Raw genomic sequence first — 72,089 nt, forward strand, 5'->3', positions numbered from 1 at the left:
TTATGTTGTATCTTATCTATACTTTGTGTAAATTGTAAAGTGTGTGGAAGAAGAAGAAGAAACCAGCAAGAAAATGTTTTGGCCTCCATCTCTCTTCTTGTCTCTTGAGTGAGCTTCTTCTTGTGCATTCTGTGTGTGTTCGGCGTAGCAACTTGAGCAAGTCCCCCCACCACGCGATTCTTGACAGTATTTCTGGAAATGACAAGAGGGGTATGTGACCTCTCTTTGAGGAGGGGAGAAGAAGCTTCCAGAAGCTTCTCTCTCTTCTCTCTCTCTCTCTCTCTCTCTCTCTCTTCTTCTTCTTCTTCTTCTTCTTCTTCTTCTTCTTCTTCTTCTCTCCCTCTTCCTCTCCTTCTCTTCTTCTCCTTCTCTCTCTCCCTCTTCTTCTTCTTCTTCTTCTTCTTCTCTTCTTCTCCTCTCTCTCTCTCCCCCTCTTCTTCTTCTTCTTCTTCTCCTTCTTCTCCTCTCTCTCTCACCCTCTTCTTCTTCTTCTTCTTCTTGTCTTCTTCTCCTCTCTCTCTCTCCCTCTTCTTCTTCTTCTCTTCTTCTCCTTCTCTCTCTCTCTCCTCTTCTTCTTCTTTTTTCCCTTTTTCTTCTCTCTTCTCCTCTCTCTCTCTCCCTCTTCTTCTTCTTCTTCTTCTTCTTCTTCTTTTCTCTCCCTCTTCTTCTTCTTCTCTTCTTCTCCTTCTTACTCTCTCTTCTCTTCTTCTTCTTCTTCTTCTTCTTCTTCTTCTTCTTCTTCTTCTTCTTCTTCTTCTTCTTCTTCTTCTTCTTCTTCTTCTTCTTCTTCTTCTTCTTCTTCTTCTTCTTCTTCTTCTTCTTCTTCTTCTTCTTCTTCTTCTTCTTCTCCTTCTCTCTCTATCCTCTTCTTCTTCTTCGTCTCCTTTTTCTTCTCTCTTCTTCTTCTTCTTCTCTTCTTCTCCTTCTCTCACTCTCTTTTCTCTCTGTCCTCTCTCTCTCTCTCTCTCTCTCTCTCTCTCTTTCTCTCTTTCTTTGTGTCATGGCCAGGGGGCGTGCCTGCTAGAGACCATAGGGGGGGTTTCTGACGAGCAGGAGGGGGGGTTTGCCTGTTCGCAACAGAGGGGGGGCTACTGCCTGCTGTTAACCCTCAAACAAACGAAGGTGGAAAATCTGAAAAAGCTAAAGTAGAAGACAAAGGCCAAAGCAAAGTGAGACGAAAGACAAAGACGTACAAGGAGAAAAGTCCTAAATAAGGGAGAAAGGCGCACAAGGAAAAGCGCGAGTCAATACTTTTGTAAAAGAGCGCAAGAGCATCATGGTTTAATTCAAGGAGCATCGGGCTCTCACCTGTGCAATTTGTAAATGTAGACAGGCGGTGGAAAGGTGTCAAGAATCGTGTGGTGGGGGGACTTGCTCAAGATGTTGCACCGAACACACACAGAATGCACAAGGAGAAGCTCACTCAAGAGACAAGAAGAGAGATGGAGGCCAAAAAGTTTTCTTGCTGGTTTCTTCTTCTTCTTTCACACTCTTTACAATGTACACAAAGTATAGATAAGACACAACATAAAGGAAAGTGGCCTACTAAGTCAAACAATGCATAACCGACTACACTAGTCAACTAGCGCTATAACTATGCCAGCTATAAATAGGTATAACAAACTGAATATAATAAGTAATGAGTCAGTGGCCATGTGAGAGTCATAATGACTACTAACGTGCTAAGTGTAGACGTGTGGACCCATCTAACCAGGCGGTCCATCATCAATGTCTGCATGTGTTGAGCTTGTCATCTCAACACTCCCCCTCAAGCTCAACTGCATCTCTGCAACTCCAAGTAAGCTTCGAAACTTTTGAGCTTCTTTTTACCCAATGCCTTTGTGAAGATGTCAGCTATTTGATCCTGTGTGCTGACATACACCAAGTCAATCTGACCTGCTAGTACCTTCTCTCTCACAAAGTGGTAGTGTACCTCAATATGTTTTGTCTTGGCATGGAACACAGGGTTCCTAGACAACTGTATACTGCTCATGTTGTCACAATAAATGACAACTAGACCTTCCACCTGCACATCTAAATCATCCATTAACTTTTGCAGCCATACTACCTCACATGCTGCAACAGCAGCACCTCTATACTCAGCCTCTGTACTCGACAAAGCAATTGTAGATTACTTTTTTGCTGCTCCAAGTAACTGTTGCACTACCAAGAGAGAACATGTATCCGCTGGTAGATCTTCTATCAGACATACTACCAGCCCAATCTGCATCTATGTATCCAAACACTTGTACATCTATACCTACCTCATAGAAAACTTCATAATGTAATGTGGACTTCACATATCTCAATATGCGTCTGACTGCATCCAAATGTGGCTTTCTAGGTACTTGCATAAACTGACTCACAAGACCAACAGCGTAGCTCAAGTCTGGCCTTGTAATGGTCATGTAGATCAAACTCCCCACTATCCTCCTAAACATAATAGGGTCTTCTATCTCATCCCCAACATCACCACTCAACTTTACATTCTACTCAAATGGGACTGAAAGTTGTTTGCATGCTGTCATACCATACTTGGACAACATATCCAAGCCATACTATCTTTGGGACAGCCATATACCATCATCACATCTCATCACCTCAATGCCAAGGAAGTACCTTAGCTCACCTAAATCCTTCATCTCAAACTTCTTCTTCAAAAAAGTCCTTGACTTTAACAATCCCACTATCACTATCACTTGTAATAATCAAGTCATCCACATAGATGACTATGATGAACAAACTTGCATCTCCCTTTCTCACATAAAGTGAGTGATCAACATCAGAAACATAGAAGCCAATATTGACAAGATACTCTCTGATCTTGTCAGACCATGCTCTAGGTGCTTGCTTGAGCCCATAGAGCGCCTTCTTCAACTTGCACACATATGTGGGATGCTCTAAATCTTCATAACCTGCTGGCTAATCCATATACACTTCTTCCTGCAAATCACCATGCAAGAAGGCATTCTTCATATCCATTTGCTGCAACCTCCAATCTTTGGCTGCTAACCAAAGCAATCACACATTTGACAGTTGCCATCCTAGCAATTGGACTGAAGGTTTCATCATAATCTATACCATATGTCTGGGCATAGCCTTTTGTAACTAGCCTAGATTTGTACCTACTAATAGAACCATCTGCATTGTGCTTAATCTTATAAACCCACTTACATCCAATAACTTTCTTGCCCTTTGGCAATGATACTAGATCCCAAGTCCTATTGGCCTCTAATGCAGCCACCTCCTCATCCATTACTGCATCCCAATGAGTATGACCAATAGCATCCTCAAAACAAGTGGGCTCAGCATCCTCAACTAGTTTCACCATATAAGTATAATGGTGAGCTGCATAACCTTCAAAACCAAATCTCTTAACAGGGTATCTGACCTTGCTAGATCTGCGTACCACCGGATCACTCAATGGAGCCTTTACATTATTATGAGCTCTCTGTACACCTGGTGTCCTCACTGAAGGAATGCCAAGCTCATCATCCAAGCTCTCTGAGCCACTGGAGTCTCCATCAAGAACTGCATCAATGCCTTCTAACACTTTACTCTTTCCTTTGTCTTTACCTGTAGTGCTACTAGATGCACCTGAAGATGTAGAGCTACTCCTTAGTCTCCCAGACCATGGACTACCAGATGATGTCTCTGGTCCACTAAGAGTCTGTGATTCTTGCTTTTTAGCCTACACATGAGTGTCATGATCATCATCATCATCTAATGCATCACCACTAGATGCATACCAACTGCTCATTTCATCAAAGATGACATCTCTGCTCACTCTGAACTTACATGTGATAGGGTTATAACAACGATACCCTTTCTGCTCTAAATAGTATCCAATAAAGATACATTTTTCTGCCTTTGGATCAAGCTTCTTCCGTAGCTCATCTGGCACATGAACGTATGCAACATAGCCAAATACCTTCAAGTGCGATACATCGAGCTTCTTGCCAGTAAAGTATTCTTCAGGAGTCATCCCATGAACTGCAGCTATGGGAGTTCTGTTCATAATATAAACAACAGTATGAACATCCTCAGACAAAAAATGCTTAGGCATATTCTTTTCAGCGTCAAGGCGTGTGCAACTTCTGCAATATGCCTGTTTTTCCTTTCTGCAACACCATTTTGCTGTGGGGTATACCTGTATGTGAATTGTCTCTTTATCCCATGAGACCTCAGAAAATCACCGAACTCATTCGAGAGGTACTCTCCCCCTCCATCTAACCTCAAGCACTTTACTTTCAAGCATGTTTCTCTTTCAACTGCAGCCTTGAAAGTTCTAAAGTGCTCAAACGCTTCACTCTTTTCCTTCATAAAATATACCCACAGCTTTCTAGAACAATCATCAATGAATGTGACAAAGTATGAACTGCCTCCAAGAGATACATTTTGTGTATGATGGACCTAAAAACGGGCCGGCACTGGCTCATGCACTAGCCGGGCCTCGTCACTATGCACAAGACAACCCCTCCGCCTCGCGGCCAAGAGCGTCTATCAAAATCTCTGCCTTCCTAAACATTGCGTTTGTATACGTTGTAGTCCAACTAATCCTAACCCAATATTACCCCTCAGAGGGAGTCCCTTTCACATAGCCAAAAGGCTCAAATCACATACACATGGGGTTCCTCCTACGGCTGAATGCCGTCAACCCTCTGCAACTCTCCTACACCTTGGGGATTGGCCCCTCAGTGCGTCGCTCAACAAATAGACACATCGCACAAAAGTCGCTCAAGGTACCAAATAAGCGTGTCCAGGAATGTACCATTGTCCTTACTTGATTTCTCCTTTGGGACCCATGTCTACCTACAGCATGGGTACCTTACTGCCTCTCATCGTAGGTCATGTTCTAATAAATCAATTGCAATGCATGTCCAAGAGCTGATCACTGATACTTTTAAATTCTTTTTCATGCTCCATGCATTTGGTGGATGCCTAGTGCTCAAACATTTAGCAAAACAGTATCGTGCACAAGTGCGAAAACATTCTTTTAATGGTTTCCAACTACCGTTCGTGCTTCCTTGCATGGGCCTAGCACCGAGGTGATCCTCGTGCTACTACTAAGCTCTTAATTTTAATTATTATCCATCCTAAATGCCATGCATAGAAATCAGCCACTTTCCCATCATTTCACATGGCATTTAGACATATTTCAACTCCTCTACCCTTCCCCGTTTAAATATTACATCGTTGGATAGATTTATAGGGTATTTTACCATCATTTTATGTGGAAAAAACGGAAAAAGACACACTAGAACAAGAAGGTGGGGTTGAACTGAGGCAAATCCTCATGCTTCAGTCCCCACAAACATTCACAACCATTGTTCTTATTTATCCTTATTTTTCGAAACCCAAAATGTATTTTCCCCTATTTTTTAGGGTTTTTCCCCCCTTTTCTTGTATTTTCCCTTATTTTCCTGCATTATTTAATTACTGAAAATTAAGAACAGGTTATGGGCTGTGGCCCTTAGTTCCTTCTTGCAGAAAAATGAAAGTTTAGTTGATGTTCCTATTTACTTCCCCATTTTTATGCCAAAAAACCATCATTTTCCCTTGATTTTTCATGTTTTCATGTTTTAATGTATTATTATGAACCACAAGATGCATATTTTTCTAATTTTCTGATTATGACCAGCAAGAACTCATGGAAAACAGCAACATGAGCAATTTTTAGCCCACATGAACAACGTTTCATCAATCAAAAGCTATAGAATCTCAAATTTCCTTTGAAAATTTTAAATTACTGCTTATTTGCATGTTTCGGGTTTCATGTCCATGGCTGCAAATTTGGAAATCAGCAGCACTTCATGTCCAGCACAATCACCAACCACCATTTCCAGGCCGTGGAGCAATCCGATCCATGTCGGACAAGCCTCCATCATTCTTTCTTCTTCCTTCTTCTTCCCACATGAACTTGCCTTTAGAAGAGAGGGAGGGAGGAGAGAGAAAGACTGAAATCAGAGATCTTCAAAGAGGGCATCATTGCGCGATCGAAGGGCGGCGATAGAGTCAGGGTTCAGAGGGGAATCAATGCCCAATGTCGATTGGGGGGGTTGCTCACAGGAAGGAGATGGCTCCTCCATGATTGAAGCGCATTTTTCGGCGCCATCCTGCGTGCTCTCTCTCCACGATTTGGCATCTCTCATTTCCATCTTCCTTTCATGTGACATTTAAAATTGGGCTCCCAAAGGTCATGCCCACTTTGGCCAAACACCCCTTCGTATCTTGACCGGTCTCTTGGCCATTCCCCCGTGCAGACTCGGAATCGAGCTCTGAAAAATCCTGGGCGTCCGGCTTAGCATCCCGCATTGGCCAGTAGCTCGTGTCAACCCGCACGATTGTCTGAAAAATTATGAAAAATCAACAAGTGTCGCTCGGGCGCCTTTAAAGCACTTTGGCGCTTAAAATCGTCCTAGATCGAGCCGCCGCCTTTGACATTGAATATTTTTCCCTTGATATTCATAATTTTTAGCTATTTTTAAGCACTTCCTGTCACCTAAATTCCGTTCTCATTGGCGACCACGGGATAGGGCGACTCAGCCCGTCGAATCCACGAATCATATCTGCACATAAACAACCAAAGAAGCATCAAACTGATACAAAACAAATATATAATAAAACTCAGCACAATGCTCCCCCTACCCCTGGACAGAACCAAGGCATGACATCCACAAGGAGTAGGCCTAGCATCATCTAATAGAATATCCGAAGTGAGTCACTAACCAGCTGCTCCAACACATCCAAACTAAAAAAACCTATCAAAGAGGTTGCCCTAAGTGGTAGTCTGCGCTACTTACCAACTAAAAACAACACCACTAGGAGCTCCTGCAAGGCGAGGACTCCTATAGCCTGATCAAAGAGTATTTTCTTTCAGTACATTTCTTCTTTTAGGGTTTTTATTTTATTAACATACTTGGGCATGTAAAAAAGAGGGAGCTGAGCGTAGTGACCCAAGGAGAACAGGGCATCGGCCTCAGGACCTATCTCGGCACCCAAGAACCTACCAAGCCCTCGCAAGGCGACACTTAATCCTTTTCTAACGCTCACTTTTATTTTCGCTCCAACCTTCCTTGTTTTGTCATCATTTTTTTTTTGTCCCAGCAAGAAGCCACCCCTAGGAAGACAAGGTATCGGCCCCAGGTCTGACTCGTCCCCAGGAACCTACCAGGCCCTCGCAAGGCAATGAGCAACTGCTTATATATTTTCATTTCATTTCTTTTCTTTGATAGGGGTTAGAACCCCTTTTTACACACCTTCGTATTTATATTCATCTTTTAGGATGTACAAAGTTTCTAGGCATCATCTTTATTATCTTCTAGCAAGCTTCTCTAACTGCCTCACTACTAACAAGAACTCCTAGAACGGCTGCCTAGCAGGCTAGCAGGACAGGGCCACTAGGACTTCCTTCTAAAACAGGTCTTTCGATGCCTGACAATGTTTTTACAGGAGGCGATGACTACTCCGACCTCCCTCAAACATACTCAACCTAAACCTGGGACTTCATGCCTTGGTTGTCGGTCCCCAACAAAAATGTATCCCCTCGACAAGTACAAATACACATATAACAGGAAAGAAAGGTACTCGTAAAGGAGAGGTATCACCTGGATTGGCCACAAGAAGCTTCCATCGCAGCAAAGGCTCCTCCAGGCTCCACCAAAGTCCACTAACCACGAAATCTGTCCAGCACAACACTTAAAACAAAACCCCGATTAAACGCACCCGTGCTAGGCAGGGAAATGGCCCTCTTGGCCTAATGAAATGAAACACTTCACTACAAAACTGAATCGGCCCTCTTGGCCTAATGAAATCCAACAATACTATGCATAACATCCTCCTGGAAACAACCATGATAGACATCAAAGCATACCATTCCCAGGGGAACAGGGCTTGTAACCCTATACTAAGTGCATTAAATTATGACCTATCCCTCCTGCATATATCGCAAGAGGTGTTCGCATCACATGTCGTCGAATCAGTCTATGCGTCCAAGATAATAAAGGCAGATGAGTCTCGCTTACCCTCTGCATCACCCAGATCAACCATCGTCTGCCAAAGAGGGCATGTTTAGAAAGCATACCCCACAAACGACCGGGTCCTGTCTCACCATCAATAGATATATCGGGACACGGGCCACAATTAAAGAAGAGGTCTTCTTCATACGCAAAATTAGCCAAAGAATCGGCAAACTGATTCCAATTCCGTGGAATCAGCTGAAAAGACACTCTATCGAATTCGTCTAGCAGGGCTATGGCAGTATGATGGTACATACAAAGGATGGGGTTTCGTACCATGTACGTCCCATTGAGTTGATTTAAAACCAACTGAGAGTCCCCTTTCACCAACAACTGGCGGATACCACCCTTCTTCGCAATATTCAAACCCATAATCAGGGCTTTGTATTCTGCCATATTATTGGTAAAATTCACCCCGAGATAAGCAGCTAACTTCATGACAATGCGTCGTCGGGGGTCTCGGATGACAACTCCTACACTTCATTTTTTGCATGCACCCCTGGACGCCCCATCAAAGTACAAGGTGTACATCCATAAAGGGTTTACATATCCCGCCATCCTGGACTCTACTCGTAATTATGGTAATCGAAATTCAGCATATTCAACGGGTGGATTGTAGGCTCCATCCCTCCATCATCATTGAATTCAACAGGGATGCTCGTCAAAATTTGTAGGCAGTGATGGCAGAAGACCTTGATCTCCCAAATAAATGTCACGCCTTCTTGCTCAATCACCTTGTATCCTTTGCTCCACCAAATGAGCTTTCCCTGATGATACCTCTGTTCTAAATATGGGTGTTCTAAATAAGGGATCAGACGACCCATCAACCTCTATCACAATTCCCTTGCACATGTGTGATCGATCTCGCCTAGACCTGCAAGGCAGTCATAGCATTAGTGCAATCAGAAGTAATAAGGTTTAATCTTATTAAGATTAACCTTATTTTTAAATTCTATCCCCTCAAGGTCAGCTAACAAGACTGTGGATTTATTCTTTCCTATTCTAACGATCCTATAGGGCCCATCCCATTTGGGTTCTAGCTTGCCTAGGAATAATTCACGTCGTGCATCATAATACAGAACAAGCTGTCCTTTCTTGAAGGTGTATTTCTTGGCTTTGATGTCGTGTAGCTGCTTCATTCGGCGCTTCGCCACTTCTTGGTGCAATAAGCTCTACAACTTAAGCTCATCTAAATGTGCCAGTGTCGTCAAGCGCTCAAAAAGTGCGTCTTCATCGCTCAAAGAATGATTGATGGCAAACCGAATAGTCGGCAGCTCAATCTCTAAAGGCAAGACACACTCCTCCCCATATACTAACTTGAACGAGGTATGGCCAGTGGCTCGTTTGAAAGTCGTATTATAAGCCCACACTGCCACGTATAACTTTTTATCCCAATCCCGTTTCTTTTCCGACACAATTTTGGACAGGATGCCCACAAGCTGCTTGTTGGTACTTTCAACTTGCCCACTAGCTTGCGGATTATATGGGGTTGTCTTGTTATGCTTGATTTGCCACAGCTCTGTCAAACCTTTAATCACGTTATTCAGGAAATGAGTTCCGCGGTCCGACACTAATTCTTTCGGCGGACCAAACCAGCATATTATCTGCTCTAAAAGGAAACTAGCAGTTTCTTTAGCATCATCCTTCCTTGTTGCACGTGCTTCTGACCACTTCGTGAAGTAGTCGGTTGCTACAATGATGTACCTCTTTTGTGTAGTCCACGACGGAGTAATAGGACCCACAAAGTCTATTCCCCACTTCTCAAATGGAAGTATCACCATAATAGGGGTGAGTGGTCATTTCCTATTCTCTCGACTATCATGTCGTTGGCAAATATCGCATCTCTTAACATACGCAAATGCATCCTGGAAGATGGCGGGCCACCAATAACCTGCTCTTAAAGCCTTTTGTGCTGTGAGCCATCCAGCAAAATGGCCACCGCAAGCAGAATCATGGCACTCTTCCAAAATGAATGGCACCTCATCAGGCATCACACATCGGCGATAGATGTCATCAACCCCTTGCCGATATAATGTATCTGCGATCAAAGCAAACTTTAGCGCTTGCTGCTTAATTTTCCTTCTCTCAGCTTTAGTTAATTCGGATCCCACCTCTTCTGTTAATAAATGATGCGTTATTGCAGCATACCAGGAGGGAATAGATGCCGCGTCTATCTTAAGTAACAACTCCATGTCACTACCTTTAGCCACAGATTCTTTCAGCTCCCCAAAGTCCATAAGGCATTCCACGATGCCTTGCAACCTTGGTGGCTTACTCCTGATTTCATAATCAAATTCCTGCAAAGTGATTAACCACTTTGCTAGACGATCAGGCGGTTGTAACTTATTCATCAATAGTCAAAGTCCCTCCGCCTTCGTATAAAGCACGACTTTCTCATAGAGAATATAATGCCTGAATTTCTTGGTCCCAAAGACCATTGCTAGACACAATTTCTCCATGTAAGTATAATTGATTTCGGATACTCCTAACTTCCGACTAGCAAAAGCAATCGGGTGGTACCACTTCTCTTCCCAAATTTGGGCTAAACAGCAGATGGTGGTTGCTGAGAATATATAGAACACCTCACCTCTTTTAGGTGCTTTTAAAACGGGCGCTCTTGCTAGCTCTTATTTCACATCCTCGAATGCTACCTTACAAGGGTCACCCCATACAAACGAACAGCTAAAGGACAATAAATTTGTAAGCGGTAACGTTCTTTCTGCTAAGGCGTTGATGAATCTACGGTAGTAACCAACCGAAGACAGAAAGCTATGAACTTCCTTCGGAGTGCGTGGTGGACCCATGGCAACTATAACTTTGACCTTCTCGGGGTCTGTCGCAATTCCCACCGAACTGACTACATGACCCAGCAACTGCCCATAAGGTACTCCAAAAACACACTTCCCTGGGTTTAGGGCGATGCAAAATTGTCTACAGTGCTCAAAGCATTTTCTTAGAATGATCAACTGCCTTCCTCTCACGGTGGCAGCCCCTAAGTCATCAATAAACACCTTTAACTCTTTAGGGGATATGTCACCGAATGTCTTATCTGCTGTTCGTTGCCACGAACCAGGCGGATTGCATAAACCAAAGGCCATCACATGGTATGCAAAAGTACCAAATACAGTGATGAAAGTTGTTTTCAACTTGTCCTCTTCTGCAATTGCCATTTGGTTGTATCCTGCAAAGCAATCCATAAACGAATATATCTCCCTACCTGCTAATTGATCCAAGATCTGGTCAATAAATGGCAACGGGTAGTAGTCCTTAATTGTCTGCTTATTCAGCTCCCTAAAGTCTACACATAAACGGATTTGATTATTCTTCTTCTTTCTAATCACAACTGGCGAACACCATTCCGTGTGTTGCACACGAAAAATCAAACCCGCTTTTCGAAGCTTCTGTAACTCTTCAAACAGCCCGTCCCTCAGTTCAAAAGGCATACGCCTTACTTTCTGCCTTACAGGACGACTGCCCTCTTTCAACGGAATTGTATGAATAGCAAGACTAGGAGGAATGCCTCTCAACTCATCATAACTCCAGGCAAAGATATCACGGAATTCCTGGATCAAGGCCACATAGTCCTCCCTTTCTGCTGAGCTGAGCATAGAACCTAATTTGATTGGCCACGAATCATCAGGCATACCAAGGTCTAGCTCGATAACATCTGCATCTCTTATACGATCTTGGCCCTCTATCGGCTCATTCAAAGTGATCCGATAGATGTCCTCCGTGGTGGATCCCTCTTTGGACTCATCACTCGATGATGTCTCACTGACAGATAAATCTTCTAATGTCTCCAATTCTGTAGAAGATAGAGGAGCTCTCTCACTCTGCGGGGACTCAGGATAAGCATCAACCACCACATGCTGGGCACCTCTGCCGAATATTAGTCGACCGGCAGGTATATCTACTTGGCAATCCGCTTGCAAGATCCAAGGTCGTCCGAGTAATACTTGGTAACTTGGACGGCCTGCAAAACGAATCACTCTAAAGTCCAACAGGCATTCTACATTTGCAATAGTGATATGGACCTTAGTAATGCAGCCTTTCGGCTGTCTCAAACTATCATCTGCCATTCTGAGAATTGTGGAGGTATCTTTCTGGATCGCAAGACCCAACCTCTCCATCAGTTCAGAACTCATAATGTTAACAGATGATCCCGTGTCGAAAATGGCATAATCTACTAATATCCCATCGACATAGGCTGCAACCCTTGGGCAATGCTTCTCAGCATGCTCGAACCAGTCATCACCAACTCGCGCAATACCCAAAGGTTCTACGATATACCCGGTACATAGGATCTTTCTAAATTCCTTGAGTACTCCTAGGGAAAGCTTAATAAGCTGCAAGAGATTCACATCTGGCTTGACTTCACAAAGAGAGCTCGCCAAATCGAATTCATGATAGTTCGATAGAGCTCGCTTTTCACGCCAAACCATCCGCTCTTTAGGTCGCTGAACCGGCTTTATCGCCTCTTTCTTAACTTTCACCTTCTTCTTTGGTGGTTCCTTATTAGCTTTACTCTCTACGGGCTTCAAAGGTCCCCCTTCCATGGAAGGATCCAAAACTTGCGTTCCTTTGTCGCCTTGTTTAGGGTTTCCGTCGACAGGCTTATCCTTGTCGGCTCCTCTACCCTTTTGACCTCTTGTAAGGACAGCTCGTAGATTAGAGGTTTCAGCATCGTTAACGCGTACAGCCTCAATCAAACTAACCCCACTACCACTTGGTAGCTCCTCCACTGTAGTCTTTGGTCATTGAAGTATTTGTTTAGGCCCGTCCTCTCGCTGGGAATCATTTCCTTGGGCACGATGATTAACAGGCCCTGGTTGCCAACTTCCTCGCTGGAGGGAACTGATCTTACTCCATCAAGTAGCTACTAAATGGCCGGATTTTCCACAAATGTTGCACTTAACATTCGGGCAATTCCTTGGATAGTGCTGCCCACCACACCATTTGCAACTAAACCTCGACGGTGCACCCTCCTCTGGGTATCTACTTCCTATCAAAATTTATTGTTTTTTAAGGAAGTTGACATCAATGGCTATTTGTCGATACTGCTCCGTAATCATGTCAGTATAATGCTTCATCATGTCCTTAACCTCGCCAAGAACATTGGAAGAACTCGACTCATAGACTTGGTCATTACCCTGTCGTTCCATCGGCCTAACAATTCGATTAGGCACTGGTTGTTGGGCCACAGGCATGGTGTTAGAATTGACCACCTGGCCTCCACTACTTGGAGCCATTTGAGTGCCCGTAGGCATCGACATGCTAGGGGGAGCTGGTAATAAAGGGACATTCTACATCATGTTCCCTCTCCCATTAGGATTAGCCATCGCTATCCCTTGGCCACTACTGCCATTGGCTATTGCCATATTGTTTCCCAATACTAAACCCATATTCGAATTGCCTCGAGAAGCATAGGCTGCTTGTAGTCGGGATTCCACCTCTTGTGCTCGTGTAATGGCAGTATCTATATCCCCCAAGGGGACACTACTCAACTACAATTGGATATTAAAGTCCAAACCATGAAGGAAATATTGCAATTGGGCAGCTGCGGGGATAGGAATAGAGGTGTCCAACTTACGGAAAACCTCTTTTATCTCCTTCGCATAAGCACGAATATCCTCATGTGGTTCTTGGCGAGTCACGTTGAGTACACGCAACCAATATTGCCCACCCCTTTCAGGGGCAAACTCCCTTCGAAAAGCTCCATAAAATGCATCAATGTTCAATATGGTTCCAGCTTCTAAACCATGATACCATATAGCGGCTCTTCCTTTGAGAGTCATATTGAAGAACATCATTAAATGTCCTTCTTCTTGGATACGACAATTAAACATTAGCTTTTGAAACTCCCTAATGTGGAGTTCTGCATCTTCCTCAACTAGCCCATTAAAAATGGGTAGCGGGTAACCTAGAGCCGGCAAATCCGTCGTTCCTGCTGGAATTGCAATAGGTTGCGCCATGACAAGGATTGGACTTGCACTAGGAATAGGGGATGGTGGGGTTACACTTCCCGTACTTGACGTGGACTGGCTTATAGAAGGAAGGGGAGCACTAGAGCTTCCACCTTCTCCTAACTTACTGCTTGTGGCCCCAAGACCACTAGATCCACTCCCTCGTAAGGGTTCAGCGCCGCTACGCTTAGGAGAGTATCTCCTAAAAATTTCAGCACGTCGCCTAGCTCTTTCATCTCTTTCTTGCTTTTGGATTTCTGCTAGACGATGCTTATCAATAAATAACGGATCAATCTCAGTATCCTTTGGCATAAACTGCTAGTTGGTCCCTAAACAACCAGGATTCGAGAACCGCCACTTTTAAGCGGCTCCCGGCAGACGCACCACTGATGGACCTAAAAACGGGCCGGCACTGGCTCATGCACTAGCCAGGCCTCGTCACTACACACAAGACAACCCCTCGGCCTCGCGGCCAGGAGCGTCTATCAAAATCTCTGCCTTCCTAAACATTGTGTTTGTATACGTTGTAGTCCAACTGATCCTAACCCAATATTACCCCTCAGAGGGAGTCCCTTTCACATAGCCAAAAGGCTCGAATCACATACACATGGGGTTCCTCCTACGGCTGAATGCCGTCAACCCTCTGCAACTCTCCTACACCTTGGGGATTGGCCCCTCAGTGCGTCGCTCAACAAATAGACACATCGCACAAAAGTCGCTCAAGGTACCAAATAAGCGTGTCCAGGAATGTACCATTGTCCTTACTTGATTTCTCCTTTGGGACCCGCGTCTACCTACAGCATGGGTACCTCACTGCCTCTCATCATAGGTCATGTTCTAATAAATCAATTGCAATGCATGTCCAGGAGCTGATCACTGATACTTTTAAATTCTTTTTCATGCTCCATGCATTTGGTGGATGCCTAGTGCTCAAACATTTAGCAAAACAGTATCGTGCACAAGTGCGAAAACATTCTTTTAATGGTTTCCAACTACCGTTCGTGCTTCCTTGCATGGGCCTAGCACCGAGGTGATCCTCGTGCTACTAAGCTCTTAATTTTAATTATTATCCGTCCTAAATGCTATGCATAGAAATCAGCCACTTTCCCATCATTTCACACGGCATTTAGACATATTTCAACTCCTCTACCCTTCCCCGTTTAAATATTACATCGTTGGATAGATTTATAGGGTATTTTACCATCATTTTATGTGGAAAAAACGGAAAAAGACATACTAGAACAAGAAGGTGGGGTTGAACTGAGGCAAATCCTCATGCTTCAGTCCCCACAAACATTCACAACCATTGTTCTTATTTATCCTTATTTTTCGAAACCCAAAATGTATTTTCCCCTATTTTTTAGGGTTTTTCCCCCCTTTTCTTGTATTTTCCCTTATTTTCCTGCATTATTTAATTACTGAAAATTAAGAACAGGTTATGGGCTGTGGCCCTTAGTTCCTTCTTGCAGAAAAATGAAAGTTTAGTTGATGTTCCTATTTACTTCCCCATTTTTATGCCAAAAAACCATCATTTTCCCTTGATTTTTCATGTTTTCATGTTTTAATGTATTATTATGAACCACAAGATGCATATTTTTCTGATTTTCTGATTATGACCAGCAAGAACTCATGGAAAACAGCAACATGAGCAATTTTTAGCCCACATGAACAACGTTTCATCAATCAAAAGCTATAGAATCTCAAATTTCCTTTGAAAATTTTAAATTACCGCTTATTTGCGTGTTTCGGGTTTCATGTCCATGGCTGCAAATTTGGAAATCAGCAGCACTTCATGTCCAGCACAATCACCAACCACCATTTCTAGCCCGTGGAGCAATCTGATCCATGCCGGACAAGCCTCCATCATTCTTTCTTCTTCCTTCTTCTTCCCACATGAACTTGTCTTTAGAACAGAGAGAGGGAGGAGAGAGAAAGACTGAAATCAGAGATCTTCAAAGAGGGCATCATTGCGCGATCGAAGGGTGGCGATAGAGTCAGGGTTCAGAGGGGAATCAATGCCCAATGTCGATTGGGGGGGTTGCTCACAGGCAGGAGATGGCTCCTCCATGATTGAAGCACATTTTTCGGCGCCATCCTGCGTGCTCTCTCTCCACGATTTGGTATCTCTCATTTCCATCTTCCTTTCATGTGACATTTAAAATTGGGCTCCCAAAGGTCATGCCCACTTTGGCCAAACTTTGGTCCACCCCTTCGTATCTTGACCGGTCTCTTGGCCATTCCCCCGTCCGGACTCGGAATCGAGCTCTGAAAAATCCTGGGCATCCGGCTTAGCATCCCGCATTGGCCAGTAGCTCGTGTCAACCCGCACGACTATCTGAAAATTTATGAAAAATCAACAAGTGTCTCTCGGGCGCCTTTAAAGCACTTTGGCGCTTAAAATCGTCCTAGGTCGAGCCGCCGCCTTTGACATTGAATATTTTTCCCTTGATATTCATAATTTTTAGCTATTTTTAAGCACTTCCTGTCACCTAAATCCCGGTCTCAGTGTAGGCCCCCAAATGTCAGTATGCACAACATCAAGGATATTTCTGCTTACATCTCTATCATGTGAAAAGGGTTGTCTTGCCTGCTTACCAAACTGACATGCTTCGCATACCTTATGAAATTCTCCAACTCTAAATGTAGGCAAACCTGTAACCAACCCTTTGGACTGCATTAATTTCAGCCTTTGTGCATTTGCATGTCCAATGCGTTTGTGCTGAATTTCAATATCTGCAACAACACCTTTTTCTTTAGCATACATAGCAGCATTCATAGTAGAAATTCCAGAATCCAAAGTAAACATACGTCCAACTCTACTTCCCTTTGCTACCAACCTGTAATTGTCATTGAAGTCTTCTACAAAGCAGCCCTTTACATTAAATTTGACTTGTAGCCCTTGCTCTACCATTTGACCGACTGACACCAAGTTCTTTGTAATAGATGGCACATGTAGTACATCTAAAAGACTCTTTGTCTTACCATCATGCAAGGACAATGGAACTTTTCCAATGTGTGAAATTGGGTGGCATGAATCATCACCCATCTACACATAACCTGCATTTTACAAATCCTGCATCTCTCCAAATTCAGCATATACTGCATAACAAACAGATGTTCATTTTTGTCTTCATTCTGTCGTGAAGATGATGCATAGTTTCCTTGTTGCAATTTACCACTACGAATATCATCTTTCTTAGCATAACATTGGGCTACAATATGACCTGTTTTGCCACAGTAGTGACACACAATACCAGAGTTGTTAGAACCTTTGTTTTGCCATCCACCTCTTCCTCTAAAGCTCCCCTGCCTCTAAAGTTACCAGACCTCCTAAAACCTGCATATCACCAAATTGCTGATTCAATCTGTTTTGCTGATTGTCACTACCACATCCTTTACCACGACCTCTTGAAGAGAACCTGCCACGTCCCCTTCCTGAACTGGAGTAGAAAGCTTGGACCTGTTCACCACTTCTTTCAGATGTCTCACTCTGCATGTTGATCCCTTTAGTGATCATAAGGAAGACCAACTCATCGAAATCTGGTAATGGCTTTCTAACATATACGGAAGTTACAAAAGACTTCCAAGCCTTTTCATTGTTAAGTCCACCCAAGGTAGACGACACCAAATCATCATCATCGGGCATTGCATCAATCACTGCCAAGGCATCTGCAATGCTCCTTACCTTCAGTGCATACTCATTGATAGACATCTTCCCTTTCTTCAATGTATTCAACTCTTGCTTGAGTTGAATCTTTCGTGCCTTTGTATATGAATTCTCTGCATTTCTAATATGTCCCAATATGAATTCTCTGCATTTCTAATATGTCCCAATATATTATTCTCAATTACTGTAGACAGCCAATACATGACCTTCTTGTCTTTTGCATTCCATTCCTTCCGTGCCTTTGTCTCTTCTACAGTTGGAGGATCACTCACCTCCGGCTCCTTTTCTTCACTTGAAACAAACTCGTAGAGGCCTTTTCCAATAAGGAAGTTCGTGACACGGAACTTCCATGAAGGGTAGTTGTTCTTGTCGAGCTTCTCAATGATGGGGCTTCCACTATTCTTTGCCATTATCACAAAACTAATACCAAACAGCAAGCAAATCTTCTACAACCCTCGACTTGTAGTGCACAGGAATACACCAGGTAGCCTTTTTCATTGTCTGCTCAACAATACATGCAATCTGTAATCTCTTTGCAGATCAACCTTATGCTTGCTTCCTGCAAACACCTCAAGAATTACAGATTCACAATCTGTAACATGCGCACCCACTTTCGGTCAAAACAACCCAAATCACAGTGTACCCTGAAACTGTTGTCCACAACCTTGCGGCTCTTTGCGCACACCAAATCTCAGTACAATCTGAGATTTTTGCTCTGCCCTGCTTCCGGTGCCTCCACAGGCACTATCTAAGAGAAAGAGAAGAAGGATGGGAGAGCTTCTTACCCATGGCTTGCTTGCTCGAACCTTGCTTCTTCTCCTTCACTTCAGCCTTCGAAATTAGCCTCTCTCAGTGGCACGGCTCTGATACCATGTCAAGAATCACGTGGTGGGGGGACTTGCTCAAGATGCTGCACCAAACACACACAGAATGCACAAGGAGAAGCTCACTCAAGAGACAAGAAGAGAGATGGAGGCCAAATCGTTTTCTTGCTGGTTTCTTCTTCTTCTTTCACACTCTTTACAATGTACATAAAGTATAGATAAGATACAACATAAAGGAAAGTGGCCTACTAAGTCAAACAATGCATAACTGACTACACTAGTTGATTGGCGCTATAACTATGCCAACTGTAAATAGGTGTAACAACTTGAATATAATAAGTAATGAGTCAGTGGCCATGTGAGAGTCATAATGACCACTAACGTGCTAAGTGTAGATGTGTGGACCCATCTAACCAGGCGGTCCATTATCAATGTCCGCATGTGTTGAGCTTGTCATCTCAACAAAAGGAAGCTAGGAAGATAGAAGGACAATAGGAAAAAGGGCCTAGGCCACGGCCGGCCATGTAAAAAAGGGGATAAGGGGATAACCGCCCAAATGGGATTTAGGGTTTTGTATATAAAGTTGAAAAGTGAATGAGAAGCTCATTCTTGTGTGTGGCCAAAAGTGACTCTCCTCTTCTTCTTATTGTTCTTGTTCTTGCTTGCTTGAGCCTGTGATTGAGAGAGAAAGTGTGAGAGTGTGAGGAAGTGAGTGTGTGAGGGTGAGGGACCAAGAAGGAGAAGCTTTCCATCTTCTCCCCTCTTCTTCTCTTCTCTTCTCTTCTCTTGTCTTGCTCGTGGCAATGGAGCTTGGAGCATGGAGTTTGATGTTGAGATGACAAGCGCAACACATGTGGACATTGATATGGACCGCCTGGTTAGATTGGTTCACATGTCTACACTTTGCACGTTAGTATTCATTATGACTCTCACATGGCCACTGACTCATTACTTATTATATTCAGGTTGTTACACCTATTTACAGCTAGCATAGTTATAGCGCCAGTCGATTCGTGTAGTCGGTTATGCATTGTTTGACTTAGTAGGCCACTTTCTTTTATGTTGTATCTTATCTATACTTGGTGTACATTGTAAAGTGTGTGGAAGAAGAAGAAAAAACCAGCAAGAAAACGTTTTGGCCTCCATCTCTCTTCTTGTCTCTTGAGTGAGCTGCTCCTTGTGCATTCTGTGTGTGTTCGGCGTAGCATCTTGAGCAAGTCCCTCCACCATGCGATTCTTGACATGGTATCAGATCCGCGCCACTGAGAGATGCTGATTTCGAAGGTTGAAGCAAAGGAGAAGAAGCAAGGTTTGAGCAAGAAAGCCACGGGTAAGAAGCTCTCCCATTCTTCCACTCTCTCTCTTGGATAATGCCTGTGGAGGCACCGAAAGCAGGGTCGAGCAAAAATCTCAGATTGCAATGAGATTTGGTGTGCGTGAAGAGCACTGTGTATTCTGCAGATTGAGTTCATTAGGGCTTTTCCACAGTTATTTTGGGCATCTGAGGCTATTTCAGGCCTCGTTTTAGAGCCGCAAGGTTGTAGACAGCAGTTTCAGGGTACACTGTGATTTCGACTGTATTGACCGAAAGTGGGTGCGCAGGTTACAGATTTCAGATCTGTAAGTTCAAAGGTGTTTATCAGCGAGTAAATACAAGGTTTATCTACAAACTGGTTGCAGATTGCATGTATTGTTGAGCAGACAATGAAAAAGGCTGTCTGGTATATTGTTGTGCACTACAGGTCGAGGGTTACTGAAGATTTGCTTGCTGTTTGGTATTATTTTTGTGATAATGACAGAGAATAGTGGAAGCCCCATCATTGAGAAGCTCAACAAGAACAACTACCCTTCATGGAAGTTCTGTGTCATGAACTTATTGGAAAAGGCCTCTACGAGTTTGTTTCAGGTGAGGAAAAGGAGCCGGAGGTGAGTGATCCTCCAACTGCAGAAGAGATAAAGGCACGGAAGGAATGGAATGCAAAAGATAAAAAGTTCATGTATTGGTTGTCTGCAGTAATTGACAATAATATGCTGGGACACATTAGAAATGCAGAGAATTCATATGCAGCTTGGACCATACTTGAAAGTATGTTTTTTGTAAATACAAAGGCACGAAAGATTCAACTCAAGCAAGAGTTGAATACATTGAAGAAAGGGAAGATGTCTATCAATGAGAATGCAGCACTGAAGGTAAGGAGCATTACAGATGCCTTGGCATCAATTGATGCAATGCCCGATGATGATGATTTGGTGTTGTCTACTTTGGGTGGACTTAACAATGAAAAGGCTTGGAAGTCTTTTGTAACTTCCGTATATGTTAGAAAGCCATTTCCAGATTTTGATCAGTTGGTCTCCCTTATGATCAGTGAAGAGATCAACATGCAGAGTGAGACATTTGAAAGAAGTGGTAAACAGGTCCAAGCTTTCTACTCTAGTTCAGGAAGGGGACGTGGCAGGTTCTCTTCAAGAGGCCATGGTACAGGACATGGTAGTGACAACCAGCAAAACAGATTGAATCAACAATTTGGCGATATGCAGGTTTCAGGAGGTCATGGTAATTTTAGAGGCAGGGGGAGCTTTAGAGGAAGAGGTGGATGGTAGAACGGAGGTTCTAACAACTCTGGTATTGTGTGCCACTACTGTGGCAAAACAGGTCATATCACAGCCCAATGTTATGCTAAGAAAGATGATATCCGCAATGGTAAGTTGTAGCAAGGAAACTATGCATCGTCTTCACGAAAGAATGAAGACAAAAATGAACGTTTGTTTGTTATGCAGCATATGCTGAATGCTGTTACAGGAAAAGGAACACATGATGATGTTTGGTATGTTGATTCAGGTGCATCCAATCATATGACTAGCCATGCAGAATGGTTTGGAGAGATGCAGGATTTGCAAAATGCAGGTTATGTCCAGACGGGTGATGATTCATGCCACCCACTTTCCCACATTGAAAAAGTTCCCTTGTCCTTGCATGATGGTAAGACAAAGAGTCTTTCAGATGTATTACATGTGCCATCTATTACAAAGAACTTGGTGTCAGTCGGTCAAATGGTAGAGCAAGGGTTGCAAGTCAGATTTAATGCAAAGGGCTGCTTTGTAGAAGACTTCAATGACAAGTGTAGGTTAGTTGCAAAGGGAAGTAGAGTTCGGCGTATGTTTACTCTGGATGCTGGAATTCCTACTATGAATGCTGCTATGTATGCTAAAGAAAAAGGTGTTGTTGCAGATATTGAAATTTGGCACAAACGCATTGGATATGCAAATGTACAAAGGCTGAAATTAATGCAGTCCAAAGGATTGGTTACAGGTTTGCCTACATTTAGAGTTGCAGAATTTCATAAGGTAGGCGAAGCATGTCAGTTTGGTAAGCAGGCAAGAAAACCCTTTTCACATGACAGAGATGTAAGCAGAAATATCCTTGATGTTGTGCATACAGACATTGGGGACCTGCACAAAATGTATCTCTTGGAGGCAGTTCATACTTTGTCACATTCATTGATGATTGTTCTAGAAAGCTGTGGGTATATTTTATGAAGGAAAAGAGTGAAGCGTTTGAGCACTTTATAACTTTCAAGGCTATAATTGAAAGAGAAATAGGCTTGAAAGTAAAGTGCTTGAGGTCAGATGGAGGGGGAGAGTACCTCTCGAATGAGTTCAATGATTTTCTGAGGTCTCATGGGATAAAGAAATAGTTCACATGTAGGTATACCCCATAGCAAAATGGGGTTGCAGAAAGGAAAAACAGGCATATTGCAGAAGTTGCACGCGCCTTGATGGCTGAAAAGAATATGCCTAAGCATTTTTTGTCTGAGGCTGTTCATACTGTTGTTTATATTATGAAGAGAACTCCCACATCTGCAGTTCATGGTATGACCCCCGAAGAATGTTTTACAGGTAAGAAGCCTAATGTCTCACACTTGAAAGTGCTTGGCTGCATTGCATATGTTCATGTGCCAGATGAGTTGCGGAAGAAGCTGGATCCAAAGGCTGAAAAGTGTGTCTTTATTGGATACTCTTTAGAGCAGAAAGGATATCGCTGTTATAACCCTGTCACATGTAAGTTCAGAGTGAGCAGGGATGTCATCTTTGATGAAATGAGTAGTTGGTATGCATCTAGTGGTGATGCATTGGATGATGATGATGATCATGATACGCATGTGCAGGCTGAAAAGCAAGAATCACGGACTCTTAGTGGACCAGAGACATCATCTAGTAGTCCTTGGTCTGGGAGACTAAGGAGTAGCTCTAGATCTTCAGTGCATCTAGTAGCACTACAGGTAAAGACAAAGGAAAGAGTAAAGTGTTAGAAGGCATTGATTCAATTCTTGATGGAGACTCCAGTGGCTCAAAGATAAACACCATGCCGTGATAGGTCCTCCAAATTAGACCCTAGTGTAGTAATGGCTCTACACGAGCATGGATTCTCACTGGCAAAAGAGCAACCAAAAGCCCATACCCGAACAGAGATAAATAGAGACCCTAGAACCTCAATGGGCCAATCTAGCCAACAAGGGCAAAAAGGCCACACTGCAAAAATACATACATGTTGCATTCAGACTGCATCTAGTCAAAGTAGAAAGCAACAACATCAAGCTACAATAGCGAGAATGACTAGATATGACAGTCCTAACAATAGATGCTCCTTGAATAGCATTGCACTGACGATCCAAGACATCAGTGGAGAATCCACATTTGGTCGTGCAGTTGCGAACTGAAGGGCATTTTTCAGAAGGCTTAAATTTACAAGCCAAGACCCAAAAGACGAAGACATAGTACCACATGCTTATCTTAGGGTCATACTCACCGCGAAAAGAGAGCATACTATCAATGCTTTGATTGATGAAGGATCAGATTTGAATATCTTGACCTATGAAGCATGGACCCTACTAGGCCAACTAGAGCTCACACCAAGTAATGCAACTCTTAGCCCTTACGAGGGATACCCACGAGTGCTCATGGAGAAGTGCAAAATCCTTGTGACAATTGAAACTGAAAGCTTGCCTATCCTATTTCATGTTCCTCCAAATAGTGCTATCTGCGGGAAAGAAACCCTCCTAGGAACACCCTTCAAAAGGGCGACCAAGTGTGAGGATACACCTGACACTACCGGGTGTGAGGATAGTCACAAAATTTAGTAAGGGTGACCTCATTGAACCTCGATGGAAAGGCAAAGAGGGTGCTAACATAACAGTCAAGCCTGCTAATGCAAGCAAGGACTTGTTGGAAGAGTTGATACAAGCACAGGTCTAACAACAAGAACCAGTGAGTGAGGCCCTGCCTGGAACAAGAAGGTCAAGAGACAATGCCAAGGACGAGCTTTGGACTTACAAATATCGTAGAAGATTCCAAAAGAAGCCCAAGCCTTATAGACAAAGGCATCGATGGAGGGTCAGCACAACGCCGCAATGGATATCCAAGGAATTGCTACATGCTCAAGGGTATTACGCAGGTAACCAATGGATTTGGGTACGAAAACCCCCTGCTAAACCACCTCTATCAACTGAAGACCAGATTGCATCAAAAGCAACGAAGCACAGGAGGAAATCTAAGAGAAACTCTAGGTCTCGAGGCAAGAAACCAAACATGAGTGTTCAAAAGAAAGAGTCTCAACCTAGCATGCTTAATAAGCAGATGTCATATGTAACCATTGAGCATACACAAAGACCACTAGTGCTCAAGGAGCTTTTGACTTCCCAAGAGCATAATGAGCACCAAAGGCACAGCGCTGCTCGTGAGAAGGCTGATTGCTCAACAAAGAAAATGGCATGATCATCTAATAGCCTCGAGCAAATCATTCAGCCAGTGCCAAGTCCACCTAAGAGTCCTAGATCTCCTACATCCTCTTGTTCTAAACGGACATAGGAAGCACAACAGTCGTCAAGTGCAGCTACTCAATCCCAATCTCTACCTACATCAGAGCTTCCAAATGTCCAAGAGGTGGGACATGACACTAGCCGTAGCTCTCGGCCCAAGGATATGCCTGTGTAACCTAATGTGACTAGATCACGATCTACATAGATGAATGCTCAAAGGGCAACAAAAGACACGACCACTTCCGATTTCCCTAGGGACCTGACACCACAATCCACCAAGAGTAGCCAGCCCACTACACTAGTTGCTACTACTACTTCCAATCAGGGATCACAGCAGTCATAGCCCTTGGCCGTGACAATGTCCCTTGGGGAACGTGTCCTTAGTAGTTTACCTGTGGAGGAGGTGTCACAACCAACTTCCTTGACAGCTCCAGCACTTCCAAAGTGCCTAAAGCCTAGACTAGAGGAGTTAAACACAAGGGAATTGGTTGAAGAGCTAGACTCTCTGAAAAGGGAGGCAGTTGTACCCTTACAACCTGGCGAGGCTATTCAGCAGGCCACGGCTATGTCCCATAAGGACACACTAGGGAAAGAGAATGCTGAGGCCCAACCAAGCACATCAACAGTTGACCTAGTCCAGGGTCCTGAGTCGTTGAGAGATACACCTTCACTGACCAAGAAATAGAGGAGAAAATAACAAAAACAATAGCAGTTACAGGGGTTGTGGACCCCAAGAACATTGAGACGAAGAGCCCTGGAGAGCTGAGGAATAAAGCATCGAGTCCATCCACCACTGAACCAATTGATGCCTCTCCTAATAGCAGTGAAACCTCAGACACATCCTTGTGCTCTGAAAAATCAAAGCAATCATTACCACCAATGGTTGCTTGCAACACTCAATCCATCGACAATAGAGCTCGCATTGACCAATCAAGAGTGGATACAACGTTGTCACAACAGGGTGACAAATCTATACCAGTCATATCCAAGAAGAACCATGACGCAATAATAGAGCCTCAGGAGAAACATGGAAACCCTGAGAGAATAAGAAATCCTAGTGTTGGCCAAACTTGCTCGTTTAGGCCTGAGCCCCCAGCTATGCTAAAGCTCAGGCAAACTCCTAGAACCTTGCATGAGATAGCAACTGAGCAAGTCCTCGTTGAACATAGAAGTGTCATAGAATGCTTAACCGAGTTGGATGCTAAGCTCAAAGTATTCGCACGTGTCTATGTCTTGGCAGATATGGGCGCATTCCCTAAAGAGCAGCTTGAAGAATACTTGCCATTTTCCTTATCATGGGAAGAGCAAGAATATCTTGACGAGCACTATAACAGGCTCCTCTATGAATGCATGTGACTCATCTCTAACAAGGAAGCTGATGAACTACGCTTAACTGTCACCTTCAATTATGTGCTCTGCCAACCAAATCTCTTAGAGATAGAGTAACTAAAGAGACTATCAGAGGGTTGAAGTAAATTTGAACAACATTGGTGTGAAAACCGTATTGCAAATGGCCGAACTAGGAGCCTAGATCATGACAATCTCAGAGGAGCGATTGGCCAAATGACGGTCTCAAAGAGACCAAACCTATGTGGCACCAACTTCCTTTCGAGTGCTGACTGCCATTCGGGGTACGGACTTAGCTGAAACTAGCCAAGAGAACTCTCTGTCTGATAAGGTTCTCACTGAGGAGGAGTTACATGTTGCTAGTACACTCGGACAAGGTTCCATGCTACTCAATATTGCGAAATATCTATCGGTATTGAGTAATCTGCCACGAGTACTAGATGCATGTGCCACTCTCTAGTACAATCTGAAGTTCTAAAATTGGCTTTTATCCTCGTGAAGTGACATGGATTAGTAGATATGTATATAAATAAATGATGACTTTTGTGGCCCTGTATAGACAATGTCAACACACACAAGCAATGATAGTCAAGCGAAGGGAGAAGAGTTGGGTTCAACAGGCTAAGCTCCTCAGGTCCTCATTTAGAAGTTGTGTGACCATTCCTGCCTCCAGGTGAAGGGCATGTAACCCTCATCACCACCATAGGAAGCTCTGACCAACATCTCTGAGGGTGTGGAGAAGGTACCGTCCCTTCCTATACACCTTTCCCCTTTATGGTCTATCCTTCCGAGGATGAGCTCTGCCCCGCTCCCTAACAACCAGTCCACGCAACTTAGCATAAGCCAAGATCTACTAATGGCTGGAGGCCAAACAAACATCATCACAGGGGCTGTCCCTCTACTACAACCACTGCATGCCTCACCTCTTCCCTCCTCGTCTTATGCACTTGATTAGCTGTATAATCCCTTCCTTGGAATGGTTTTATCCTGTCTCAAGGCCTAATCCTTAGTTTGCATTTTGCAGGTCCCCCTACATAGCAGACATGGAGCACCCAGTGCAGCTGGCTTGCAAAGACGCTCTCTGAAGAGAACATGCAGCACAGGCTCCTCCGTCGGTGCGCTACGTGCCTAGCCTCAAAAGGTATGCAAAGAAACGAGGTCCCAAGCAACACCGCCCCGAACGTAGGCCGAAAAATCCCCAGGCCAAGGGAATAGAAGCTCAAAGAAGCACACAAGGCATGGCAGCACTGGTTGTGAGAGCCCCCAACATAGACACTTGAGCACCAGGTGCTCAAAGGCAGAAAGGGCAGCTCGAGACAAGGAAGAATTTGATGCATTATTCAAAAGCATTTTGGAAACGGTGGTGGCCAGAGACTACACCATTCAGGTCCCAGCCGACATCTTCCTTACCCAACCTCACAGGAGCCCCTCACCAGCAAAGCCTCAGTCGCCTGACCACCCAGACTCACCCCGCCTTGTACAAATCGAGTAGCCCCTATCATATATAAGCAACTTAACAAAGGCCATCCTGCCATAACTTTTTGTCTTTAAATGGTTAAAGGAGCAGCCTCTCCACTTGTACACACTTCCTGATGGACCTAAAAACGGGCCGGCACTGGCTCATGCACTAGCCGGACCTCGTCACTATGCGCAAGACAACCCCTCGGCCTCGCGGCCAGGAGCGTCTATCAAAATCTCTGCCTTCCTAAACATTGCGTTTGTAATACGTTGTAGTCCAACTAATCCTAACCCAATATTACTCCTCAGAGGGAGTCCCTTTCACATAGCCAAAAGGCTCGAATCACATGCACATGGGGTTCCTCCTACGGCTGAATGCCGTCAACCCTCTGCGACTCTCCTACACCTCGGGGATTGGCCCCTCGATGCGCCGCTCAACATTTAGACATTTCGCACAAACGTCACTCAAGGTACCAAATAAACGTATCCAGGAATGTACCATTGTCCTTACTTGACTTCCCCTATAACCCTCAACTAGCCTACAGCATGGGTATCTCACTGCCTCTCAACGTAGGTCATGTTCCAAAATCAATTGCAATGCATGTCCAGGAGCTAACCACTGATACTCTTAAATCTTTTCATGCTCCATGCATTTGGTGAATGTCTAGTGCTCAAACATTTAGCAAAACAGTATCGTGCACAAGTGCGAAAACATTCTTTTAATGGTTTCCAACTACCGTTCGTGCTTCGTTGCATGGGCCTAGCACCGAGGTGATCCTCGTGCTACTAAGCTCTTAATTTTAATTATCATCCGCCCTAAATGCTATGCATAGAAATCAGCAACTTTCCCATCATTTCACACGGCATTTAGACATATTTCAACTTCTCTACCCTTCCCCGTTTAAATAGTGCATCGTTGGATAGGTGTATAGGGTATTTTGACATCATTTTATGTATAAAAAACGAGAAAAACCACACTAGAACAAGAAGGTGGGGTTGAACTGAGGCAAATCCTCATGCTTCAGTCCCCACAAACATTCACAACCATTGTTCTTATTTATCCTTATTTTTCGGAACCCAAAATGTATTTTTTCCCTATTTTTTAGGGTTTTCCCACCATTTTCTTGTATTTTCCCTTATTTTCTTGCATTATTTAATTGCTGGAAATTCAAAACAGGTTATGGGCTGTGGCCCTTAGTTCCTTCTTGCAGAAAAATGAGAATTTAGTTGATGTTCCTATCCATTTTTCCATTTTTATGCCAAAAACCCTCATTTTCCCTTGTTTTTCATGTTTTACGTGTTTTATCATATTATTTTGAACCACAAAATGCATATTTTTCTGATTTTTTGATCATGACCAGCAAGAACTCATATAAAACAGCATCATGAACAATTATTATCCCACATGAACACCATTTCATCCATCAAAAGCCATAAAAACTCAAATTTCCTTTGAAAATCTTAAATTACCGCTTATTTGCGTGTTTCGGGTTTTGTATCCATGGCTGTAGATTTGGAAAACAGCAGCATTTCATGTCCAGCAACATCACAAATCACCATTCTCAGCCCGTATAGCAATCCGATCCATGCCGGACAAGCCTCCACCATTCTTTCTTCTTCCTTCTTCTCCCCACATGAACTTGCCTTTAGAAGAGAGAGAGGGAGGAGAGAGAAAGACTGAAATCAGAATTCTTCATAGAGACCACCATTTCTCGGGCGAGAGGCGGCGATAGAGTCCACAGACAGAGGGGAATGAAGCCCCATAATCCATTGGGGGGGTTGTTTGCAGCAGCCATGATGCCTCTCATCCATTCATGGCGAAAAAAAATGGCGCCCTCTGTTGATCACGTTTTTTCATTCCTCTTCATTCTCTCTCCACGTTTTTTGCTTCATAAGGTGCATAAAATTTTTGGGGGGGGTCCAAACTCAAAAGGCATGCTCAAATTTGGCCTCCCAAGTGTCCACCTTTTCATATCTTGACCGTTTCCTTGGCCATTTCCCTGTCCGGACTCCGAATTGAGCTCTGAAAAATCCTGGGCGTCTGGCTTAGCATCCCGCATTGGCCAGTAGCTTGTGTCAACCCGCATGACTGTCTGAAAAATTATGAAAAATCACCAAGTGTCGCTCGGGCGCCTTTAAAGCACTTTGGCGCTTAAAATCGTCCTAGATCGAGCCGCCGCCTTTGACAGTGAATATTTTTCCCTTGATCTTCATAATTTTTAGCTATTTTTAAGCACTTCCCGTCACCTAAATTCCGCTCTCATTGGCGACCACGGGATAGGGCGACTCAGCCCGTCGAATCCACGAACATATCTGCACATAAACAACCAAAGAAGCATCAAACTGATACAAAACAATTATCATCATAAAACTCAGCACAATGCTCCCCCTACCCCTGGCAGAACCAAGGCATAACATCCACAAGGAGTAGGCCTAGCATCATCTAATAGAAGATCCGAAGTGAGTCACTAACCAGCTGCTCCAACACAGCCAAACTAAAAAAAACTGCCAAAGAGGTTGCCCTAAGTGGTAGTCTGAACTACTGACCAACTAAAGACAACACAACTAGGAGCTCCTACAAGGCGAGGACTCCTATAGCCTGATCAAAGAGTAGTTTCCTTCAGTACATCTCTTCTTTTAGGTTTTTTTATTATTTTATTGACATACTTGGGCATGTAAAAAGGAGGGAGCTGAGCGTAGTGACCCAAGGAGATCAGGGCATCGGTCTCAGGACCTGTCTCGGCACCCAAGAACCTACCAAGCCCTCGCAAGGCGACACTTAATCCTTTTCTAACGCTCACTTTTATTTTCGCTCCAACCTTCCTTGTTTTTATATTATTTTTCCAGCAAGAAGCCACCCCTAGGAAGACAAGGTATCGGCCCCGGGTCTGACTCGTCCCCAGGAACCTACCAGGCCTTCGCAAGGCAATGATCAACTGCTTATATATTTCCATTTCATTTCTTTTCTTTGATAGGGGTTAGAACCCCTTTTTACACACCTTCGCATTGATATTCAACTTTTAGGATATTCAGGATTTCTTGGCATCATCATTATTATCTTCTAGCAGGCTTCTCTAACTGCCTCACTACTAATAAGAACTCCTAGAACGGCTGCCTAGCAGGCTAGCAGAACAGAGCCACTAGGGCTTCCTTCTAAAACAGGTCTTTCAATGTCTAACAATGTCTTTACAGGAGACAATGACTACTCCGACCTCCCTCAAACATACTTAACCTAAACCTGGAACTTCATGCCTTGGTTGCCGGTCCCCAACAAAAATGTATCCCCTCGACAAGTATAAATACACATATAACAGGAAAGAAAGGTACTCGGAAAGGAGAGGTATCACCTAGATTGGCCACAAGAAGCTTCCATCACAGCAAAGGCTCCTCCAGGCTCCACCAAATTCCATGAATCACAAAACCTGTCCAGCACAACGCTTAAAACAAAAACCCAATTAAACGCATCCGCACTAGACAGGGAAATGGCCCTCTTGGCCTAATGAAATGAAAACACTTCACTACAAAACTAAATCGGCCCTCTTGGCCTAACGAAATCTGGAGGTAATATCCAAAGCAGCTAGCCTTCCTAGCTTAAAACTAGATAGGTCATTTTAGTCCATGTAATACTGATGTCCTTGGCATATACATCACACCCTCTCAGACTACCCAAGGTGCCAAAGATAGCATATCATAGGTCCACTAGCCCCATGCTACTCATGCAGGTTAGCTAAAAGCTTGATCTTGTATTTATTTTTTCTTTTTCTCTTTTTTTTCTTTTTAATCTTAGGGTTGTCTTCTTGTAGAGCTACAAGTCCAAGCCTTTCCACAAATAACTCATCAATAAGACCGATCCCTTCTTGGGCACTATGAGCTGAATGAACAACCTTAGTGAGCTCGCATGTTTCACATTTATTGTAATCCGAATAACCTGGTCGTTCAAGCGGCTGAGTGGCTCCTTTGGGAGAAAGAATCATAGCTTTGTACTCATTCAAACCTTCCCTATTTGGGTTTTCATGTAGATCAGTGCTGGGATCCAAACTAGGTAGAACTTCAAGCCTAAGCATATCACATGGGTGTGTCCCAAGGCAGTGTATATGGTCAGATGTATATCCAATCTTACCCTCTTCGGGGTTCAACAGAATATATCCAGATGGGATCCTTGGCCTTGCATCCGACATTCCTGCCACACTTTTGGAGATTTTGGGTCTCCAAACCCATCTCACATTTCCCTTAATATTCTTGCACTCCCTCAATTTTTTGCACTGGTCTAACGAACTCAATGCAAACTTATCCCTATGGCTAAATGGCCTCACATCCTTACGACCTTTGTGAAGCACAGGTGGACTTTTAGCATTTTGCATCCTCTTTACAAAAGATGTCTTTACTTGGTTACGTCCATACTGCAAATTTTCTTCCATAAGAACCATGCTTTCACTGGAAGGAACAACATCCACCCGGAAGCATGATTCCAATACCAAAGGTCTCTCAAGAGCCTTACTAGCAACAAAATTAGAACCACACACAAAATTCTTATCAACACTCATAGGACCATTGGTGCGATCCATATTTCCATCACAACTATCTCTCGTGGAAGTGTTGCAAGCCCTAATGGGACTTACATGGCTTGGAACCTGTTCACTGAGAGGCATGTCATTACTACTCATAGGATGGCCATTTTCTGCTTTGAGATTTTGGCCACTAAGGTTCCCCTCATAGGCTGCCTTGGTATCAACAAGTGAGCTGTCTTCTTGCAGAAATGGTTGGAAGCTAGGATGCACGTGTACTGAGTGGGGAAAACTCCAAAAGTTTTCCCAACATCTCTGAATATGACCCTCATAATCGATGGCATGCATTTTTGCTTCCCTTAACGACTTAGGATTCCGCAGTCCCACTTGGATCTGCGTATTAATCTCTAAGCCATTCAGAAAGAGCTCACATAGCACATCATCTGGTAGTGCACTGGCTCTTCTTGGCCAAAGCCTAAGAGTACTATCAAAGGCTCTAGCATACTCTTTAACAGAAGGATAAGACTCTTGTCTAAACTGCATAAGCTGCCCTAAGACCTGAATCATAGGGAGCTGTTTTTCATACTCATCTAGAAATCTATCACAAGACTCCTCAAATGATTTGATCGACCCTCTTGGGAGGTTCCAGTACCATTTCCTTGCCTCTCCCTTTAGGGTACTTGGGAATACAAGCATCCGATGTATATCGTCAAACCCACTTGCAATACAAGTTAGGTCGTATTCTCTTACATGAATCATCGGATCCTCATTTGGCAACCCATAAAACACTGGGAGATCCCTATAAAGAGGAGGACATTTAGTCCTCCCTTTTGGGATCAAGACTGGGTCATTAAAATCTTCGTATTCCTCTTGACCTAATACCAGTGTATTAGGGTCTTTAACCTCTTCCATTTCCACCTTTACTAGTGTGGAAGAGTCACTAATTCCATGAACTTCCCTTTCCGCCAACTCACAAAGTGGTTTAGGGAATCCAACACTATGCAAGAGGGAATCTATCCCATCATCTGCTAGTGGTGTTCTAGTAAGCCTATTCTCATCTACCACCACTTTGCTAAAACTTAGGATAGGTCCTAATGAAATCTTCCTTACTAACAATGGTTTTCCACACACATGGACATCATCCAATGCTTTATGGATCTTGGCAATCACACTACGGTACCCAACTGCGTCGGGCACTAGCATCGGATGTATCTTTAGATCATAATCATCATGTCCTCCTATGTGCATATTAACCATCATTGTCACAGTCTTTTCTATGACATTATTATCATGAATTATCATAGATGACTGTGTCATCTTAACATTACTTTCACTTTCCCTTTTCTCTAATCGCCATGGGCTATTAATCTTAGAGGTAGCTCCATGGGTATTTTCCCATAGGGACCCAAACTCAAGCATGGTATCACTTTCAGGGCAAAGGGTAAAATAGTCAATCACCCAACGTGTTAAAGATCCCACTAGAGTGTTCAAGATAGACAAAGTATCCTTTGGGTGTTGGGAATTTCTTGGATTGACCGTCATACTAATGACCAAAGTTTTTATCAGACTAACTTGATATCCACCGCTTCGAGGCGGCTATCGACCAATAAAACTAACAGGTCCCTTATGAGACCAAGATTCGGAGACCGCCACTTATCGGCAGCTCCCGGCAGACGCACCACTGATGGACCTAAAAACGGGCCGGCACTGGCTCATGCACTAGCCGGACCTCGTCACTATGCACAAGACAACCCCTCGGCCTCGCGGCCAGGAGCGTCTATCAAAATCTCTGCCTTCCTAAACATTGCGTTTGTAATACGTTGTAGTCCAACTGATCCTAACTCAATATCACTCCTCAGAGGGAGTCCCTTTCACATAGCCAAAAGGCTCGAATCACATACACATGGGGTTCCTCCTACGGCTGAATGCCGTCAACCCTCTGCGACTCTCCTACACCTTGGGGATTGGCCCCTCGATGCGTCGCTCAACATTTAGACATTTCGCACAAACGTCGCTCAAGGTACCAAATAAACGTGTCCAGGAATGTACCATTTCCTCACTTGACTTCCCCTTTAACCCTCGTCTATCCTACAGCATAGGAACCTCACGCTCTCAACGGTGGGTCACAGGCCTGCTGAAAACAATTGCTATGCATATCCAGGAGCTAACTCTGATACTTTTAATTTCCTCTACATGATCATGCAAAGAGGTGGATGCCTAGTGCTCAAACATCTTAAAAACCAGCAGCGTGCAAGTGCAAAACATCTCTTTCATGCTTTTCTTTCTAACCGCTTTGTGCTTCGCTGCAACACCTAGCACCGAAGTGATCTTCGTGCTACTAGGTTTTAATTTTTATCATTATTATTCCGTCCTAGATGCGATGCATATAAAATCAGCAAATTATTCCTCATGCTCAGTGTCATTTAACCATTTTTTTCCACAACTCTACCCTTCCCCGTTGATAGTGCATCATTATATTCATTTCTTTTAGGGTTTCCTTGTCATTTTATGTGGAGAAAGGAATGAAACACGCACCAAAACATATAAACAAGGCTGAACTGAAGCATAACTTCATGCCCCAACCTTGCTATACATCAACAAACATAAATCCTATTTTTCTATATTTTTCGTAGCCCCAAATGTATTTTTCCCCTATTTTTCATGGTGTTTTTTATCATTTTTCCCCATTTTCTTCATTTTCTTGTAATTTTTAAATGGCTGAAAATGAAAACCAGTTTGTGGGCTGTGGCCCTTAGTTCATTTGCAACAAAATTGAAAGATTAGTTGATATGTATCGACGGTTTTCCCCATTTATACGCCCAAAACCCTTGTTTTCCTTTATTTTTATGGTTTTTCGTGTCTCGATTCCCTATTTTCTGCTATCCCACACATGTTTTCCTGATTTTTAAATGATGAACAGCTAGAAACCAACTCAAAGCACGACATACTCAAAACTCAATCCATATGAACACATTTTTATCAACCAAATTTGCATCAAAAGACCATTTTCCTTGAAAAAACAATTATTACCGTGTCTTGCGGGTTTTTCCATTAAATTTGGCACGTCCCACGATTGATTTCCAGCCATGAATTCTGCTTGGAATCAGCAATCTACAATGGTTTTGCATTGCTCTTTCATCCCGTCAAGAATCGGCATCCATCCGGCCGTCCATCTTCATCCTATTCCTTCAAGCACGAACGGGGGCTAAGAGGAGAGAGAGAGAGGAGAGAGAAAGACTGGTTTTCTCTCTCTCCAACCAGTCCACCATTGCGGGAGCGGAGACTGGCGAATTGATCGGCATGATGCTCTTACCAGGCCTGCAGGTCCATAACCATGGCTTCTTTGTGAGCCAGCAATCGATTGTGGGGGGGGGGGGGTCGCGTTTTTTTCGGCGGCTGTTTTCAGCCGCCGCCCCCCCTCCATATCCACGTTTTTTCCTTGTGGGGGGGTGCCAAAGGTCACCCCCCCCCACTTGCACCTTTTAAAATTTCAATTTTGGGCCCCCTCTTGGGCACCCCGGCCGGTTTCGGGCCAACTCTCGCGTGCGAACTCCGAACTGCGTTCTGAAAATTTCTGTGAGCTCGTCTCAACATTCCGGACAGGCCTGCAGCTTCACTGACTGGCATGGGCGCACGAAAAAATTATGAAAATTCTCGGAGTGTCATACGGGCGCCCGTCAAGTACTTGACGCTTAAAATCGTGCTCGCTCGAGCTGCCGCCTTCGTGGTTGAGGATTTTCCCCCGCATTTCCATATTTTTCTCCTATTTTTAGGCATGTTCCGGGGCCTAAAATCCATCCTTCATTGGCGACCACGGGATAGGACGACTCAGTCCGTCGAACCCACGAACATATCTGCGCATAAACAACCAAAGAAGCATCAAACTGATACAAAACAATTATCATCCTAAAACTCAGCACAATGCTCCCCCTACCCCTAGACAGAACCAAGGCATGACATCCACAAGGAGTAGGCCTAGCATCATTTAACAGAAGATCCGAAGTGAATCACTAACCAGCTGCTCCAACACAGCCAAACTAAAAGAACTGTCAAAGAGGTTGCCCTAAATGGTAGTCTGAACTACTTACCAACTAAAGACAACACCACTAGGAGCTCCTACAAGGCGAGGACTCCTATAGCCTGAGCAAAGAATATTTTCTTTCAGTACATGTCTTCTTTTAGGGTTTTTATTGGATGAACATACTTGGGCATGTAAAAAGGAGGGAGCTGAGCGTAGTGACCCAAGGAGAACAGGGCATCGGTCTCAGGACCTGTCTCGGCACCCAAGAACCTACCAAGCCCTCGCAAGGCGACACTTAATCCTTTTCTAACGCTCACTTTTATTTTCGCTCCAACCTTCCTTGTTTTGATATTATTTTTCCAGCAAGAAGCCACCCCTAGGAAGACAAGGTATCGGCCCCGGGTCTGATTCGTCCCCAAGAACCTACCAGGCCCTCGCAAGGCAATGAGCAACTGCTTATATATTTTCCTTTCATTTCTTTTCTTTGATAGGCGTTAGAACCCCTTTTTACACACCTTCGTATTTATAGTCATCTTTTAGGATATACAAAGTTTCTGGGCATCATCATTATTATCTTCTGGCAGGCTTCTCTAACTGCCTCACTACTAACAAGAACTCCTAGAACGGCTGCCTAGCAGGTTAGCAGAACAGAGCCACGAGGACTTCCTTCTAAAACAGATCTTTCAATGTCTAACGATGTCTTTACAGGAGGCAATGACTACTCCGACCTCCCTCAAACATACTTAGCCCAAACCTGGGACTTCATGCCTTGGTTGCCGGTCCCCAAAAAAAATGTGTCCCCTTGACAAGTACAAATACACATATAACAGGAAAGAAAGGTACTCGTAAAGGAGAAATATCACCTGGAATGGCCACAAGAAGCTTCCATCGCAGCAAAGGCTCCTCCAGGCTCCACAAAATTCCACAACCCGCGAAACCTGTCCAGCACAACACTAAACCAAAACCCAATTAAACGCACCCGCACTAGACAGGGAAATGGCCCTCTTGGCCTAATGAAATCAGACATGACTTTGCTACAAAACTAAATCGGCCCTCTTGGCCTAATGAAATAAAACAATACTATGCATAACATCCTCCTGGAAACAATTATGATAGACATCAAAGCATACCATTCCCAGGGGAACAAAGGCTCGTAGCCCTAAACTAGGTGCATTAAATTATGACCTATCCCTCCTGCGTATATCGCAAGAGGTGTTCGCATCACATGTCGTCTAATCAGTCTATGGGTCCCCGATAATAAAGGTAGATGAGTCTCGCTTACCCTCTGCATCACCCAAATTAACCATCGTCTGCCAAAGAGGGCATGTTCAGAAAGCATACCCCACAAACGACCAGGTCCTGTCTCACCATCAATAGATATATCGGGACAAGGGCCACAATTAAAGAAGAGGTCCTCTTCATACGCAAGATTAGCCAATGAATCGGCAAACTGATTCCAATTCCGTGGAATCAGCTGAAAAGACACTCTATCGAATTCGTCTAGCAGGGCTATGGCAGTATGATGGTACATACAAAGGATCGGGTTCCGCACCATGTACGTCCCATTGAGTTGATTTAAAACCAACTGAGAGTCCCCTTTTATCAACAACTGGCGGATACCACCCTTCTTTGCAATATTCAAACCCATAATCAGGGCTTTGTATTCTGCCATATTATTGGTAAAATTCGCCCCGAGATAAGCAGCTAACTTCATGACAATGCGTCGTCGGGGGTCGCGGATGACAACTCCTACACTTCCTTTTTTGCATGCACCCCTGGACGCCCCATCAAAGTACAAGGTGTACGTCCATAAAGGGTTTACATATTCTGCCATCCTGAACTCTACTCGTAATTATGGTAATCGAAATTCAGCATATTCAACGGGTGGACTGTAGGCTCCATCCCTCCATCATCATTGAATTCAACAGGGATGCTCGTCAAAAGTTGTAGGCAGTGATGGCAGAAGACCTTGATTTCCCAAATGAATGTCCCGCCTTCTTGCTCAATCACCTTGTATCCTTTGCTCCACCAAATGAGCTTTCCCTGATGATATCTTTGTTCCAAATATGGGTGTTCTAAATAAGGGATCAGACGACCCATCAACCTCTATCACGATTTCCTTGCAGATGTTTGATCGATCTTTCCTAGACCTGCAAGGCAGTCATAGCATTAGTGCAATCAGAAGTAATAAGGTTTAATCTTATTAAGATTAACCTTATTTTTAAATTCTATCCCCTCAAGGTCAGCTAACAACACTGTAGATTTATTCTTTCCTATCCTAACGATCTTATAGGGCCCATCCCATTTGGGTTCTAGCTTGCCTGGGAATAATTCACGTCGTGCATCATAATACAGAACAAGCTGTCCTTTCTTGAAGGTGTACTTCTTGGCTTTAAGGTCGTGTAGCTTCTTCATTCGGCGTTTCGCCACTTCTTGGTGCAACAAGCTCTGCAACTTAAGCTCATCTAAATGTGCCAATGTCGTCAAGCGCTCAAAAAGAGCGTCTTCATCGCTCAAAGAATGATTGATGGCAAACCGAATAGTCGGCAGCTCAATCTCTAAAGGCAAGACACACTCCTCCCCATATACTAACTTGAACGGGGTATGGCCAGTGGCTCGTTTGAAAGTCGTATTATAGGCCCACACTGCCACGTATAACTTTTTATCCCAATCCCGTTTCTTTTCCGACACAGTTTTGGACAGGATGCCCACAAGCTGCTTGTTGGTGCTTTCAACCTGACCATTGGCTTGCGGATTATATGGGGTTGTCTTGTTATGCTTGATGTTCCACAACTCTGTCAAACCTTTGATCACCTTATTCAGGAAATGAGTTCCGCGGTCCGACACTAATTCTTTCGGTGGACCAAACCGGCATATTATCTGCTCTAAAAGGAAACTAGCAGTTTCTTTAGCATCATCTTTCCTTGTTGCACGTGCTTCTGACCACTTTGTGAAGTAGTCAGTTGCTACAATGATGTACCGCTTTTGCGTAGTCGATGACGGAGTAATAGGACCCACAAAGTCTATTCCCCACTTCTCAAATGGAAGTATCGCCATAATAGGGGTGAGTGGTCGTTTCCTATTCTCTCGACTATCATGTCGTTGGCAAATATCGCATCGCTTAACATACGCAAACGCATCCTGGAAGATGGCAGGCCACCAATAACCTGCTCTTAAAGCCTTTTGTGCTGTAAGCCGTCCAGCAAAATGGCCACCGCAAGCAGAATCATGGCACTCCTCCAAAATGAATGGCACCTCGTCAGGCATCACACATCGGCGATAGATATCATCAACCCCTTGCCGATATAATGTACCTGCGATCAAAGCAAACTTTAACGCTTGCTGCTTAATTTTCCTTTTCTCAGCCTTAGATAATTCGGATCCCGCCTCTCCTGTTGATAAATAATGCGTTATTGCAGCATACCAGGAGGGAATAGATGCCGTATCTATTTTAAATATCATCTCCATGTCACTACCTTCAGCCACAGATTCTTTCGGCTCCCCAAAGTCCACTAGACATTCCACGATGCCTTGCAACCTTGGTGGCTTACTCTTGATTTCATAATCAAATTCCTGCAAAGTGATCAACCACTTCGCTAAACGATCAGGCGGCTGTAACTTATTCATCAATAGTCGAAGTCCCTCCGCCTTCGTATAAAGTACGACTTTCTCATAGAGAATGTAATGCCTGAATTTCTTGGCCCCAAAGACCATCGCTAGACACAGCTTCTCCATGTAGGTGTAATTGATTTCGGATACCCCCAGCTTCCGACTAGCAAAAGCAATCGGGTGGTACCACTTCTCTTCCCAAATTTGGGCTAAACAGCAGCTGATACTATACATGGTGGCTGCTGAGAATATATAAAACACCTCACCTCTTTTAGGTGCTTTTAAAACGGGCGCTCTGGCTAGCTCTTGTTTCACATCCTCAAATGCTACCTTACAAGGGTCACCCCATACAAACGAACAGCTAAAGGACAATAAATTTGTAAGTGGCAACGTTCTTTCTGCTAAGGCATTAATGAATCTACGGTAGTAACCAACCGAAGACAGAAAGCTATGAACTTCTTTCGGAGTGCGTGGTGGACCCATGGCAACTATAACTTTCACCTTCTCGGGGTCTGTCGCAATTCCTACCGAACTGACCACATGGCCCAGCAATAGCCCATAAGGTACTCCAAAAGCACACTTCCGTGGGTTTAGGGCAATGCAAAATTGTCTACAGCGCTCAAAGCATTTTCTCAAAATGATCAACTGCCTTTCCCTCACGGTGGCGGCCCCTAAGTCATCAATAAACACCCTCAACTCGTCAGGGGATATGTCACCGAATGTCTTATCGGCTGTTCGTTGCCACGAACCAGGCGCATTGCATAAACCAAAGGCCATCACATGGTACGCAAAAGTACCAAATACGGTAATGAAAGTTGTTTTCAACTTGTCCTCTTCTGCAATTGCCATTTGGTTGTATCCTGCAAAGCAATCCATAAACGAATATATCTCCCTACCCGCTAATTGATCCAAAATCTGGTCAATAAATGGCAATGGGTAGTAGTCCTTAACTGTCTGCTTATTCAGCTCCCTAAAGTCTACACATAAACGGATCTGATTATTCTTCTTCTTTCTAATCACAACTGGCGAACACCATTCCGTGTGTTGCACAGGAAAAATCAAACCCGCTTTTCGAAGCTTCTCTAACTCTTCAAACAGCCCGTCCCTCAATTCGAAAGGCATACGCCTTACTTTCTGCCGTACAGGACGTCTGCCCTCTTTCAACGGAATTGTATGAACAGCAAGACTGGGAGGGATGCCTCTCAACTCATCATAACTCCAGGCAAAGATATCACGGAATTCCTGGATCAAGGCCACATAGTCCTCCCTTTCTGCTGAGCTGAGCATAGAGCCTAATTTGATTGGCCGCGAATCATCAAGCGTACCAAGGTCTAGCTCGATAACATCTGCATCTCTTATACGATCTTGGGCCTCTATCGGCTCGTTCAAAGTGATCTGATAGATGTCCTCCGTGGTGGATCCCTCTTTGGACTCATCACTCGATGATGTCTCACTAGCAGATAAATCTTCTAATGTCTCCAATTCTGTAGAAGATAGAGGAGCTCTCTCACTCTGCGGGGACTCAGGATAAGCATCAACCACCACACGCTGGGCACCTCTGCCGAATAACAATCGACCGGCGGGTATATCCACTTGGCAATCCGCTTGCAAGATCCAAGGTCGTCCAAGTAATACTTGGTAACTTGGCCGCCCTGCAAAACGAATCACCCTAAAGTCCAACAGGCATTCTACATTTGCAACAGTGACATGGACCTTAGTAATGCAGCCTTCCGGCTGTCTCAAACTGTCATCTGCCATTCTGAGAATTGTGGAAGTATCTTTCTGAATCGCAAGACCCAACCTTTCCATCAGTTCAGAACTCATAATGTTAACAGATGATCCTGTGTCGACAATGGCATAATCTACTAATATCCCATCGACATAGGCTGCAACCCTTGGGCAATGCTTCTCAGCATGCTCGAACCAGTCATCACCAACTCGCGCAATACCCAAAGGTTCTACGATATACCCGGTACGCAGGATCTTTCTAAATTCCTTACGTACTCCTGGGGAAAGCTTAATAAGCTGTAAGAGGTTCACATCCGGCTTGACTTCGCAAAGAGAGCCCGCCAAATCGAATTCATGATAGTTCGATAGAGCTCGCTTTTCACGCCAAACCATCCGCTCTTTAGGTCGCTGAACTGGCTTTATTGCCTCTTTCTTAACTTTCACCTTCTTCTTTGGTGCTTCCTTATCGGCTTTACTCTCTACGGGCTTCAAAGGTCCCCCTTCTAGGGCAGGATCCAAAACTTGCGTTCCTTTGTCGCCTTGTTTAGGGTTTCCGTCGACAGGCTTATCCATGTCGGCTTCTCTACCCTTTTTACCTCTTGTAAGGACAGCTCGTAGATTAGAGGTTTCAGCATCATTAACGCGTACAGCCTCAATCAAACTAACCCCACTACCACTTGGTAATTCTTCCACTGTAGTCTTTGGTCGTTGAAGTATTTGTTTAGGCCCATTTTCTGGCTGGGAATCATTTCCTTGAGCACGATGATTAACAGGCCCTGGTTGCCGACTGCCACGCTGGAGGGAACTGATCTTACTCCAGCAAGTAGCTGCTAGATGGCCGGATTTTCCACAAATGTCGCACTTAACATTTGGGCAATTTCTTGGATAGTGCTGCCCGCCACACCACTTGCAACTAAACCTCGACGGTGCACCCTCCTCCGGGTATCTACTTCCTATCAAATTTTGTTGTTTTTTAAGGAAGTTGACATCAACAGCTATTTGTCGATACTGCTCCGTAATCATGTCGGTATAATGCTTCATCATGTCCTTAACCTCGCCAAGAACATTGGAAGAACTCGACTCATAGCCTTGGTCATTACCATGTCGCTCCATCGGCCTAACAATTCGATTAGGCACTGGTTGTTGAACCACAGGCATGGGATTAGAATTGACCGCCTGGCCTCCACTATTTGGAGCCATTTGACTGCCCGTAGGCATCGACATGCTAGGGGGAGCTGGTAATAAAGGCACATTCTGCATCATGTTCCCTCTCCCATTAGGGTTAGCCATCGCTATCCCTTGGCCACTACTGCCATTGGCTATTGCCATATTGTTTCCCAATACTAAACCCATGTTCGAATTGCCTCTAGAAGCATAGGCTGCTTGTAGTCGGGATTCCACCTCTTGTGCTCGTGTAATGGCAGTATCTATATCCCCCAAGGGGACACTACTCAACTGCAATTGGATATTAAAGTCCAAACCATGTAGGAAATATTGCAATTGGGCAACTGCGGGGATAGGGATAGAGGTGTCCAACTTACGGAAGACCTCTTTTATCTTCTTCGCATAAGCACGAATATCCTCGTGTGGATCTTGGCGGGTCACGTTGAGTACACGCAACCAATATTGCCCACCCCTTTCAGGGGCAAACTCCCTTCGAAAAGCTCCATAAAATGCATCAATGTTCAATATAGTTCCGGCTTCTAAACCATGATACCATATAGCGGCTCTTCCTTTGAGAGTCATATTGAAGAACATCATTAAATGCCCTTCTTCTTGAATGCGACAGTTAAACATCAGCTTTTGAAACTCCCTAATGTGGAGTTCCGCATCTTCCTCAACTAACCCATTAAAAATGGGTAGCGGGTAACCTAGAGCCGGCAAATCCGTCGTTCCTGCTGGAATTGCAATAGGCTGCGCCATGACGCGGATTGGGTTTGCACTAGGAATAGGGAACGGTGGGGTTACACCTCCCGCAATTGACGTGGACTGGCTTAAGGAAGGAAGGGGAGCACTAGAGCTTCCACCTTCTCCTAACTTACTGCTTGGGGTCCTAAGACCACTAGATCCACTCCCTCGTAAGGGTTCAGCACCGCTCCGCTTAGGGGAATATCTCCTAAAGATTTCAGCACGTCGCCTAGCTCTCTCGTCTCTTTCTTGCTTTTGGATTTCTGCTAGACGATGCTTATCAATAAATAACGGGTCGATCTCAGTATCCTTTGGCATAAACTGCTAGTTGGTCCCTAGAAAACCAGGATTCGAGAACCGCCACTTTTAAGCAGCTCCCGGCAGACGCACCACTGATGGACCTAAAAACGGGCCGGCACTGGCTCATGCACTAGCCGGACCTCGTCACTATGCGCAAGACAACCCCTCGGCCTCGCGGCCAGGAGCGTCTATCAAAATCTCTGCCTTCCTAAACATTGCGTTTGTAATACGTTGTAGTCCAACTAATCCTAACCCAATATTACTCCTCAGAGGGAGTCCCTTTCACATAGCCAAAAGGCTCGAATCACATGCACATGGGGTTCCTCCTACGGCTGAATGCCGTCAACCCTCTGCGACTCTCCTACACCTCGGGGATTGGCCCCTCGATGCGCCGCTCAACATTTAGACATTTCGCACAAACGTCACTCAAGGTACCAAATAAACGTATCCAGGAATGTACCATTGTCCTTACTTGACTTCCCCTATAACCCTCAACTAGCCTACAGCATGGGTATCTCACTGCCTCTCAACGTAGGTCATGTTCCAAAATCAATTGCAATGCATGTCCAGGAGCTAACCACTGATACTCTTAAATCTTTTCATGCTCCATGCATTTGGTGAATGTCTAGTGCTCAAACATTTAGCAAAACAGTATCGTGCACAAGTGCGAAAACATTCTTTTAATGGTTTCCAACTACCGTTCGTGCTTCGTTGCATGGGCCTAGCACCGAGGTGATCCTCGTGCTACTAAGCTCTTAATTTTAATTATCATCCGCCCTAAATGCTATGCATAGAAATCAGCAACTTTCCCATCATTTCACACGGCATTTAGACATATTTCAACTTCTCTACCCTTCCCCGTTTAAATAGTGCATCGTTGGATAGGTGTATAGGGTATTTTGACATCATTTTATGTATAAAAAACGAGAAAAACCACACTAGAACAAGAAGGTGGGGTTGAACTGAGGCAAATCCTCATGCTTCAGTCCCCACAAACATTCACAACCATTGTTCTTATTTATCCTTATTTTTCGGAACCCAAAATGTATTTTTTCCCTATTTTTTAGGGTTTTCCCACCATTTTCTTGTATTTTCCCTTATTTTCTTGCATTATTTAATTGCTGGAAATTCAAAACAGGTTATGGGCTGTGGCCCTTAGTTCCTTCTTGCAGAAAAATGAGAATTTAGTTGATGTTCCTATCCATTTTTCCATTTTTATGCCAAAAACCCTCATTTTCCCTTGTTTTTCATGTTTTACGTGTTTTATCATATTATTTTGAACCACAAAATGCATATTTTTCTGATTTTTTGATCATGACCAGCAAGAACTCATATAAAACAGCATCATGAACAATTATTATCCCACATGAACACCATTTCATCCATCAAAAGCCATAAAAACTCAAATTTCCTTTGAAAATCTTAAATTACCGCTTATTTGCGTGTTTCGGGTTTTGTATCCATGGCTGTAGATTTGGAAAACAGCAGCATTTCATGTCCAGCAACATCACAAATCACCATTCTCAGCCCGTATAGCAATCCGATCCATGCCGGACAAGCCTCCACCATTCTTTCTTCTTCCTTCTTCTCCCCACATGAACTTGCCTTTAGAAGAGAGAGAGGGAGGAGAGAGAAAGACTGAAATCAGAATTCTTCATAGAGACCACCATTTCTCGGGCGAGAGGCGGCGATAGAGTCCACAGACAGAGGGGAATGAAGCCCCATAATCCATTGGGGGGGTTGTTTGCAGCAGCCATGATGCCTCTCATCCATTCATGGCGAAAAAAAATGGCGCCCTCTGTTGATCACGTTTTTTCATTCCTCTTCATTCTCTCTCCACGTTTTTTGCTTCATAAGGTGCATAAAATTTTTGGGGGGGGTCCAAACTCAAAAGGCATGCTCAAATTTGGCCTCCCAAGTGTCCACCTTTTCATATCTTGACCGTTTCCTTGGCCATTTCCCTGTCCGGACTCCGAATTGAGCTCTGAAAAATCCTGGGCGTCTGGCTTAGCATCCCGCATTGGCCAGTAGCTTGTGTCAACCCGCATGACTGTCTGAAAAATTATGAAAAATCACCAAGTGTCGCTCGGGCGCCTTTAAAGCACTTTGGCGCTTAAAATCGTCCTAGATCGAGCCGCCGCCTTTGACAGTGAATATTTTTCCCTTGATCTTCATAATTTTTAGCTATTTTTAAGCACTTCCCGTCACCTAAATTCCGCTCTCACTTCCCTTACCTATTGCTAAAATATGCCACGTCTTTAACAAGCATCGGAATAGCCATCGCAATCAGCATCATAGGATTTTGAAAAAGTAATATCTTGACATGATTGCATTCGTTCATTGTACTTGACGCATGCGACTTGCATATACTCTCATGAAGTGACAAGTGGATGCAGGATGACACAGGTCTTTGTGCAAACATGTTCAATGCCCAAGTCACCGCAAGACCACCAACCTCACAAAGAACCGTGACAAAGCCACGTTGCCGAATGCGAAAAATCACCCTTGCGAGTGCCCACATCGCATGACCCAAAGCATAGTCATGGGCTACACTCTCTTTCTGGGTCAAGCTCTACAGTTAGCTCACGACACTTGTTACCTCAATTGTACCAACATCGCGTGTCGCAAAGAGGTTTGCAATATCTCAAGTGTATCTCCCCATCTCAACAACTACTTCTCTAGCAACGAGGCTAGGGCACAATCATCACTGTAATATCCATTTCCTGAGCCTTCGAAGCTTGACATTTCCCAACCCATTGAAAGGCTGATAGCCTCAACATATTGCAATGGTTGTACTCAGGCAAGTCAAAAAAAAAAAGAGAAAGAAAGAAAGAAAAAAAAGCATAAAAATGGAAAAAAAAAGAAAACAGAAAAAGAAAGAAAGAAAGAAAAAGAACGAAAAGATAAGAAGAACCCATGATCACAACACAGCACCTAGGGGTCCTCAAATTAGGTGTGTCTAATGACCTTGGTTGGCTGACTCTGTCCCTAGTCCCCTAGCCCCTTAACATCACCCACAATTGTTCAGGGCACATCAAGGGCAAGACATACCTAGGGAGCTTGTCTTGCCTAAGGTTAGACCTATCACCCTGACCCATTCACACGATTCCCTATTACACTCTGCCTTAATACCATTGCAATCAATTGTGGTAAGCACCACACGAATGGCCATGAAAAGTACACTGTCCTCATCACCCAGGTCCAATAGCTACTAGCTACTACCGATAGTACAGTGTCTCTGTGTTCAATTATGTTACGTCGTGTAGTCACAATGCAAAGGATGTCACATACACCTTCACGCGTGTACTTCTTCTCAACATGGACAACTTTGCTTCATCCACGCATTGTTATGAGAAACCAGCCCGCGGTCTTTTAACTACATAATATTTAAGTATGCACCAGCACTCACATAATATCTGCACCAAAATATATACACAGTTTGGGTCCTCAAGTGCAGGACAATACTCTCAGCTTGTCGAGGGAGGGGGAAGGCTGCGCTGTCGGAGGGAGGGGGAAGCCTTCCCTTTTAAAGAGGGGGAGGAGGGTGGTATGGCCACCACCCCTCCCACCTGGGGGGCTGCATGCCCCCCTATCTTCCTCTTACTCACTCACTCTCTCTCTCCCCGCCATGCAATCGGTAGGTGGAGAGAGAGAGAGAGTAAATTTTTTTTTTAAATTTGAAAAAATTGGGGAGGGGTTCTTATGGGGGAAGGCACGGGGGCACGGGGGATATTATAACAATGGAACATTTGCGGCCGAACCCACTAGGATCGACCTAAAATTTGGGTTCCTAGTTATCAAGGTCTCCTGACAGCATTCTAGCGTTGGGTTTTGGACATCCTACTTTACGCAAAGATACCGGATCCAAAGCAGATCCATACCGCACTTGGTTCAAAGAGAATGGGAAACGAGAGGGATGCGCACTCAACCTCTTTGCTTGTAGGGCATAGTCCCATTCCAGTCCCCTAAAATGTCATGAATCGGGGTTCTATCCTAACAATTCCTAAGGTCAAAGATGGTAAACCCTGTAAGAAGCCTCCCAATTCTCTGGGACCCTACCGTAGGACCGGACCCGTTGGGGGTTTTTCCCACCCGCTTCCCTTAAATAGCTTTAGTTGTCTAATTAGGTCCTACTACATTTATGTGTGACACTTAAAGTCAGCTTCATTAATTAAGCCTTTTAGGGTTTAGGGTTCATTCCCATAACTTATAGCACAAACACAAAAATAGAGTAAATCCATCTATTGACAAACAAGTTCAAACAAGTTCCTTAACTTATATTCAAGTTAATCTTTGTCTCCCACCCATACAAGAGAATTTATGTATCCCTTTTGTCCAACATAAGTAACTGGTCCAAATCACATGGAACCACAAATTCCATATATTTTCGACCCAGTTGAAGATACACAGAATTCCACGAGGGTATTCTGCCCACCAAGATTCCACGCTTGTAACCAGTATTTAGGAATCTGGGATTCCATCCTGGGTCACGAAGGGGCTCGTCAGATTCTAAGAACAATGTAGGATTTACAACCAAAGCCGCCTCTGGCACCTACATTTCCTATTGTTTGAGACTATCCCTATTGATAGACCTTTTGCCTACGGAGCCGGTCCAAGCCTCTTATAGCAATAATCATGACCCCCTTGGAGTAGGGTCTCACTGCTAGCTTGGGGATAGCCTAGCGCGATCCTTCCTTTTATTTTGTTTGACAATAATTTCAATCAGAGATCTAGATTCAGGCAAACACAAATAGTCCTCTCAAATACATATCAAATGATGCAATGACAATCGCCCCATCATGCAATTCACAGCTTCACATAGCCAAGATAGACCTTATCCTAAGGTAACCTTACATTCTAATGAGGATTCTCCTCCCCATAAATAAGTGTTGCGTACATCTCTTATAACATGTTAATCAAGGCATGAATTTTCCGTTTGGGCTATCTTACGCAATATAAGCGAAATTCCTTAAAGAAATATATTATGCCAATAACTCAACAAGATGACCTATAGGAGTCTTAAATAGACAATCAGTTTCTATAACCATCTCTAGTCAACTCTTAATCTTGTCGCATTTGACCATAACTATATCGAATGCGCATAAAGACATATGTACAATAACCTTTGGCAATTAATTCTAACATGATTCTATGACTTAGAATCTCAATTAACCTAGCTGCAAATCATAGCGATTAATTATTTATGCTTATACTAATATGTTTTCTAGATGAGTTATCAATTTGTGTAAGTGAAGAATATGGAAGCTAATATCTTATGTAATTATCTTATATAGCAAGATAATAATCTAGTAATGAATAACCTGGTTTGGCAGCATGACGACATTAGGAATTTCGTCTTTACTCGCGCTTGCATTAGCCACACCCAATGTTTTGTTGGTAGTGGCAACTCCCGCAACCTTGCGCACACCCGTATCATTGGCAATACCCGCCATTGCTTGATCGGTTGCATTGGTCCCCATGGTTTTTCCACTTCGTCGCTTTGGAGCTATCGTCCACTAGTGGTTCGAGAGATAGGGAATATGGAGTAGATTTGAGATGAGAGAGCATAAGAGAATATGGCTTAGTTAAAGATCGAGACAGGGGTTTTGCGCTAACTCTCTTCCTCTCTCTCTTCTCTCTCTCTCTCTCTCTCTCTCTCTCTCTCTCTCTCTCTAGCTTCTTCTCACAGCCTCTTGAAGGGGTTCCCTTCTACCTCTCTCTCATAGCCTCTCGAGGTCTCCTTATGCTCTCTTGTGCCTCCCCATGCCTTATATTTATAGTGAATTAGAGAAGAGGGCTTGTGGCTGAGAAGTGAAGCTCTTTGTGGAGGGGGATCTTGGAAAGATTAGTGATTTGATACTCGGATAATAAATATGATGGTTCCATTGGCTCTGAAAGGGAGTAAAACTTCAAGAAACTTGGTTAGAAAGCTCTCAATTCACTTCTTCTTCTTTTCTCTATTCGAAGTGTTGTCTATTGCCTGCAGACTGTGATCGTGGCACGTGCGATTTTGCTATTCACTTTTCTTTATTTTTCTTTTTATAAAATCTCCAAAACTAACTAAAACATCACTTGTCTTTTCTTTTAAATGACATCTAGTTCTAGAAATCTTCATATCTTTTTTTAGGATAATATCTAAAATATACAAGTTTTGCCCAAAATCTAATATTTTTGGACCATCCAAACTATACACATTAATACTAGTGATTAATATAGCTCATAAGTCTTGTTCACGTTGTAACTTACGTGAAGGGTGGCCATGGTCCTTTCAATCTGAGAAAAATATCGGATTTACGACTCTCAAAATTTTAACATATATTTTTAATTAAATAGAAATCCTTAATTATTAACGTTAGTTAGTTTTTTTACTTTAGTTAGTAATCTTACTAACTTATTAATTTACTAACTAACTTCCGAACTAACCAACTAACATTTATTGTGTGAAAATATTACATCCTCCTCCCCTTGGAGAAATTGAGATGTCCTCATCTTGAGAGAAATTGGGGGTATCATTTTGGAACCTCTGGGTTATTGGCCCACCATGCTTTTGCTGTGCTACTTTGATTATTCACACACATGCGGTCTTTTGAAACAACAACCTATTGTATTTGACATATCTAAGTCTTGATTACAAGAGAAAATTTATTATAGTTACATCTCATGGATATCTTCTAGGTTTTTCCTAAGCACCTGGTATATTCTAGATCAGTGGAGCTTGTACAACTTCATTTCTTGTAAGCTCAAGTTCTCTTCGAGTTCTGTTGGGACAATTGATGTAGTTATATCCAATGTTGTGGCACTCTGAGCATTGGTGTTTAGGGTGCTTTGGACATTCCCTTTTGAAATGACCTAACAATAGAAACATAGTAGAACCTTATCACTTGTGGTCACAAGATTCCTGGTTGTCCTTGGTAGGATTTTCTTCTTTAGACCAAATTGTCATAGGATCCTTTTACCAGATTGGAGTGATCCTTTATCTTCGAACTACGTTCCTAGATTGTCCTCTTCTTAGTTCGGGACAGAGCTCCATGGACAATTGGATTTGCTTGTAATACTAAAGAATACTTCCAAGCTTCGACATTCTAGTAAGACCCAATCTATATTAGTTGAGAAGAAATGACTTAAGAGAAATTAATTGCACGTTATAACTGTCATTCCTTGCTAGAGTATCTCTAATCATTTGCAAGTTCTAGGCTCAAAATAGATGCAACTCATATTACTCAGGTTAACTATAGTTACAAGAGTAAAGTTTATTCCAATACAAGTTGTATTTCATGTCAATAAAATTTCTAGGATTTCTAGTCATCCTGAAGAGGTGTTGTTGGTTCTAGGTCTTTGTCTTCATTTGATTCCTCTATATATCCATAGACTGCACCTATGTAGCTTCGTTTTCTTGGAGGCTCAATGTCTTTTGGACTTAGATCAAGGCAGTCTGCTTGGATGTGTCCTAGCTCATTATAGTGGAAACATCGACGGTAGAGACATCTCCTATGGATGTGACCTATCTCTCCACACATGTGGCATCTCTTTCCCTGATCTTGGAAAATATATTTGTCACAATTTCCCAATCCAAGTTCTTGGACGATTGGATTCGTTCGGAGTAATGCATCCTCCAAGTCCGTTGGATGCATTGCTTCAAGACGGTGGTTCAAAGGAGTGTTTAGGCCAAGGCAAAACTTGGATACTTGCTGCCCAATATCCATTGGGGGTGCGTATTTTAGTAGGGTTACAAACTTTGAGTAGTAAGCTTCCAATGTCAATTCTAGTTGCTTTAGCTTGAAGAATTCATTCATCTTCAAAGTCTGGTAGTTTGGCGGAAGGTACCATCCACATACAACATCTTTTAGCTGAGCCCAAGTGACAGCGGCTTTGAAAATACCTTGATCCTTGCACCATTGCTTCCACCATAACTGAGCCCGGCCAACTAGATTAAGTTTGGCTATCATTGCTTGATCCATGGAGGCGGTTCCCGAAGTAGAGAAATAATCACCCATTGACTCAATCCATATCTTTGCCTCTCCTGCGACATCTTATTCATTTTCCATCAAACTCAGGTGCCTTAATTTGCGTAAGAAGAAATTTCTTCTCTTGCATGTCAATATTTGTGGGTGTAGGAGGTGCCTAACAATCAAGTCATACCATTTAGTTTATTCTATTTAGGATATGTCTATGAACAATACATTACTCAATCACACATCATTACAAAGTTTCACTCTGATACCGACTATGAGGTGCCCGCTCATCGACTGTCCAGGCATGCTTTTAGTGGTCTATCAAGAAACGAATCTAAGCGTTGCTGCCTGGCACTCCCATGGAATGTTCTGAGTTTTATTGCCTAGGGTTTCCCGAATCCACCTCGCAACGAAACGTTCGCGGCCAAACCCACTAGGATCGACCTAAAATTTGGGTTCCTAGTTATCAAGGTCTCCTGACAGCATTCTAGCGTTGGGTTTTGGACATCCTACTTTACGCAAAGATACCCAATCCGAAGCAGATCCATGCCGCACTTGGTTCAAAGAGAATGGAAAACGAGAGGGATGTGCACTCAACCTCTTTGCCTGTAGGGCATAGTCCCATTCCGATCCCCTAAAACGTCATGAATCGGGGTTCTATCCTAACAATTCCTAAGGTCAAAGATGGTAAACCTTGTGAGAAGCCTCCCAGTTCTCTGGGACCACCCTGCCATAGGACGGACCCGTCCGAGGTTCCGCCCACCCGCTTCCCTTAAATAGCTTTAGTTTTCTAATTAGGTCCTACCACATTTATGTGTGACACTTAAAGTCAGCTTCATTAATTAAGCCTTTTAGGGAACAGGGTTCATTCACATAACTTATAGCATAGACACAAAAACAGAGTAAATCAGTCTATTGACAAACAAGTTCAAACAAGTTCCTTAACTTATCTTCAAGTTAATCTTTGTCTCCCGCCCATACAGGAGAATTTATGTATCCCTTCTGTCCAACAGAAGTAACTGGTCCAAATCACATGGCACCACAAATTCCATTTATTTCCGACCCAGTTGAAGATACACAGAATTCCACGAGGATATTTTTTCCACCAAGATTCCACGCTTGTAACTAGTATTTAGGGTTCTAGGATCCCATCCCGGGTCACGAAGGGGCTCATCAGATTCTAAGAACAATGTAGGATTTATAGCCAAAGCCCCCTCTAGCACCTACATTTCCTACTATTTGAGACTATCTCTACTATGACAAACATTTTGCCTACGGAGCCGGTCCAAGCCTCTCGTAGCGATAATCATGACCCCCTTGGAGTAGGGTCTCGCCACTAGCTTGGGGGTAGCCTAGCGCAATCCTTCCTTTTATTCTATTTGAAAATAATTTCAATCAGAGATCTAGATTCTAGCAAACACAAACAATCCTTTCAAATATATATCAAATGATGCAATGACAATCACCCCATCATGCGATTCACAGCTTCACACAGCCAAGGTAGACCTTATCCTAAGGTAACCTTACATTCTAATGAGGATTCTCCTCCCCATAAATAAGTGTTGAGTACATCTCTTATAACATGTTAAGCAAGGCATGAATTTTTCGTTTGGGCTATCTTACGCAACATAAGAGAAATTCCTTAAAGAAATATATTATACCAATAACTCAACGAGATGGCCTATAGGACTCTTGAATAGACAATCAGTTTCTATAACCATCTCTAGTCAACTCTTAATCTTGTCGCATTTGACCATAGCTATATCGAATGAGCATAAAGACATATGTACAATCATCTTTGGCAATTAATTCTAACATGATTATATGACTTAGAATCTCAATTAACCTAGCTACAAATCATAGCGATTAATTGTTTATGCTTGTACTAATATGTTTTCTAGATGAGTTATCAATTTGTGTAAGGGAAGAATATGGAAGCTAATATCTTATGTAATTATCTTATATAGCAAAATAACAATCTAGTAATGAATAACTTGCTTTGGTAGCATGACGACATTAGGAGTTTTGTCTTTACTTGGGCTTGCATTAGCCACACCCGATGTTTAGTTGGTAGTGGCAACTCCCGCAACCTTGCGCACTCCCATATCATTGGCAATACCCATTGCTTGACTGGTTGCGTTAGTCCCCATGGTTTTTCCACTTTGTTGCTTTGGAGCCATTGTCCACTAGTGGTTCGAGAGATAGGGAAGGTGGTGAGATGAGAGAGCGTAAGAGAATATGGCTTAGTTAAAGATCGAGACAAGGGAATTGAGCTAACTCTCTTCCTCTCTTCCTCTCTCTCTCTCTCTCTCTCTCTCTCTCTCTCTCTCTCTCTCTCTCTAGCTTCTTCTGGCAGCCTTTTGAAGGGGTTCCCTTCTACCTCTCTTTCTCTACCTCTCTCTTATAGCCTCTTGGGGTCTTCTTATGCTCTCTTGTGCCTCCCCATGCCTCATATTTATAGTGAATTAGAGAAGAGGGCTTGTGGCTGAGAAGTGGAGCTCTTTTTGGAGGGGGATCTTGGAAAGATCAGTGATTTGATGGTTAGATAATAAATCTGATGGTTCCATTGGCTCTGAAAGGGGGGTAAAACTTCGAGACAGTTGTTTAGAAAGCTCTCAATTCACTCCTTCTTTTCTCTGTTCGAAGTGCTGTCTACTACCTATGGACTGCGATCGTGGCGCGTGCGATTTTGCCATTCAATTTCTTTATTTTTATTTTTATAAAATTTCCAAAACTAACTAAAACATCACTTGTCATTTCTTTTAAATGACATCCAGTTCTAAAAATCTCCATATCTTTTTTTAGGATAATATCTAAAATATACTAGTTTTGCCCAAAATCTAATATTTTTGAACCATCCAAACTATACACGTTAATACTAGTGATTAATATAGCTCATAAGTCTTGTTCACATTGTAACTTATGTGAAGGGTGGCCACGGTCCTTGTCAATCCGAGAAAAATATCAGATTTATGACTGTCAAAATTTTTAACATATATTTTTAATTAAATAGAAATCCTTAATTATTAACGTTAGTTAGTTTTTTACTTAGTTAGTCTTTAGTTAGTAATCTTACTAACTTATTAATTTACTAACTAACTTTTGAACTGACCAACTAACATTTATTGGGTGGAAATATTACACTTGTGTATAGATTGACAATGATACACAGACTTTATTGAAGGACAAAAGTATTATGACATTGCATTAGAAAAGAGAGCAAGTACATGCTTTATAGGAAATTGGATGGTAGCAATTCTCCTACTATGCTTATGGGATTCTAGTCCTGAGCCCACACTGCTCCATAGAAAGAGGCTAAGTAGGTGTGATTGCAGAAATCTCAACACCCCTCCTCAATCACAACCAGAAGTACAAAGTGTGTAGAGGATTTAGTGAGAGCAACACCTGTAAAGTGTGGGCATACCATTAACATGGCAAAACACCGGAGGTTGTCGTAGAAAAGGCTAAATGTGGGTACCACAAACATGGTGGACATCCAAAGGCTATACAGGGGCCTCATAAAGTGTACAGAGGCTGTAGTACAAGGCTACATTAGGAGTTTACAAGTTTATGTCTGAAGCATTAGGGCTAGGCAATATAAGGCTAAAAATGTCTATTCAAATTGATCTTGAGTGTACTTGATAAGCACAAGTGCTAAAAGACACTAGATGAGTATCAAGAGATACTGATGCTTGTGGCTCGAAGCTTGAGACCTTCAAAATGACCTTTAGAGTCTCCCCTCCTTGATTTGATGCTAAAAAAAGTGCTAGACAACTTCAAATTCAGTGGATCAGAGTGGCAAAGGCTTGGTTTAAGTGTCAAGATTTGAGAGAGAAAATAATGAAAAGATGAAGCTTTGAGTTCTTGGCTATGGCAGTCATAGTTATGGTTTGTAGGGCAGTTTGGTTTTTCAAAAATTGCAAGAGTTGTAGTGCATCATTTCCAAATTTTTTAAAATAGAAATGAAGCTTGGTAGATAGGCTACCAAAGCCCCATGATCCTTCACTAGGTTGCATAGCGTAGAGAGCACGCCATTGTATGAACACAGACAATCGTAGAATGAGGCAACGAGTTGAGAAAACAGCAATGCCAAAGTTGCCTAATGTGGACAATTTTTGTGATTATAGAAGTATCTTGACTTCAGGGACAATTCCTTAGAAGAAAGTGTGTAGAGATAATGCCTGGATGTGGAGATATAGGAGCTCCAAGCAAGGTTGGTACTGCCTGGCTATGGATGCCATGGAATGTTGGTGAAGATAGAGTAAGAAAATGAACAGAGTTGGAGAGAGATTGGAAGGGAGGTATATTGATTTGAATTGATGTATGCAATGCTCGCCATGGCTCTGATACCATGTAAAAACATGGATCTAGAACATGACTTGAGGTGGAAGCTATGGAGGTTGGAAGAGAAAGAGTGAGTTCATGAAGACACTAACATGATTGAATATTACACAAGTGAATTAGGTTCCAAGATGTAAGCTTGGACTCATAAACACAATCTTGTGTCTAGATTGACAATGACACAGAGACTTTAATGAAGGACAAAAGTAATATGACATTGCATTAGAAAAGAGAGAAAGTACAATGCTTTATAGGAAACGGGATGGTAGCACTTCTCCTACTGTGCTTATGGGATTCTAGTCATGAGCCCACACTGCTCCATACAAAGAGGCTAAGTAGGTGTGATTTCAGAAATCTCAACACACAATAGCTTCTAAACCATAAACTAACATGAAAGGAGTCAGTCCTTGGTAACCTTGAAAGTTGTCTTGAATGACCAAAATGCAGAACCCAACTTTGTATCCTAGTCTTTCTTATTCTCTTCAACAATCTTATTGAGGACCATGAGAAAAATCTTATTGGAACTCTTAGCTTTCTCGTTAGCTTGTGGGTGGTATGGGATCAAATTTTTTCGTAGAATCATATGCTTAGCAAGTAGTTCTTGAATGACTTTATTTAGGAAATGCTTCCCCCTATTACTAACAAGCTCTATTGGATAGCCAAATTGAGTCATAATATTAGAATATATGAACTTAGCAACATTGGTTGTCATATTATCTCTCAAAGTTTGGGCCTTTACCCATTTTACACAATAATCTGTGCAACCTAAAGTGTACTTCTTGCCGTCTCTTTGAGTAGTAGATTTTATGGGTCCCATAAAGTCTACTTTGAAATGGTTTCAATGGTAAAATAGGGTGATCTTTAATTCTATCCTTGTCCAATGGGTGACCCTCCATTAAGCAATGCATGGCATTCCTTGACATATTGGTGAGCATCCTTCATGATTGTTGGCCACCATAATCCAACATGTAGTATCTTCCTCCTAGTAATCTCAGTTGAAAAATGTATGTGTGATAAGCCAACATGGGCTTCATGAAGTACAATAGGTTATTCACACTTAGGGAGACACCTTTTGAGAATGCTATCCACTCCTCTTTGATACAAGGTATTCAAGATAATCTAATGAGACATGATGTTCAAAGCTAATTTTCTCATTTGATTAGCAGCAGCCAAATGTGCATGCATCACTTGTTCAACCAAGAAATGAAGCAATTGATCATAAGTGAGAGTTGGGATCCATGACCTGTATCTCAAATAACTTATAATTTGGCAACTAATCAGAAACTCTAGCTTCAAGATCATCATTCTCTAACTTGCTCAAATAACTTTCCATTATGCCCTTTGCAAAGGGCATGAATCATCTTATAGTTGAATTCCCATGGCAATAACATCCATCTTGGAAGTCCTTGTTGTCAATTGGGGTTTGTTAATTAGGAATAATAGGGCTTGCTGATCAACATGGAAAAAAACCTTTTACCAATAGGTAATGGCTAAACTTCTACAAGGAATATACCATCCAAACTGCCTCTCTTTTTGTAAAAAAATAATTCTTTCCTAAAATACTCAGGCTTTTACTACCATTAGGGGGAATATGGACGCAAAAAAGTCTGCACATTTTATCCATTATCCTAATGATAAGAGATTTGAGGTGGATCAATGGGAGAGGGGGTGGTGTGGACAATGCTAGAGAGGAAGTAGAGGCTATAGAAGAGGTAAAAGCTCTAGACCTTATGGTCAATAGAGCTATAATTGCCATGAATAGAAACTTAGGAGAGAGGGACTTAGGTGAGCAAGAGGCTGCACCCTTTACCATCGATGCAAACTATTGCATAGATAACATGAGTAAAGTCTTCATTATCAATGATAAATAATTTGTGTTTCTCCATGATGTAGATAATTTTTTGGATTTAGGGAGGATGAGGGATTGTCAATATTGGAAATTGCCACTATGACTTTCCCCTCATGTTTGATGATTTGCTTATGGAGTACAACAACTTGAAGTTGGAAAGCATAGATGGCACACTAATAGCTCTTGGAGATGCCATGGACTTGGCAAAGCATGCAATAGTTGGCACACAAAAGTTTGAGGCAGTGCAAGCCAACTTGACAGTAGGAGAAGTGTCCTCGAAAGAGTAGAAAGCCCCTTGATCGATGAGTCCAAGTCAAGTGTGGACATGACCAAATCCTTGGAGCTTGTTGCCAACAATGTTGAGTAGGAAGTACTTGTATCAATAGTCCATCTAGATACTTTATTTTTCTATGTATACTATTTTTAGCTAATTTCATGTCAATGTAGGCCATGCTCAATGTTGACGATTTTCCAAGTTTCTAGAAGTGTCATGAAGCATTTAGGAAGGATGCTTCAATAGGGCATTACATTGGTTGGATCCCCATAGGTGACATAGCCATTGTCCATGCCATATTCACCATAGACGGACGGACTTAGCTCTCTATTCTGAAGGCCTTGTCAAAATTGCTCTTTACATACACCATGACCTCGAATACACACAATATCATTCTTGTTAAAAAGGATTTGGTGAAGTGCATTTTTGGTACACACTTGTACGAAAGGATACTACAAGCTATGGGGATTGGAAGAGCTAGCTAGGCTGCCATGCAAAAGAGCATCAAGGTAGAGTTGTTGTTAGAGGCCAAGAAGAGACAAAAGGAGGCCCATGAGAAAATCAAGCACTTAAAAATGACCTAAGACTTGTATTGAGCCTTAAGATTCCAAGCATAGCCATGTAAAGAAAAAGCCCTTTGTACATTGCATTGTAATACAAATATTATTTTTTCTTGCAATCTATCTCTCGAGCATATTTTCTATATTTTAGCATTCAACTATGATAATGTTGGATTATTTTACAAATTGAAGTTACTTGATATCAATGCTAATATTTTTAGAGTATGACATATGTGAAAAATATAATTAAAATTTTGTGGTTTGATAGGCTAGAGTGCTTAGTTTTGGCTCAAAAATACCAAAAATACCAAAAAAGGTAATCTAAGTAGTGCAAGTTGCCTTGGATGCCATGTCGCATGAATGGGCAGAACGACCCAAAAATGCCAAAAAAAGGTGATGTGAGTAGTGCAAGTTACCTTGAACATCATGGCACATGGTGCCACAATGCATGAATGGGTAGGATAATACTGTAGGGTGATAGTATAATCCTACTCAATTGTCTTGCCCATTCACGCACCATGGAATCACGATCATGGTATCCAAGACATCCTACACTACTCACATCACCTTTTTTTTGGATTTTTGGGCTTTTTGAGCCAAAACTAAGCACTTTGGATTGTCAAAAAACAAGTTTTTGACCAAATTTTTTTAATACTATACTTCATTGCTTGTATGACGCATGCTAACTTATCATTTAATAAAGCAGAAAGATTTACTAGACTTTTGCCTCAATAATTGATTGCTCATTCTACTTAATCATTAAGTTTTCAATTGATGTTGCAAATTTAATCATTACATTCTCATGCACAAATAAAAATTGAGACATTTGAGGCACAATAAGAAGCAAAGGTTTTTCATTACATGTCAAAGTCCACAAAGTGCATTGCATTGTAGTGTATTACAAAAACTCTAAGCCCTTGGTAGGTTTAATCTCTCTCCCCTCTTATCCATCTAGGCAACAGCATGTCTCTCTACATGATGGTTACCTTCTTGGCATGAATCATGCACATATATACATCCTCAAAAAGGACAACAAGGTACTTTTTTAATGTGGAATTGATATCCATTAGAGTGAAGGATCTAAGCATGAAAATATAACTTTCAAGGTAAGCAAGTCCATGGTCTTCTAGTACTTGTAGATCTCCCAAAGAGCCACTAGGTGATAGTGCTTCCTCTGCTTTAGTCTTTTCCCTGAGACTCATTTGGGTTTAGGAATCTCACCATGGTTGCCATCCTTGTGCTTGTTGGGTTTAGGGTTAGGGCTTGGGTGTGGGTTGCTTGGTTTTGGAGTGGGGAGGAGGGGTATTGGAGGAGGAGGAGGAGGAGGAGGAGGAGGAGGAGGAGGAGGAGGAGGAGGAGGAGGAGGAGGAGGAGAAAGTTATTTAGCTTGCTTTGTTTTTAGCTTGGGATGTTGCATGGGGCCCTTACCATCGGTTGAGTGCTCCTCAGTTGCATCTCCACTAGCCTTGGGCAATTCCATCCTGTCATGGGACCTATTGATGTTGTTGTAAATCTTTATCTTGCCATCATTATTTCCACCTTCATCATCCATAGAGGTGTCACCTTCATTGTTCTTGGCCTTGTTGTTGTCAGCTTTCAATCCTCACTTGCTTCTTCCTCTTATTCTTGCTCATGAGCTCTTTTCAAAGTCTTCAAGGCTGAGTGAGGGAGGGTCTTTGAGCCATTGGATGAGTGGCGGGGGTGGGGGGAGGGGGGGGGGAGGGGAGGACATGGAGACAATGAGATTGTGCAACTATTGGAATCATCTTATTGGCTAAAATTAGGGATCTCTTTGTATTGCCATAGTGGAGAAGTGAAAACTTGCCCTTGCCCTTGGCTTGGTAATGGATATTTTTGCACAATTTTCTTGGTGTGGGCCATGAGGTGGATTAGAAGAGAAAATAACAATAGAAAATAAAATAGGAAATGAATTAAAAGTGGTCTATTTATATGAAACCTAATATTGTGGTTTAAGGGGGGTTCATATGCACTTTTACATACATGTCCATTTTGATCCTTCTCTTCACCTTATCATACACCATGCTGCATGTGTATTCATTACAGATGTCTTTTGCCACTTTTCTTTATTACACATGTAGATTTGTTGCTTGAGAGATTTAGCCAATGTAGTAGTCTTAGCATTCTCCAATCTGATGGAGTGATTGAAGGTGCATCTATAAGCAATTGAACATTTCCACAAGGTGGCTTTTCTTGATGCAACCATCTCCATGATAAGTATTCTTAAAATATGCACCATGAGCTCGATAATGAGACTTTTCCATACCTTGGGTGCTCCATATTTCCAAAGACCCATATTTTTCCAAAAAATATGATCCATGAGCAAATAATATATGCTACAATGGTATGGAGCATTGACATTAGAGCATCTTTTACTTGGACATTCTTAAGACTAGGGGCTCATTCCAATTCTATACTACATTTGTAAAAATCTTTCCACAACTCCCACTTTAACTTTGATGGCTTGTTAGTCACATTACTCAAGAATGTATTCACCTTCGTTCCACTCATTGACATTTTTTGTACTACATCATAAGTTGGGTCTAATGTTTTATGGTCCTTTTTAATATTTAGCTCATATAGACCTAATGAATTTACTAGCTCCTTAGCTTTCTCAATAGCTACCTCATTTCTAGAGGGATGCTCCATTGTGTATACATAATTAACATATAACTTCAATAACTTGTCAAATATGCACATGAGACAATGCAAAGTGCAAAAATGGATATTCTCTCAATATTAATTGGAAATATGGATTTTCCAAATTCTTTTTAACATGTTATGCGAAGTGCAAAAATGGATATTCTCAATGTTAAATGGAAATTATGGCTTTTCAATTCTCGTCAAGATGTGACCTATTTGGTGGTGCCTTTCTATTGAATGCAAGTGCTACTCCCTTCCACACAACATTATCTATGGCCTTAGAAGAACTATTTGTTTTCATGGAAAATAGATAAGGCAATGATGCTGATCTATTTAGTGTCACAATTGAACATATACTTTAGAATCTTTAGATCATTGCCTATGATGTGCTTGCCCAAGCTTTCCTTGGCAATACATTCTTAGTAGTCCATCAAGATATGTCCCAGGAACTGCCATCCGAGATTTTGATGAAACCCTCAAAGTTTGCTAACTAGACTCGCTTGAGTCTACCCCCTAGTGGAAGTTCCAGCCATTCCCATGAGGATCAACCTAAGTCTTTTGGTTGAATCTATTACTAATGGTTGATTAGTATTAGCGGTTTGATATTCCATCCCCTATAGGAATTTTTGATTGAAACGGACTTGCATTGTGGTGTGTTCAAAGAGAATGGGAGAAGTATAATACTTTAATCCCTTCTGCCCAGGGTTCTAAGTGATGGGAGTCAAGGCTAAATGATCTCTAATGGTCCATAGAAAATGTGAATTTTATTCCTTCTTTGCAAAGCTCTCGACTTACCGAGACCACCCAACCATAGGTCTGGATCCATGGGGGGTCCATCCTCTTGCTTCCCTCGAGAGAGTGATTTTAATTACTTAATTACATACCACTTTAGATTCAACATATAAAAACAACTTATTTGAATTATATCCTGATACAAATTCGTTACATGCCTTTAATTCACGACACAAAAATAGAGTAAAGTAATCTTTTTTTAATAGTTCCTTTTAGAAAAATGACTTTTTACAATGTTTTTTGTTTGAAGGTATTGTTCTCTCCAAGTTTTGTTCCCTAACTAGTATTGGAACTTCCAAGACATAGTCTGAAAAGTGAAGGGTAGTTGGCAATTCGTAAGAGCCTAAGGATTTTATGACCAGGCCCCCTAATATCCTCACCTCCTCTTATCGACTAGAATTTTCTACTACAAGACTTTTCGCATCATGATTAGTCTATACTCACTAACGCAAAAAAAAAGAATAACCCCTTGGAGTAGGTTTTATTCATGTTGGCCTTGGGGAGATCTAGTGCCATTAAGAACATTGCCTCAGTTGCGGCATTCTATGCTCACCGAAATATTGCCTCAGTCGGCGATATGCACTCAGTCATCCATCTCTTAGCTTGATGATTTTAGGAAATATTAGTACCTATCTTACAATCACAAACATCTTATTTTGAATGCATTACTTATAATAAATTTATTTCCAAGAAAAATATTTTTCTTCTAGAAATAATAACATCAAGGCAAATCTTAGCATAAGTGGAAAAATTAGTGCAAGTGGCAATACCTTCCAATAGTCTCCACGGATTTCCCCTTCCTCGAGATCTAGTTGGACTGAATCTAAGCAAGAATTTTATCCTTGAGACTAACCCTTTTGAAGTTTTCTTGGGTCCTTGCCCACAATTAAAAAAATCTTGGTTAGTTTAATTATGAATAGTATTCTTTAGTAATTTCATCTCAAGGTCTTTTATATACCGAGAATTAGCGTCCATGATTATCCATCAGAGGTTTCATTAGATCAATACAAATAAAAAATATTGTCTTTTAGTAGGGACACATTACCTTCCTTGCACTATCTTTGGTTCCTCTTGTACAAACCCAAGTTACCCCTTGGAATTCGCGATTAAGAATTCCTTTAAAAGTCTGTATGCAAGAACTGAATAAAATCCTATTTTTACGAATGCAGCTTTTGTTGCCAATTCATGGGATGATGGCATGCTAGATGTCAAGAATCGCATGGTGGGGGGAGTTGCTCAAGATGATACGCCGAACACACACAGAATGCACAAGGAGAAGCTCACTCAAGAGACAAGAAGAGAGATGGAGGCCAAAACGTTTTCTTGCTGATTTCTTCTTCTTCTTCCACACTCTTCACAACTGTACACAAAGTATAGATAAGATATAACATAAAAGGAAAGTGGCCTACTAAGTCAAACAATGCATAACTGACTACACTAGTCGACTGGCGCTATAACTATGCCAGCTGTAAATAGGTGTAACGACCTGAATATAATAAATAATGAGTCAGTGGCCATGTGAGATTCATAATGACCACCGACGTGCTAAGTGTAGACGTGTGGACCCATCTAACCAGGCGGTCCATCATCAATGTCCGCATGTGTTGAGCTTGTCATCTCAACACTCCCCCTCAAGCTCAACTGCATCTCTGCAACTCCAAGTAAGCTTCGAAACTTTTGAAGCTTCTCTGTATCCAATGCCTTCGTGAAGATGTCAGCTATCTGATCCTGTGTGCTGACATACACCAAGTCAATCTCACCTGCTAGTACCTTCTCTCTCACAAAGTGGTAGTGTACCTCAATATGTTTTGTCCTGGCATGGAACACAGGGTTCCTAGCCAACTGTATACTGCTCATGTTGTCACAATAAATGACAACTGGACCTTCCACCTGGACATCCAAATCAGCCAATAGCTTTTGCAGCCATACTACCTCACATGCTGCAACAACAGTACCTCTATACTCAGCCTCTGTACTCGACAAAGCAACTGTAGATTGCTTTTTGCTGCTCCATGCAACTGTTGCACTACCAAGAGAGAACATGTATCCGCTGGTAGATCTTCTATCAGACATACTACCAGCCCAATCTGCATTTGTGTATCCAAATACATGTACATCTGTACCTGCCTCATAGAAAAGTCCATAATGTAATGTGGACTTCACATATCTCAATATGCGTCTGACTGCATCCAAATATGGCTTTCTAGGTACTTGCATAAATTGACTCACAAGACCAACAGCGTAGCTCAAGTCTTCTACCTCATCCCCAACATCAGTACTCAGTTTTACATTCTGCTCCAACGGGACTGAAAGTGGTTTGCATGCAGTCATACCATACTTGGACAACATATCCAAGCCATACTGTCTTTGGGACAGCCACATATCATCATCACATCTGATCACCTCAATGCCAAGGAAGTACCTTAGCTCACCTAAATCCTTCATCTCAAACTTCATCTTCAAACAACCCTTGACTTCAACAATCCCACTATCACTATCACCTGTAATAATCAAGTCATCCACATAGATGACTATGATGACCAAACCTGCATCTCCCTTTCTCACATAAAGTGAGTGATCAGCATCAGAAACATAAAAGCCAATATTGACAAGATACTCTCTAATCTTGTCAGACCATGCTCTAGGTGCTTGCTTGAGCCCATAGAGTCCCTTCTTCAACCTGCACACATACATGGGATGCTCTAAATCTTCATAACCTGCTGGCTGATCCATATACACTTCTTCCTGCAAATCACCATGCAAGAAGGCATTCTTTACATCCATTTGCTGCAACCTCCAACCTTTGGCTGTTGCCAAAGCAATCACACATCTGATAGATGTCATCCTAGCAACTGGACTGAAGGTTTCATCATAATGTATGCCATATGTCTGAGCATAGCCTTTTGCAACCAGCCTAGCTTTGTACCTGCTAATAGAACCATATGCATTGTGCTTAATCTTATAAACCCACTTACATCCAATAGCTTTCTTTCCCTTTGGCAATGATACTAGATCCCAAGTCTTATTGGCCTCTAATGCAGCCATCTCCTCATCCATTGCTACATCCCAATGAGCATGACCAATAGCCTCCTCAAAACATGTGGGCTCAACATCCTCAACTAGTTTCACCATATAAGCATAATGGTGAGCTGCATAACCTTCAAAACCAAATCTTTTAATAGGGTATCTCACCCTGCTAGACCTGCATACCACTGGATCACTCAATGGAGTCTTTGCATTTACCCGTGCTCTCTGCACACCTGGAGTCCTCACTGAAGGAATGCCAAGCTCATCATCCAAGCTCTCTGAGCCACTGGAGTCTCCATCAAAAACTGCATCAATGCATTCTGACACTTTATTCTTTCCTTTGTCTTTACTTGTAGTGCTACTAGATGCACCCGAAGATGTAGAGGTACTCCTTAGTCTCCCAGACCAAGGACTACCAGATGATGTCTCTGGTCCACTAAGAGTTCGTGATTCTTGCTTTTCAGCCTGCACATGAGTGTCATGATCATCATCATCATCCAATGCATCACCACTAGATGCATACCAACTGCTCATTTCATCAAAGATGACATCCCTGCTCACTCTGAACTTACATGTGACAGGGTTGTAACAACGATACCCTTTCTGCTCTAAAGAGTATCCAATAAAGACATACTTTTCAGCCTTTGGATCCAGTTTCTTCCGCAACTCATCTGTCACATGAACATATGCAATGCAGCCAAATACTTTCAAGTGTGAAACATCAGGCTTCTTACCTGTAAAACATTCTTCGGGGGTCATACCATGAACTGCAGCTATGGGAGTTCTGTTCATAATATAAACAGCAGTATGAACAGCCTCAGACCAAAAATGCTTAGGCATATTCTTTTCAGCCATCAAGGCACGTGCAACTTCTGCAATATGCCTGTTTTTCCTTTCTGCAACCCCATTTTGCTGTGGGGTATACCTGCATGTGAACTGTCTCTTTATCCCATGAGACCTCAGAAAATCACTGAACTCATTTGAGAGGTACTCTCCCCCTCCATCTGACCTCAAGCACTTTACTTTCAAGCCGGTTTCTCTTTCAACTGCAGCCTTGAAAGTTCTAAAGTGCTCAAACGCTTCACTCTTTTCCTTCATAAAATATACCCACAGCTTTCTAGAACAATCATCAATGAATGTGACAAAGTATGAACTGCCTCCAAGAGATACATTTTGTGTAGGCCCCCAGATGTCAGTATGCACAACATCTCTGTCATGTGAAAAGGGTTGTCTTGCCTGCTTACCAAACTGACATGCTTCACATACCTTATGAAATTCTGCAACTTTAAATATAGGCAAACCTGTAACCAACCCTTTGGACTGCATTAATTTCAGCCTTTGTACATTTGCATGTCCAATGCGTTTGTGCCAAATTTCAATGTCTGCAACAACACGTTTTCCTTTGGTATACATAGCAGCATTAATAGTAGGAATTCCAGCATCCAGAGTAAACATACGTCCAACTCTACTTCCCTTTGCTACCAACCTACACTTGTCATTGAAATCTTCTACAAAGCAGCCCTTTGCATTAAATCTAACTTGCAGCCCTTGCTCTACCATTTGACCGACTGACACCAAGTTCTTTGTAATAGATGGCACATGTAATACATCTCAAAGACTCTTTGTCTTACCATCATGCAAGGACAAGGGAACTTTTCCAATGTGTGAAATTGGGTGGCATGAGTCATCACCCGTCTGCACATAACCTGCATTCTGCAAATCCTACATCTCTCCAAACCATTCTGCATGGCTGGTCATATGATTGGATGCACCTGAATCAACATACCAAACATCTTCATGTGTTCCCTTTCCTGTAATAGTATTCAACATATGCTGCATAACGAACAAATGTTCATTTTTATCTTCATTCTATCGTGAAGACGATGCATAGTTTCCTTGCTGCAAATTACCACTGCGGATATCATCTTTCTTAGCATAACATCGGGCTGCAATATGACCTATTTTGCCACAGTAGTGGCACACAATACCAGAGTTGTTAGAACCTCTGTTCTGCCATCCACCTCTTTCTCTAAAGCTCCCCCTGCCTCTAAAGTTACCACGACCTCCTGAAACCTGCATATCGCCAAATTGCTGATTCAATCTGTTTTGGTGGTTGTCACTACCACGTCTTGTACCACGGCCTCTTGAAGAGAACCTGCCACGTCCCCTTCCTGAACTAGAGTAGAAAGCTTGGACCTGTTCACCACTTCTTTCAGATGTCTCACTCTGCATGTTGATTTCTTCAGTGATCATTAGAGAGACCAACTCATCGAAATCTGGGAATGGCTTTCTAACATATACGGAAGTTACAAAAGACTTCCAAGCCTTTTCATTGTTAAGTCCACCCAAGGTAGACGACACCAAATCATCGTCATCGGGCATTGCATCAATCGCTGCCAATACATCTGCAATGCTCCTTACCTTCAATGCATACTCATTGATAGACATCTTCCCTTTCTTTAATGTATTCAACTCTTGCTTGAGTTGAATCTTTCGTGCCTTTGTATTTACAGAAAACATACTTTCAAGTATGGTCCAAGCTGCATATGAATTCTCTGCATTTCTAATGTGTCCCAGCATATTATTGTCAATTACTGCAGACAACCAATACATGACCTTTTTATCCTTTGCATTCCATTCTTTCCGTGCCTTTGTCTCTTCTGCAGTTGGAGGATCACTCATCTCCGGCTCCTTTTCTTCACCTGAAACGAACTCGTAGAGGCCTTTTCCAATAAGGAAGTTCGTGACACGGAACTTCCATGAAGGGTAGTTGTTCTTGTCGAGCTTCTCAATGATGGGGCTTCCATTGTTTTCTGCCATTATCACAAAATTAATACCAACAGCAAGCAAATCTTCTGCAACCCTGGACCTGTAGTGCACAGCAATACACCAGACAGCCTTTTTCACTGTCTGCTCAACAATACATGCAATCTGCAAGCTGTTTGCAGATAAACCTTGTGTTTACTCACTGGTAAACACCTTTGAACTTACAGATCTGAAATCTGTAACCTGCACACCCACTTTCGGTCAATACAGTCGAAGTCACAGCGTACCCTGAAACTGCTGTTCGCAACCTTGCGGCTCTAAAACGGTCCCTGAAACGGCCTCAGATGCCCAAAATAACTGTGGGAATGCCCTAAAGGGAAAATCTGCACAATACACAGCGCTCTTCGCGCACACCAAATCTCACTGCAATCTGAGATTTTTGCTCTGCCCTGCTTCCGGTGCCTCCACACGCACTATCCAAGAGAAAGAGTTGAAGGATGGGAGAGCTTCTTACTCGTGGCTTGCTTGCTCGAACCTTGCTTCTTCTCCTTTGCTTCAACCTTCGAAATCATCCTCTCTCAATGGCGCGGCTCTGATACCATGTCAAGAATCGCGTGGTGGGGGGAGTTGCTCAAGATGATACGCCGAACACACACAAAATGCATAAGGAGAAGCTCACTCAAGAGACAAGAAGAGAGATGGAGGCCAAAACGTTTTCTTGTTGATTTCTTCTTCTTCTTCCACACTCTTCACAAATGTACACAAAGTATAGATAAGATATAACATAAAAGGAAAGTGGCCTACTAAGTCAAACAATGCATAACCGACTACACTAGTCGACTGGCGCTATAACTATGCCAGCTGTAAATAGGTGTAACGACCTGAATATAATAAGTAATGAGTCAGTGGCCATGTGAGATTCATAATGACCACCGACGTGCTAAGTGTAGACGTGTGGACCCATCTAACTAGGCGGTCCATCATTAATGTCCGCATGTGTTGAGCTTGTCATCTCAACACTAGATGCCTTTCTTATAAGAATATAGTACCTGGGGATCCATGATGGGTGCTTAGTTCATACTATTCGCAGCTTCATTTATAATGCTAGTACTCGTCATTCCGTTTTGTAGTGATTGTGTCCCCAACATTATTGGCAGCTCTTGCCTTTGCAACCTTTTTAACTTTATTCTTTTGGACCATGGTCTTTAATTGCAAGATTGAAAAGGGGTTTTTGGTGAAGGAGCTTGGGGTTAATTAGATTGACTAAATTTTGATTGATAGGGAAAGGCGATCACCAAGAATTTAGAAAAATTGAGAGGAGTATTGATTCTAGAGAGAAGTGGGATAGAAGGGATGGAGAATTTAATTCCAAGAGTTTGCGGAATATCCTTCTTATCTTCCTAATGAGAGTTCCTGTCCTCGCGCTTCTCTTGCCCCACTTCCTCTTTCTCTATACTCTTGAGAAGGGTCTCTCCTCTCTTTCTCAGACTACTCTCAATGGCTCCCCATGCCTTTTATTTATAGCTAAATCGAAGAAGAAGGCTTGTGACCAAGAAGATGAGCTCTTTATGTAGGGTATCTTGGCAAAACAACAATTTAGAAGCTTTCAAGATGCAATATGATACTAGAAATTTGATCTTTGGGGCTAAGAGAGGCTGCCAGAGATGCCATGATTGATTCGTCTAGCTCTCAGATGATCTTGCTTCAATTCAAGCCTCTTGTCGAACTAAGAAGAGGGGGAGATTACTTGACTTAACTCTTGAATTATTGAAGGAGAATTTAGGATTTTTTGATCTAGAGCAAGAATGCCAAAGTTGGGGATTCATGGCACTGTTTTTTTCAATTAAAAAAAGAGGGGGGAGGCAACGACCTGTTCGTGACGTGTTCTTCTTCTTCTTCTTCTTTATTTTCAAGCTTTTTAAGCTTTAAAGCTTAAAGTTTTGTGATTTATTTTACTTGCCAAGTTTAAAATGTGTTTGGTCAAATTAAACTTATGGCTCGCAACTCTCATTCATGCGGTAACTTCCGTGACAGATGGCTACAGTCCTTGTCAATCCGAAAAATGTCAGGTTACGATCCTTGTGTCATTTTGTTTGAGATCTTCTCTTTTTGATGATTTAGAGTTCTCCAAGTCCATTTTGTGAGAAGTCAGGAAGATTGAAAAATAAGGTTAGGATGTTGGGATATCACATCCTCTCTCCCATAGAGGAATCGAGATGTCCTCATCTCTAGTAAAATTGGGGATATTCATTATATAGTGATTTTTGGTCAATCCATGTGGCATCCTCTTCAAGGTAGTCTTTCCACTTGACAAGATACTCTCTAAGGGTTTTGCTTCTTAGAGTCTTCTCTCACACATCAAGTATCTTTTTTGGGTGAAGTTCAAGGACTCCCTAACTTGGCATTACAATTTGTTGGTCATTAAGTACATGGTTTGGGTTAGGAACGTATGCTTTCAATAGATGACATGAAATACATTATGTACTTTCAAGTTATTAGGGAGTTGCAGCTTTTAGACATTTGGTCCTAGACACTTGAGCACCTTATATGGCCCACAATACCTGGGACTTAGCTTCTTGAATTCCCCCAAACATAAGGAACTTTTCTTTGGACAAACTCATAGGAAAACCATGTCACCTTCTTTGAAAATGGGTTCTTACCTTCGTTGATCTCAGCATATGACTTTTGTTGATCTTTGGTGGCTTGAATGTATTGCCTTATAACTTTCACTTGCTAGTCCATTTCTTCTAGTGTTTGCCTAGATGCTTCTACATGTAGGGTAGGATCGGAAAATTGTAATGGTGTAAGACAATCTTGCCCATATAGTGCTTGAAAATGAGTCATTTGAATACTTTGATCGTATGATGCATTGTAGGTGAATTCAACTAAGGGTAGGTATTGGATCCATCATTTGGGTTCCCTATTACAATAAGCTCTCAATATGTCCTCAATAACTTGGTTGACCCACTCTTTTTGGCCATCGGTTTGGGGATGGTAAGGAGTATTGAAGTAGAGCTAGGTTCCTAGAGCTTCGGAAAAAACTCTTTCGAAAGTTTGAGGTGAAAAGAGAATCGTGGTCATCGCTAATGGTTCTTTGGGATAAAATTTCCTTAATGAAAAGCATGGCGATATTAGAAGCCTTGTAACTGGTTTTTACAGGAATAAGGTGTGAAACTTTTGTTAACATATCAATGACTACCATTATGGAGTTATATCCTCCTTGTACTGGGGGTAATCCAACAATGAAGTCCATGCTGATATACTCCCATTTCATTTGAGGGATGTTAAGTGGCTAGAGATTTCCTAGAAACTTGACATGTTGGCCTTAATTCGTTGGAAGTTTAGGCATTCAGTGACATTCTTGAGTATATCATCCTTGAGTCTTTCCCAATAGAAGCTTCTTTTGATTGTATTAAGAGTCTTAGCGTAACCAAGATGACCCAAAAATGGAGAATTGTGAATTTCCTAGAGTTTTTTTTTTTTTGAGTTCTTGACTTGCAGGAATACATAGTCTTGTCCTATTATAGGAAAGCTCCTTGTTTATGGAAAAATCTTGATACTTAGTCTTGAGTTTTGGATTTGAATCCTTGATAAAAATTTCTCTTAATAATATTTGATAGCTTGGATCCTTCACTACCTCCTCTTTAGCCATTTCTATGAGAGAGTTACTAGGCATGGAAATCATTGTAGCAAGAGTTCCAACCCTAGGGGGTTCCTCTAGGACTAAAGCATAAATGTAATATATGGCTTAGGGCATCCACAATCACATTCTCCTTGCCTGGTTTATACTTGATTTCAAAGTCAAATTCTTGTGAGGTCTCAATCCATTGGCATTGTCTCATATTGAGATCTGGTTGAGTAAAAATCCACTTTAGGATTTTATGATCAATGACTAGAGAAAACCTATTACCAAGTAGGTAATGTCTCCATAATTTAAAGTCATGAACTACAACAAGTAATTCTAGATCATGTGTGGCATAGTTTCTTTCATGGATCTTTAATTTTCTTGAAGCATAGGCTACTGGATGTCTTGCATAAGCACACAGTCCAAATCAACAGAGATTGCATTAGTTATGCCTTTGAATTCTTTACTTAGGTTGGGTAGCCTTAAGATAGGGGCGATTACCAAACTCTGCTTAAGCTATTCAAAGCTAGATTGTTTGGCAAATGTCCATGTAATGGATTTTTGAGAAGGTCGATGAGAGGTGCACCGATTGAATCATAGTCTTTAATGAAGACTCTATACCAACTTATTAGGCCTAAAAAGTGTCGCACTTCCTTGACCATTGTCAAGTGTGGCCAATCTTGTATATCTCAAACCTTGGCAAGATCCATTAAAATGCCATATGTCGATACTATGAATCCTAGATATTCAATTTGCTTCTTGAAGAAGGCACATTTCTTCTTTTTAGCACACAGTTTGTGGGCTCTCATTGTTTCAAGAACGATTTGTAGCTCTGGTCCATGGTCTTCTTTATTCTTGGAATATGTTAAGATATCATCAAAGAAGACGAGGATGAAGTCGTCAAGGTAGGGTTAGAAAATGTCTTACATCAACCTGTTGAAGGTGATAGGAGCATTTGTTAACCCAAATGACATCATAATAAACTCATAATGTCCATACCCCTTGTGTTAAAAGTAGTTTTAGGGATATATTCCTCCCTAATTCTTATTTGATAATATCTTGATCTGAGATCAATATT

Source organism: Lygodium microphyllum, chromosome 20 (assembly GCF_053477565.2).
Source record: "Lygodium microphyllum isolate KBCC chromosome 20, Lygodium_microphyllum_v1.1.10, whole genome shotgun sequence".
In the NCBI taxonomy this organism is placed as follows: Eukaryota; Viridiplantae; Streptophyta; class Polypodiopsida; order Schizaeales; family Lygodiaceae; genus Lygodium; species Lygodium microphyllum.